Consider the following 72,089-nt stretch of genomic DNA (forward strand, 5'->3'; position numbering starts at 1 on the left):
ACGGGAGAAGTTCAGGGATGACTATATTTCTGTATCCAAGTCAATCATTAGGATCCCGTCTTTATCAAAACTTTAGTGATAGGTAAAACACGTGCAAAAACGATTCAATGTTTATTTCACTTTTGCCGATTTCTTTCGTTCATTTTTACCTTGTTTTGAATGAAAAAACGATCATTCATTGGAAAATGGCCTTTGTCTGCATGTGTTAAAGAAAAATTGTCATATCTGAACTTTTTCACTCCGGCACATCTGAGGCTAGAACATACAATATATGCTTCTTCTTCTTCAAGAAGAATTGATCAATTGATTTTTCCTTGCTTAACGTCCAGTGACGTATTTCATTAATATTTATAACGAGAGCAATCTACTTAGTAACAAAATTAGTACAATAGATATAGGTTCAGCAAGTTATTTTACCGGGACCAAAGGCGGGAAATTTGGAATCTAACCAGACACGATGACATGTTTAATGTGAGCAAACTTTTGCTTATATAAAGAAACCTGTCGATCCCTTAAATATTTGTTGCAATGATTCTTTTGCATCCAGAAGCGGGGCACTCAAATAACACGAGGCATCGGACCATAACATCTCTATTCAGACTAGACGTGGCTGCATATTTATACATCCCGCACAACCAACAAATAGTCACTTTATTTTAGCAATGGTTTTACGGGAGTGTAGAAGTCCATTATATTTATGTATCCCCGTCAACCCATGGAGTATTAAGAAGAATAAGAAAAAGAACCGGAAAGTTTGCATCGTATACTGACACCTCTCGAGTTTTTGGTACGCTGGTTTTACAAAGAAGTCGACGAACCTTGAACCAAGTAACAAGACACTATGATTAAAACGAAATGACAAACATTTCCGGGACAAGTTATCGTGAAGCATATTCGTCATTTTCATAACGCATGTAATTTTACTGTCAAAATTTTAAAATCTGACCTTCCCAAACTTAAGTATTTTCTTTTTAAACGGTTAAAATGCATCAAAATGATGGATGGACCAATTACTTAGTTAATAGCCATATAAAAGACTTTTGAAATTTGATGAAGTTGATCTTCTTTATAAGTCTTGATTTAGTCTTATTTTTTATCAGTTTTTGTTTAAAAGCTCGTCTTCAAAAGAGTTTACTCGTTTGATAACATCATGACAGCGGACTCTTTCATACTGAAGCAAATACACCATTTTATACAAAAGATATTACTCAACTTCTAAATTGTCGATAAAATGTTTAGTTCGTGTCGATACTTTTACTTCTTTTTTTTTTGAAACTTGGGGAAGGGGAATGTTATAATTATCTGCACAACATATACTCGTAATAGTTTTTTGTGGATTTTTGTTTATTTTTTGTTTATCTTTTGGTCAAAGTGTTGTAGTCTTTTTCGACTCTAGGTACTCAGGATAAGAACTATAATAAGTAGGTACTGCAAAGTTGGTGCGGGAAATTTAGACTACCTATGGAAATTTAGACTACCGATGGAAGACTACCGATGGAAAGGTATGCTGGATAAGACCTGATATTGCTTACCTTGGACCCCCTAAAGAGATGTTATGTTCTTTATAAATATGAGAGAGCATGGCACTCTATACCTACACTGGCCATCGGGTTTATAAATACAGTTCCAACCGGACGTGCATCCTGGATCGATTTTACTGCCGGATACACAGAGAGGTCAAATGATCAGATATCCACGTTTCTATATAAGGAACATATAGAAGACTGTTCAAGAGAGATCTTTGGTTTTACCATAGGTACTTAGGGACAGGATAATTTTTTTTTTGCCCTCCCCTTTTTTCCAAAAACCGTGAATTTTTTTGTTTTCTATTAATTTCAATTATTTTCGCGTTTTTCTGTATTATACAAACATACATATACTACAAATAACTTGTATTTGCTATTTACTATCAATTCCAAGTTTACTATCCACAGCGGTCACTGAACGGAATTTTTTTAAGAATTAGAATTGGGATTCCTCCTAGAATTCAGGAAAATAGGTGATAAGGTACGAAGTGAGATACCTATATCAGTGACCGCTGTGGATAGTAAACCTGGAATTGATAGTAAATAGCAAATACAAGTTATTTGTTGTATATGTATGTTTGTATAATACAGAAAAACGCGAAAATAATTGAAATTAATAGAAAACAAAAAATTAACGGATTTTGGAAAAAAGGGGGAGGGCAAAAAAAAATTGTCCTGTTCCCAAGTACCTATGGGTTTCACCAGTCACATGAATAATTAAGATACGAAACTATAAGAGCACACTAAAATTGTCCGTTACGAGAATGAAAATTATGATTGCAATCTATCTCACTACACATCGAGTCTTATTCATATTTCACTTGAATGAACTCATGCATGCGATAGCCTCCCATCAATGACACTGAATTTATAAAATTTATAAAATGGTCTCCTTATTCTCAACTTTGTGAAAGTACAAACCGGAATTAATTTAAATCTGATACGATCATTATGAAGTCAATTTAAGCATAATTTTTTCCATAAATTCATTCAGAAAATTATAAGGTATATAAAAGGGTTCAAATTCACATTAATTTTGAATTGAGATCGCAAGATTTGTCAAATTGATTAATTCGTTTCGTCGTACGCACCTGTAAATTTCAGTGCATTTACGACAGGAAAATTGCTTTTCATATATGATTTTATATCTTAATTATTAAATTTTATTAATTCATTGTCCATGAAAAGAATTATCATGAAATTGACATATCGAATAGCAGATCTTTATACGAAAATAAATGTTAGCCTTGCACCTAATACTTTCGTCTCGTCAGCTGTCATCTTCACTTGCAGACGATTATCGACGACCCAGGGAAAAGAACAGGGACGAATGGTGTCCGCCCAATCTTCCGTCCACCATATCGATTTATTTGGACAAAACATAGTATTTTTAAGCATTAAATAAAATCAAGTATCGAAAAAAAAATATACCGTTAATAAAAATGTGTACTCGGACGTGGATAGCATGCATTTTGACGTTGCTGTTTTTTTGGGTTGGTTTTTTTAGAAAAGGGGGGGGGGGGGCGTTTTGGGTATGATGTTGGGTTACTGTCTCCTTCTCCTTTACGTATATATACCTAACATTTGCTGTTTATTCACATTCTGCTCTTGTACAATGTAAGGTCCCCTCCTAAAAAAAATTCTGAAATGCGTTTGGATAAAGAGTGATTTTTTAGAGAAGGTTGTCGTTTCTTTTTTCGGATTTCTTTCGATTTTTGGGTTCTCGATATAGATACTTTTTTGTTTTCATTTTCTGCTTTGTTGTCTGAATGTCGAGGTGTTTATTTTCTTTAAATAAAGAAACATATCTATTAGATATAACAATAATTAAATATAACTAATGGAAATATTACAAACTAATTATTTTTATGATTAAAACCTGAATTTTAATGTAATATTTATAACGAACATGTGTCATTATTTGAGAAGGTAAAATGATTAAAGACGGGCATGTTTGCAGTTATCTTTTCAAAAGGCGGAAACCGGAAGCTATTACAAGCTAAAAATGCATCAGTTTTGTTCTTCTGTAAACCAATTTGGATGAAAAATGTTAGAAATGTATCATGAAACTTGTCGAACAGATATGCAGTAATTAATTTTTGAATTAGAGGAGTGCATCCTGCAGGATGCATGCATGGGGGTCATAATGGGCGGTCTTTCATTTCTGTATTCTTCAATATTTTAAGTCATATTTCTCTACTTTTCATATTTTTAACCCATTCTTCTCTACACTTTAAATTAACATCTCATTATTCTCTGATTCTTTATCTTATTGGTCTAATTTTCTCTACTCTTAATTATATTTAAGTCCATTTTTCTGTAGTATTAGCCCATTATTCTTTATTGTGTAATCCCCATCCAGACCCTCATGCATGTTGAAATGAATCACAGAGTAATTAAAAAGCATGTGCATTTGTATGTCAGGAAACGAAGATAAAATTAAATCAAAATTTATTGTTGTAAGAATCTAGATCATACAACTGATGTCAAACAATGTTCATTTAAACTTATTTAGATAAAATAGAATTTACTAATGATGAGGGGGCGCACCCCCTGAAATCGGAGAAAACATATTGTTTGGCACACATTACGCGCATATTCAAGACGAAAGATCTGCAAATTGTGGCGATCAGGATAAATGGGGATGATTTCAACTGCCACTGAGGGCATGTTGATTATGGACAGAAAGTTTTCTTGCAACAGGCCACCTAGACTTGCTACATGTCCCTTCCTTATTTTTTTTCAATTTTGCCCCCTTTAACAATTTTACTGCTATAACTAAGAGATTACCATTATACTGACATCTGTAGAGGACAATCAGTATACTGGCAGTTTTTAGTAAACATGTAAATTAATAAGAAGGAAATAAAAGAAAGGGAATTGTAGCAAGTCTACAGACCACCTACTGACTACCCAAATAGTTGTTGTTAGGGTTCATAAACATGTAATCTCCCTATACGAAGCACTGGATTTAGCGTCCCATTCCAAGCGGACGTGGCAGCGTATTTATTCATCTCACACAGCAAAACGGATGCCCCTCTTTAGTATATATGCGTGTCACTACCGGATGTGAGATGCCCGAGGATGAGCATATGTTATTACCAATGTTGACGATGACGATAAAATGAAATATATAGCTTGATAAAGTTGGAATATTTCTGCATAAAATAGATACGAATTATTTTATTGTTCTTTTTTCATTGGCTTGTAATGTACACATCTACATCAGATAAGATAAGATAAGATAAGATAAGATATTTTATTGGTTTAAAATCCAAAATTATAGGATTGTTACCAAGACATATACATAAACATACAAACATATATCTGACCACATTTATAAACATTGTATATATATATATTTGTATATCCCCTCCATTGTTAAAAGAAAATATTGTTACAATAATAAATGTATATAATCTCTGCTGAGGAGGACAGTCCGAGGTGGTACCACAAAGTTATTTAGTACTCAATAAAGCATTTCTAGAATTGTACATGTCGCTTATGAATTTGACAATAATTCTAATTATATCAGTCTCACCGCACGTATACAAAAAATTAAATCTTGCTTCATTAGTCATATTTAAAAATGAGGGAACTATTTCACTAATTTTGGAAAATAATTGTTCTCTAATTGTATTTAGTTTTGTACATTTTATAGTGAAATGAAATTCATCTTCTACTTCTAAAAGACACAAGGGACAAATTCTTTCTTCTACAGGAGTTTTAGTGTGTCAACCTTGTTCAATTTTAAGAACACTATTACTTATGCGAATTTTGGCAAAATGTCCTATTACTTTTCTATCAATATTTAACAATAAATAGTTTTCCAAATAGTTACATCATAATTAAAGAATTTCCAGTTTTATAAAATTTATCTACTCATCAGATATTTAACATCGAATTTATCACATTAACATATATATCTTACAATTTCAGTGTTATAATTTTGAAGGAGCTCTATTTTTTGGTCTTACCGGAAATAAAAGAGGGTAAATGAAGCTGTTCTGTAGAACCTTGTCTCGGGATTGAGATTATCAGGTGAAAGGTGGACCAACAGTATCTAACGAACATTCAATTTGGCTTAACCTAATAGGGAAAAACCCAATTTATTTCAAGGTTATATTTGAAATCTAGTAGATTGAAATTCGTTTATTTTGTAATATATTTCTCGTTTAAAAAGTAATGTTTTATAGCAAAATTAAAGTTTTTGAAATAGTTTGTGGTTGACTTGGCATAGTTAATGGTGACTTTATGATACTTTGTGGTTCTGAAATTTGTTCATTACTGTAAAATTAATTTCAAATGCTAACAACTGGCCAGCGTAAAATTAACTCCAAAAGGGGTCAATTAAGCTCTGCTTTTTTCAAAGATCATTACCAGTTAAATAGATCGAGGTGACGAACAGTCATTAGCATATTTTAAAATAGTTAATACTTGTAAGTCACAGAGAAAACATGAAAATAATTTTCTATTTGTGTCTTTTTCTATACCTTTGAACAAAAGAAAAAGACCACCTGCAATAATTTTGTTAATAGAAACCAATATGCATGTACGAAGCGATTAAAAGGAGCACAAGTTTATCCGTTTAGGCCCCTTGCAAACTTTTTTGTCTTTTCAAACTTTTTTTGGCACGATCATTACTGATGAAGATTATTCCATGCAGACACATATGTTCTGTACAAGGAAATTGTTACATCTCTTTTTTGAGGGAGGGGGTTTGGCAGGGGTGCACTAGCCTGCATCCATACATTTTAGTATTTATAGTTATCTTCAGTATACAGGTTGGGAGAGGTACGTGTAAGCGAGAGGCATTTTATTGCATTTTATTTTACCCTGGAAACAACGCTTTAACAGAGCTTAAAGGATGTAATCATATAAACGGAATGTATGTTTGCAATTCACTCAGTACAGATATCAAGTGGACAGCTATATTTCGAATTTTATCTGAGGAATGAAGAAAGAAAAAAAAATATTAAAAAACATAATCTTCATTTATTTTTTCAAGCTATAGTATAACGAACATTCAATTTGGTATGGCCGTCCTGGGGAAAAATCAATGTCTATGAAATTTGAAAATTTGAGATCTGTAGTAAATTGAAATTCAAATATTTTCAATTTGTAATATATTTGTCGTTTAAAAAGTAATATTTTATAGCAAAATTAAAGTTTTTGAAATAGTTTGTGGTGGACTTAGCATAGTGAATGGCGATACTATAATATTTGTGGTTTTGATGTTTATTCATTACCGCAAAATTAACTTCAAATGCAAACAATTGGCCAGCATAAAAATTAATTTCAAAAAGGGTCAATTAAGCTCTGCTTTTCAAAGAACATTACCAGTTATACAGGTCAAGGTGACGAATAGTCATTAGCATATTTTAAAATAGTTAATACTTGTCACAGAGATATTAATTTACTATGTGTGTCTTTTTCTATTCTTTTGGACCACCTGCATTCAATCTGATTAAAATACAGACCTATATTAACTCGCGTGCTCGTACTCATATGAGTATAACGGAATCAGAAAACTGTATTTTAATTAGATTGACATGCATTTAATTTGGTAATAGCAATCAATATGCATGTACAGAGCGATTAAAAGGAGCACGTGTTTATCAGTTTAGGCCCCTTTTAAACTTAAACATTTTTTTTCTTTTAAACGTTTTCGGCACGATCATTCCTGATGAAGATTATTCCATGCAGAAAATTATGTTGTCTGCATGCAAGGAAAACATAATATCATATCGTTTTGTTTGTTCGTTTGTTTTTGTTTTTGATTTGTTTTTTTTGCTGGGAGGGGAGGTTGAATTAGCCTTCACCATACGTTTCAGTATTTAGTTTAAGTATAGAGGTTGGGAGAGGTGTAAGCTAGAGGCATTTAAAGTTGTATTTTATCTTACCCTGGTAACTAGGCTATATAGAAAGGATGCAAAAATATATACAGTATGTATATTTGCAATTCATTCAGAGCAGATATCAAGTGAACAGCTATTTTTTAACTTTGTCTGAGAAAAAAAATCCTCCACCGGGCGCAGCTTGATAAGACCACAGAGGTGGAACCCTGAACAGTTGGAGCAAGTATGGACACTGCATTCAAGCTTTATACAGCTCTGGATTTGGATTGTGATTAAATATTTGACACAGCATAGCATTCTGACACAGAAAGAATGTGGTCAAAGAACTGAAAATTTTGAAAATGGACTTGTACCTATTATGGTCCAATATCCAAAATATTAATACACGGTTAGATTCAGCATATCCAAGTACACCAATAATTTTATTTATTTATTCATTAATGGATAATTATAGCTAACTTTTCAAATTGGTTCGCTTCATATATATATATATATATAAATATATTGCATTCTGAAAATCAACTTATACAGAATAACAAACAAACCTACCACAAAGTTCTTCAAAAAAATTTTACAAAACAAACGAAAAAAAAAAAAAAAATTCCAAAATTTCATTCCTCATTAATACAAAGTCTTTAAAAAAAATCTATTTAACTTACCTCTAATTGTTTTTCAAAATATCTAATAATGTAAACAGTAAATTTCAAACTATACCTATGTATAATTTTTTCTCTAAAATTAGATTTGATGCTGTATCTATTTTTAACTATGACTCAACTTACAATTTGTTTTATTAGACATCTCTGAAGTAGGATTGTGATAAATATTTGACATAGAATAGTTTCTAACACAGAATGAAAGTGGTCTAAGTACTCAAATAATTTGAAATTTGACATTTACCTATTATGGCCCAATATTCAAAATCTAGATACATGGTTAGAATTAGCATCTCAAAGAACCCAAAGAATTCAATTTTTGATGATATCAAACAAATATTATTTTTTGACCCTTTGGAACACAATGTGGACCATTTTGATAACGGGGCCCAAAATCCAAAATCTAAATACACGGTTAGATTCAGCATATCAAAGAACCCTATATATTGATTTTTTGTTGAAATCAAATAAAGTTTAATTTTGGACCCCGATTTGTACGAACTTAAAAACTGGGCCCAAAAATGAATAATCTAAATACGGGTTTCGATTCAGCATATCAAGAATTCCCCTGATTTCATTTTTTGTTAAAATCAAACTTAGTTTAATTTTGAACCCTTTGGATCTCAATGTGAATCAATTAGAAAACGGGTCCCCCAAAATCAAAAATATAAATACACGGTTAGATTCGGCATATCAAAGAACCCCCTTAATTCAATTTTTAATGAAATCAAACAAAGTTTAATGTTTGACCCTTTGGACCTCAGTGTGGACCAATTCCGAACCTTCCTTTTTGGTATGGAACCTTGTGGTACAATATCTTAGAGATCCATAGACTTATTCTCTAGTTATTGTCCGGAAACCAGAAAATCCTTTATTGTTTTTGCCCCTTTTTTGCCCCTAAATAATAAAAGGTATGGGCCATAACCCCCAAAATCAATCCAAACCTTCCTTTTGAAGTTATTGTTTGAAGCTAGAAAAATGCTTTTTTTATGCCCGTTTTTGGCCCCTAAATCCTTTACAGTTTGGACAATAACCCCAATTCAATCCCAACCTTCCTTTTGTGGTATGGAACCTTGTGGTAAAATGTCATAGAGATCCATACACTTATTCTCAAGTTATTGTCTGGAAACCAAATGTCTTCGGACGACGACAACGACGACGCTGACAACGACATAACATTATACGACCGCAACAATTTTGCGGTCGTATAAAGAAATATTCAAAACATAATCTGTATAATTTTGTTCAAACTATAGTATAATGAACATTCAATTTCGGTGTGACATTTCTGGAAAAAAAACTAATGTCTATGACCGCCTGTATTTGAAATCTCTAGTAAATTGGAATTCAATTATTATCAATTTGCAGTATAATTCTCGTTTCAAAAGTAATGTTTTATAGCAAAATCAAAGTTTTTGAAATCATTTGTGCTAGACTTAGCATAGTGAATGGCGAAATTATGATACTTGTGGTTTTGATGTTTGTTCATTACTGCACAATTATCTTCAAATGCAAACAACTGGCCAGCATAAAAATTAACTTCAAAAAAGTTCTATTTAGCTCTGCCTTTTCAAAAATCATTACCAGATAAACAGATCGAGTGACGAACAGTCATTAGCATATTTTAAAATAGTTAATACTTGTAAGTCACCGAGGAAATAATTTACTATTTGTGTCTTTTTCTATATCTTTGGACAAAAGAAAAAGACCACCTGCATTTTGGTAATAGAAACCCGGACAAGAATACAATATACATGCATGTACAGAGCGATATAAAACAGCATAATCTAATCAGTTTAGTCCTCTTAAGTTTTTATGCTTTCAAATGTTATATATTCTTTTCTTCCCAAAGTTCTAGCACCGAGTCATTCCTTCTGATAGTTATTCCAGAAACGCATGTTGTTCGCACGCATGGAATAAATTTTTGTAGTTTTTTTTATAGGGGAGGATGGAGCTGGGTTTTGTTTGTTTTTTGTTTGTTTTTGTTTTTGCACATAGCCTTCATCAGTATACATTTCATTTCAATATTTTTGTGGTGTGGAGAGGCATTTTATATTTTATTTTTTTCCCCCTGGAAACAATTTTATTTTAATCAGCAGAAGAAAGAATTTCACATATACGAGATGTAGATATTTGCATCGTTCTGTTGACCTATCTATTTTGCACTTTGTGTCAGGAATTACAAAGAAAAAAACCTTCATGACATTATCTGTAAAAAAAATTACAAGCTTTAGTCAAAGTAAATTTTGATTTGGTGTTGCCTTACTGAAAATCAAATTCTATGACCACCGAAATTGAAAGTGTAGTAAATTGAATTTGATTGATTTTGTTATATTTATCTCTTTTAAAAAGTGTAGAAAAAGAAACGTTTTGCAATCGTTAATGGTGGACTAAGCACAGTGTCTAAATTCAGATTAAATGCAAATGACTGGCCAGCATAAAATTAACTTTTAAAGGGGTCAAATAAGCTCAAATTTTTCAAAGGGTAAGTTCAGTCATGAGCATATCTTTAAAATGATTACTATTTGTAAATCAGTGGGAAAATAATTAACTTTTTTTTTGCATTTTGTATGCTTTTGAGCAAAGGAATAAGACCACCTAGAGATAGTATCAAAACATACTAGTATATGTACAAAAGCGAACAAAAGGAACAACATATAGACCTATTTTATCCTTTCTGTGTTTTATGCCCTTCAAACGCTTTATATCTTAGGTTTTCTGACCCAAAGTATGCGTTCAGGCTATTGCCATCACTTGGCGTCCGTCATTTGTTAAGTTTTACAAAAATCATCTCCTCTGAAACTACTTGGAAATTGTAACCAGACTTGACAATAACATTAACGGTATTAATTTTTCGGCACCAGATGCGCATTTCGATAATACATGTCTCTTCAGTGATGTTCGAGGCCAAAATATTTGAAAATCCCAATCTTATAAGACCACCCTAATGCATACAATCTTATATATAATTATATATATATTATTACTATTGACTTGACTTGTTTAGAACTTTTTTCATGTATTGCATGTTTTTTGTGTACATGTCTATTATGTTTGCATTTTAACCCGCCAGGGTTTTACTTTTTGCAAAAAAGTATACAAATTTATATTAGGAATTTAGTAAATTAAATTTCAATTATTTTGTAATAAATTTCTCGTTAAAAAAACTTTAATGTATTTATAAAAATGTGGTGGAACAGAGTGTAAAATAACATTTATTATTGAAAAAAACCGTTTACATTGAGAATCTAGTAAATTGAATTTAAATTATATATAATATATTTCTCTTTTAAACAGTAATGTATTTGTCAGAAAATGAACGTTTGACAATCGTTAATGGTGGACTAAGCACAGTGAATCGTTGCATTGTGGTGTTTGTGGTATGAAACTCGATCATTACTGCAAAACTTAGTTAAAATGCAAATGACTGGCCAGTTAACTTCAAAAAAGGGTTAATTTAGCTTAACAGTTTTAAAGGTCATTACCAGTTTTCAAAATATAAAGGTGAAGTACAGGCGTTAGCATATTTTAGAATAGTTAATACTGTTTTCAAATCACAGAAAGATAATTAACTTTTGGCCTCTTTTTTCTACGTCAAGAGAATAGACCACCGTGTATTTTAAAATTTAAGATTATTTACATTTTTGCAAGGGTTTTTGAAGGTCAAAGCCATTTATAGAAATTTCAAATATTTCATCATATTTGGAAAACAGAAAAAGGTGCAAGCAACGTTTTAATTTTCTTTTTCAACAATTCAACTACATATCGTAAGAGTCCCGGTTTCATCTTTTAACGGGGAAGACGAGGGACAGCAATTTGATACGGTTGGAAAGGCATGTATGCTATAGGGAAAAAGTCTGTATTAAACTTCACAGGGTCTATGAAACTGTAGCTAGGTTAAGATGTCAACACGAATATTATAGGTATAATAGTATAACAGTTTACATGACTAATATGCCGACTAATGCTGGCTGTTGTTAGCATTCACACCTAATCATATATTCATATTTGTTAATTGATATATGTCAAACCTGCGATTACTGATATATAGTAATCTCAGGTCAAACATCATAAATTCATCTGATCATGATTTGTCATTTTCTTTTTCTGTCTAGCTCATCTGCAAATACATAACCATATTAGGTATAATGGTAATATACTTGTAAAACAAACTTTATATGTCCTTCAAAAATCTTTTTTTAAATTTTGTTATGGGTGATGCAACCACTTGTTTCAGTTATGATTGTAGAAAAAAGCCATGGCAGCATGTACGAAAATTTGATAAAAGCATGCATTTTGAAACTTGTCAAAACTCATTAATCATTCCTTTTAACCTAAGCCCCTTTTTGTTGTGCTTATTTCTATTTTCTATAAAAAATTTCTCTTTCTTTGACACTACGCATGAGCTCCTTTTAGGCCTCCAGATTCTCCTTCAAATAACAATTCAATGCAATTGTTTATATTTTAGAATCTTTCCTTTTTTTGAATGAATAAACTACATAATTTATGCTAATAACTTCCTTAAATTCAAATATTTCTTATAATAAATTTTTATCTAAATATGAAAAGTAATTCATTTCGAACAGATTTGTTTTTCTCTTCTTTTTTTGCGGAATAACCAAATTGGCTGAAGCATATATTATTGTCGTCTGCTCTGTCGTAAAATTGGCTTAAATGTAATTTAATGATTGACAAGTGTAAACTTACATGTCATCGTTAGAAAAGAAAATTTAGGTGAGCTTATAAAAAAATCGTTGCTCATTCAAAGTATGTGTTCATTTGTAGATTAACTTGTCACACTTTTGGTATTTTTTTTAAATACAATAGTAATATGAAGATAATAACTAAAGTACGTATATGAAAGAAACATGAGGATTTGGGACTTAAAGCGTGCAAAAGCCATGTTGTTAAACTACAACCGTCCCTTAGTTCAAAGAAACAGGGCCATTCACCTCTCATTCAGCTGAAAGGGGTCCGTTAGTTGTTCTTACACAAGGTGTAATTATAACAAAAAACACATACAGAATTTGCTTGTTTGATCCTGCTTGGACAACCATGCATGTACTGAAATTTCGAATGTTGGTCCTTAAATAGCCTTTAAAAGAGTTAATTATTACCATCAAAATGAATGCCCTGAAAGTGACAAGTAAAGAAACAAAACTTTTCTATTTAGTTCAGGAAGTTAGTCAAGTTCCTTTTCGATTTTCATTTTTATCTAATATTTTTTGGACAAAAAGCATGTGTGAGTGGGTGGACACAACATTGTTATCTCCCACTTTTGAAAGTGGGGAGTGGTCAATTATTGACCTCTTTGCCTCCACCCAACTCATACACGTCTGATTACATTTTTATACCGAAATTTGACAATTGTTTAAGACCTTTGGATCTTAGAGGGAGAGAGGGATCGCCGAGATTATCTTATAGTACTCAATTCGAAGAGAGGGGAAATAAAACCACCATAACGAAATGATAAAATACACTACAAAATAAATGCTCAGAAGTGAGTTTATTGTTTGCAATTATTTTTTCCCCAATTGAATATCTTGTGATTAATGCCATTTTCGTTTTTAAACTTGCTATTTTGACCTTGAACAAAAAAGTATATCCGTACTTCATAAAAATAATTTTATCATTTGCATTTTTTACCCATATATTATGTCATGTAAAAAACAAAAAAATTAAAGATCAATAACACAATTTCCTGAATAAAGAATTATATGCAAGTAACTCCCAAACCTGCGTAAAGTAAACAAAATGCGTGTGCCAGTGCATATATTCTTTGTACTGGACGAATAATCCTCGCCTTCAATGCATGCATGCAAGATATAAAAGTTTTTCTAATTGAATTTTTATCAAATATTTTGTAATATCCCACAGCGTACGTTTTTAAATATCGGATTTTTCATTGTAATAACCTAACTATTAAAATTTTACAGCCTTAAGCAGAACGTTTTGCAACAATAAATACATTTTTACTAATATTTTTAAATAATAAAAATGTCATCATATCCTCTTATTTAATCATTAAATAGTAACTTTTAAATCCAAAATTTTTGAATAAAATTTTTCTTTCAAATATTTTGACAGCCCAAAGACAAACATTTACTCTAATCCGACTAAAATCGGTAGTTTTGAATAAAAAGAATGAAATAATTTAATCAATGCACATCAAAAGAATGAAAGGAAAAATGAAGGGATTTCTCCCCATAAAATTACAATGACTGAGTAATCCAGGAAGCATTGTCGGACCCTCTTCCGGATTAAGACCCCTTGCGCCATTGTTCAATGTTGCAAAAGATTTTTTTGTTAAAAAGGGATAAGAAAAGATTTTTAGTTGACAAGAACAGGTGCGTTAGTGAACTGCACCCAGTAGTATTCTTTTTTAGATAATAGGGTGGCTTCCTTTTGAAAGCAATTAAAATTCTTGTGAAAAAAAAAAAAGATTTATGTTTTTATAAGTAGAGCATATCGTGGAATGTTTAAATTTTGAAAGAATGATAGAAAAGATCAAAATTTAAAAAAAAAAGGTTAAAAATCATTATTTATATGTAAAATGTTCAAATTTACCAGTCGGAGAACAATACAAAACAATCTTATCAGTAATCCATCATATTCGATAATTGTTTATAAGTTTTAATTATTGCCGAAGAATTATGTTTTACATGAAATGAGGCAAAATTATACGAAACTCGATTGTTACAATAAGATATAAGTAAATTAGATTTAATTATTTTTTTACTAAGTTTGATAATCAAATATCTAAACTATCCTGTAAAAAAATAACGTTTAAATCATTTTATTTTCGAATTTAAAGGAGCTATAAATTCTGCGTCAAACTGGAAATTCAGCAGAGTTTTTGACTGCACCAGAAATGCATCTATTTATAAATAGGAGATTATTGACGTCGTCAAATCTATAAGAACAGCACCATAATATATAAAGGAGACAAATATCCCCGGAGACGAAAAGACTCTGAGCGAAAAGACAATTAAGCCAATTTCACAATTTTGAATCTCAATAATAAAATTTAAACATAAACTTGGCCACTTATGTATTATTTTTAATGACGTTGGTTGTTTTGGTTCTGATGAAGTGGCTCATCATTGGACTTAGTTTTGTTATTTGGTCCTCTTTATTATAAGGAGAATTGAAACCTCGTGCACATATTTGTCCATGTATATATTTCAGTATAGTTTCAGATTTTGGATGATTAGTTTCCAATAGGTTAGTTATGTCTGTGATGACAATGTTTACTGGATAATTTTACAGGAAATGGGACAAAAGTTGGGTTTCTTTGTTTTTTTGTTAGCTTACTCTGGGTAAACCCGAATAATTCAGTCTCTTCGCTACGTGGTAACGTAGAGCAGCTGAATATTCGGGTAACTTACTAGTAGTTTTTATACGACCGGTACGTTTTAATTTTTGCGGTCGTATATTGCTATCACGCAATCGTCGACGTCCGAGGACATTTGGTTTCCGGACAATAACTTTAGTTTAAGTGTATTGATCTCTATGAAATTTAAGCAAAATGTTCAATACCACAAAAGGAAGGTTGGGATTGTTTTTTGGGGGTTATGGTCCCAACCGTTTAGGAATAAGGGGCCAAAAAGGGGCCCAAACATTTTTCAAGTTTCAGGAAAATAACTTGTGTATAAGTATTTTGATTGCTCTGAAATTCTACCACAAGGTTCAATACCACAAGTAGAAGGTTGGGATTCATTTTGGGGGGTAATTGCCCAAACCGTTCAGGAATTAGGGGCCAAAAAGGGTCTAAAATGAAAACAAGCATTTTTCTAGTTTTCAGACAATAACTTGTTTTTAAGTAGATATAGGAAGATGTGGTATGAGTGCCAATGAGACAACTCTCCATCCAAGTAACAATTTATAAAAGTAAACCATTATAGGTCAAGGTACGGCCTTCAACACGGAGCATTGGCTCACACCGAACAGCAAGCTATAAAGGGCCCCAAAAAATTACTAGTGTAAAACCATTAAAACGGGAAAACCAACGGTCTAATCTATATAAAAACGAGAAACGATAAACACGTATGAACTACATAAACAGACGACAACTACTGTACATCAGATTCCTGACTTAGGACAGGTGTAAGTGTATGGATGTCTCTTAAATTGTGCCACATTTTACAAAAAGAAAATTTCTTCAAATGTAATTTGGTGGGGTGTAAAATAAAAATTTTAAGGGCATCAATTTTTTTTCCCTCAAGATTTAAGAAACTGTCAATATTCCAAAGACAAATTGGGAGTCACAATTTATTTTGCTAATTCTTTGTATATAGTCTGAAAACAGATTTACTAAGTATTGCGCAACAGCACAGTGTATTGCATAACAGCAAGAAATCTTCAATTGAATATAAATTCAAATCATATAACCAATTTCAAGTTCTTTGACTACATTTATTCTGTGTCAGAAACCTATAATGTGTCAAATATTTAATTACAATCCAAATTCAGTCCTGTATCAAGCTTGAATGTTGTGTCCATTTTTGCCCCAACTGTTCAGGGTTGGACCTCTGTGGTCGTATCCAGCTGCGCTCGGCGAAGCAGTTTATTTTCTATGGCATAAGGTTTCGAAAATGAGCGCAAAAAAAAAAATAAAAAAAATCACAAAATCGTTTATCGATTTATGAGTTTCGAACAGCGGTATACTACTGTTGCCTTTATTTGTAAATCAAATAATTAGGATTTTGAAGAGATATTTAAACTTTAGTCATAGCTATACCTAGATGTATGTCCAAAATCGTCATTTGTTCAAAATAACAACAGGTTATATATTGGTGAATAATGCGCTAAAGATAAAATTATTGAACAAAAATGAATTCATGTTAAATAATCCGTGCTTGTTAAATTTCTTCCTGTACTGCTGGCACGTTTTGATGAAAATTTGATTGGAGAAAAAAAAAACAAAGCCTAATCATTTTAAAATATTTGTTTTCGTGGGGAGGGGATAAACTTATCTTGCTAAAATGCATACTTTCGAACACATTTTGATTCCAGGGAAAATGATTCGTATAACCGATGGGCAGGATTTAGAGGGACGGGAGTGGTTCTGCATTTCTGTATTCTTTAATTTTATAGACCATTTTTCTCTACACTGTATGCTTTATTCCTTATATTCTAACACTCCATTTTGCTTTATTATTAATATTGTTGGCCTACTTTTCTCTTTTCTGTATCTTTTTGTCCATTATTCTCTATTCTGTAAAACTCATGTGGTATGATTGCCAATGAGACAACTATCCACCAAAGTTCAAATAAAGTGGATGTAAGCAATTATAGGCAACCGTACGGCTTTCAACAACGAGAAAACGGCCTAATTCATAACAAAACAATTTACGAAAAACAAATATGACAGACATGACCCAACGACAACCACTGAACTACAAGCTCCTGACTTGGTACATGCACATAAAGAATGTGGCGGAGTTAAATATGGTTGTGAGCGCTCAACCCCCCTAACCTGGGACAGTAATACTATTAATAGAACTTTTAACAATTTTAATATTGAGGACTGATTTCTGTTTAATCAGTTCACAACTTTTCTAGACTTGGGACGATTTGGAGGTTAATGTATTTCATAGACACCCGTCTGTTTTTGAAGTCTGGGTGGCTTTTGTTTTTGTCGTTAGGTTAATGTCTGTATTAGATACACGTGTACTCCACATCTCCGTTTATTCACATTGTGAAGTTGGCAAGAATGAAATATTTCGCGTGGGCGCCTTTTGTTCAAATGTTAACCAGTAACAAAAAACATTCTTTCTAATTTTAACAAGTCATCTTATTTATAATTAGAAAGCCTTGCATCTGAATCGTATACCTCTGGCAACAAATACCGATTTTTCTTTATTCATCTACATATTTAAGTATACATTTGATCGCTTGCTTGAACGAGGTCAGGACTTTCAACCGAGTTAATTTGTTTTGTTAATGTGGAAAGGTATACAAAATGTCTCTTTTTACATTGTGGTTATTTGTATATAATATTAAACCCATTTATTATTGCATGAAGACTACTTTATCACGTGTGAAATTAAACGAAACGGGTTGAGCAAGGATATTATCAGCCCTTAGGTTGGAGTTTCTATACAAAAAAGAAATATGTTGACGCATGATTTATACGATACAAATTGATGTTTGGACCAAGTCCGATATTCGGGTATAGTATTTCACAAATATATAAGTATAAATATGTGACAACTTTACAACTGACGTTCTATTTCGTCAAGTTTATCCTAACAATGTAGACCTGCAAATTTGGAAATAAAGGTAATGTTTGTTTTTCCCCGAGTGGGATTTGAACCTACATGCTTATATGTGACAGCTATCAATTCCTCTTGTGCTGTTTCCAGTGCCCTCGGCAACTCGACCAACTAGATTATATATAGCTTTCTGAAGCTAAGTATCACTGTTTAACCGTCGAAATACCAAGGGTTGTAACAGGCATCTTAATATATATAAGAGAGGCGTGCACGTTATACTGCAGGTCTCTTTTTTTTCGGTTCATAGTTATTTGTATACAAAACCTACTTATTGTCGTGTGAAGACTTGTTTATCATTTGTTAAAGTCCGGGACTGTCAACTGATGATCCCTGTACTGCAAACTTATTGAGAGAAAACATTTCAAAGGTTCAAAATATTAGTATGCTTGTATCTGTGAGTATTCTCAGATCTGTCCTTTTTGTGTTTTTGTTGTTGTGAGAGGTGTATAAATTCCTTGCCTAGTCCGGTCTGTGTTTTTGTTAGATGTTTTTCTGTTTTGTATCGATCTGATGAGTTAGGACCCTTTTTAACTGATTTTTAAAGTTTATTCTTATTTTGTGCCGTTACACCGCTGTCCCATGAAGGGAGGGTTGGCACCTTCCAACATGTTTAACCCCGCCACATTGTGTATGGCTATATGGTATGGGTTTTTCGCATTGTTGAAGGCCGTACGGTTGCCAATAATTGCTTACATTCAATCCATTTGAACTTTGGTGGATAGCTGTCTCATTGGCAATCATACCGCATCACCTTATTTTTATATTGGAGGCCAGGATAAGTACATAATGACCTATATGATTGCTATTTTTTCATCTTGTATAAATGTGCTAGAATTCAGTGGATTTCAATTTAAAACAAAATCTTTATTTAGGAACAGTAACCTTGACCTTAGTCTCTAAAACAAATAGGATCATTCCCTTTCCCATATCAAATTCATTCCAATCAAGCAAGGAATACTAGATATATACCATATGGAAATCACTTTTTCAAACGCTTTTTATTCTCATGGCACAGTGACATTAACCTTGATCCCAAAATTTATAAGCTTCGCCTTTCCTAAATCTGTATACGAAGTTACCATACGTAAACTATTTTTCTAGTTTTTTTTGTCTATTTTTAGTGACAGCGACCTTAATATCAACCCCAAGATAAATGGGCGTCGTCGCCTTCCATTCCCAAGATCTTTAATTTGTAAACGTATCATTTCAATCATACAAGAGAAAATCAAAGTATCATCCGGAAACCATTTTTCCTATGTAAAGGAACAGTGACCTTGACCTATTGACCATAACATCAATCATGAGGCTTTCTCCTCTTCTGAATATCTTCCGTAAGTATAAGTTTCATATCAATCAAGCAAGATACTCAAGATATCATCCGGAAAATTATTTGTTTCGGATACACGGACAGACGGACAAAGCGATAACTATATACCGCCGAAATGTGTTCGGGAACCATATTAACAATACGGGTTGAGATTTGTTTTAAAAAAAAATATCACATTGAGGGGACTATTTATACAACACTTACTAAGGTTTCGATCCAAGTAAAATTATATGACAAAAGCGGATGTTTTGACTAAGTCCAATACGACGAGGGTGGTATTACACCAATATACACATCATCTAAGCTTTGGTAGTTAAGCATTTTAGAATCAATAAATTCTAGTTAGATATGGCAACTTTTTCTTTAACAAACATCCGGAAATCATCAAACTGCACGAAGAAAAGTCTAATGGAAGTATGAAGGACTCAACTATGATCAGAAAAAAATATTTTACCTGGTTCCATTTTCATAACATACTAAGTTGATTGAAAGGTTTGCTATTTGTTTTAAGTATTGCAAAGATAAGAAGTTATATAATATCATATGAACGAACGAGGTGTAGGCGGTAATATGAAATGACAGTTACAACTCAAAAAAATATTTTCAATTTTAATTTCAATAAATTATAAAAAAAAACATATTTGATAGTTTATGTACAAGAACATAATCTTACATGAATATCACAGATCATAACAAGTAACAATGAAAAATCAATAGGTCGTGACCTTTTCAAGGTCGTTTGACTTTCACCTTAAACACTTTAAGACAGAATATCAATGAACACATAGGACACAAGGTTTTGAAAAAGGAAAAAGTAAAAAAAAAACTTCACTAATATGTTGGCTCCCAACATTCCTTCTGTAAATAAAACCCAACTAATTATAATAAAATGAACACATGATGTTAGTAGTTGAAAAATTTCATTTTACATTCAGTTTAATGGACAAATAAAATGAATTGATCGATACAGTAGGAAATTATCAACATTGAACAAGTCCTTGTTGTGAGCCGATTTAGAATGTAAAATATCATTTCAGATATTTAATCTTTCCGTTGATTTGACGGAAATTACAAAAAAAATCCAGAATTAAAGTAAGATATGAGATATTCTGGAGTATATTGAAAGTAGCTAGATTACATATATGTCACACACAGCGCATAAGAACGAAATGGAACAATGAAAATCGTTTGAAGGCAAGTTTAAAGTGTTTTTCATGCAATTTTCTATAATGTATTTATTCCTCCACATTTTCTGGATAAATAACCGGTTTTTGAAATATTTTTCACTAAATTTTCTATGAACACTTTCTGTGGTTACATTTAGAACACTGTTTAAATACTATATATGAACACATTTTATATAATGACCTTTGATTAATGGGGGAAAAACTAAAGTTATGTGAAAATGATGTACATGTGGGAGTCTGGATAACTTATGAAAATGCATAATGTCACTTGACTAAACTCGTATAATTTACAACTTCAAATGAACACTCAAACAAATACAAACATCTGGAATTATTCACTATCTGTCATTTTTTTCAGCTTCAAAGAACATCATTCAAATGACATTTCACATCAATGAAAATTTATCTTGACATTCAATTTTATGTAACAAAGATATAACAAATAAACAAATATAGCACACCTTTCAAATATTTGGAAAACTACTTAAAATGTTAAAAAAACGAACTTTAAATCAGTTTGGATTGTTTGAACTACCTGTTCCTTATACCATCAATAAAAATAAAAATAAATGAACAGCAATCTTAAATAACATAATAGATTCTTCCGATAAAGCTTAATGTAAATTGTTTCTGACAAACGAGAAAGTTTAATGTAAAAAATGTTCAAACACTGAATAGAAAAAAAGCTGAGATGTGCAGAAATCATGCAACATAAAGATGCATCAAATTTTCTAATAAAATCGATTCAAATTTTATGAATGAACAAAGACTTGAATGATCTGAACTCAACAAAAAGGGTCAAACTTTTGTTGGGCTAATATACAATCGAGGTCATCATTAAATTAAATCTTTTGCTCGAGTCCCGCCATTCATTGCACATCAGATTTGTAAGATTGTGTTTCGGACTAACAAAGAATTTATTCCGGACAGGAATTGAATGTATACAGTGCGTGTAAAGGACCCATATCCGTTCGATGAAAACAAAACTATAGCAGCCTTTTCATATGTTTTTATGATAAATTGCTGACCCTGGGAAAACGGGTCACGGTGTTGTTTTGGCACGCTGGTCAATTTTCCAATAAACCATTGTTACGATTTGGTGTCCGACGCGTTTCTCGTCCCGCCCCTTGAGTGAAAATGCATTTTAATGAACAAGTTAAACCCATCGAGAAAATTTTCACCTTTCACAATAATAAAATGAGTTAAAAGGGATAAAGTTCATGACTCTCTTGTATTATTCCTTTCACTTCCGGTGGTTGTATTATAATCTATTTTAATGCCATGCTTTCCATTATTTGCAAAAAGTCCACCCATGGCGATCAGAAGATAATGGCTTAATTCTTCGTTGTAATGTAACTAGGGATACAAAACTTGGTATCAAATCGAAACACATCAGAACGTACCATTTACATAAACGACTGAAAAATGTACATAACTATACACGATTTGCAAAAAAAATCTTGTTTACAATAGTACAGCTGATGTAATTAACACAACTTGTTTGTTCATATCAATAATAAGCAATGCAATTTATAAGCAGCATACTGATTATGCCGAAACATGTCAATATTTGGAGTGGATTTTTTATCAAAGCATTGTCAAGCTTATAGTTCCATGATGGCAGGGAAAACCCGCGCATGACAGATATACCATTTAAACTTTTTAGTTATATGTTTGTGAGAAGTATGTTTCAAACATTCGGTGGATCAGCCGTTTTGAAGTACACATAATGTGATGACGTCGATGAAACTGTCTGATTGCTGTTATCAGCATCGTAGTCCTCGTCCAGCGTGTATGTGTTCCGATGTGTCTTGAGACGGTCCCTGGAAGGAACTGCCGAGGACTGCACCAGTCTGGTGCTTTGGTTGGCTCCCGCTGTGGTGCACACTTCTGAAAAAAAGAAAATAATATAATCAATGTTTTTGTATGACAATTCGCCATTTCATAATCTAATGCATTCTGGGTAATATTTTCAAAAGCGTACACCAAAACGTTGTGATTAGTTTAAAAAGTTCTAAACAATGGAAATTCAACCAATGACGTGACGTTATTTTCATTTTGGTGTACGAACAATGAGATTACCCATAGTCCTTTAGATTCTGAAAAGGCGAATTTCCTTCAAATAATTTGGCCAAAAACACTTGCTTTCATAACGTGTTGATATATAATATATTGTAGTTCTGCGAATAGAACATTCTGTCAGATACTCTACTGTGAAATGGAACTATTACCAATGATCATGGTATGAATAAACAATTCGTTTAATTTTATTGAGATTAATTACTTCTGCTCTATAGTACAAACAGGTTCATACTGAAGAAGATTAACATTTTTATCATATGTTTACTTAAATTACAGCCGTATAGGACTTAGGTCAAGGCAAAATAAAATCCACTTTCATACAATGAAATAATTTACAAAGGTTCATAAAATAAACTTTGACCTATACGGGTCCTTTTAGCAGTTTCACTTACCACTTTATTTAGTTACACAATGCAAGAAAATTTTGGATTGAGAATTTCCTGTATTTGTATATCAAGAAAGTTTATAAGTGAGTTGGTCATTCGACGTCATCCCCAGTTTTGAAGATTTAATAATCTGAGCAGCGTAAACAACTGTGTGTTAATTATTATTCATATCTAATTACAAATGCATAGCAAATCAAATATAAATCATGTATGCAATTTTTTATAGTTTTCTGAATCATTGGCGACATTTAAAATATTAAGTCAGTCGACGACCTAGAACTGGAAGTCCCTCTCACCAAATAAAGGCTTTCAATATCTCTTTAATTAGAAATGACGTTGTCGTTAAGGGCACACCAATTCCAAGAGAAACACGGTTAATTTTTTGCCTTAAAATACATTTATCTGAAAACCTTTGAAATATAACTGAAGTACATCCAACCTCGTAGAAAATGACATTTCTGAAAGAGATATATCCAGAACGATTTTCTAATAGGGTGTAGAGGTGTTCTTAAAAGGCTTTCCCCTAGTCAGAATCAAAATAACCAAAATCGGAACAATCCTACCAAATAGGGATGGACTTTTCACTCACTCTTGACATCTCAAATATATGCATACAAGCTAAAAATAACCTAAGAACTATCAATCAATAGTCAATATACTACTAGTATATGTCATTTCGCTCTGATCAAAAGATATATATGTTGTATATCAAATTTTACTTCTGTGACCGTGTATTGTTACTTTAGGGATGGTGAAAATATGGATTATGAAACATCTGGCAATAGTTATGATATTTCTTATCAGACGAAACAAATTGATGCAACATGTTGTAAGTTAAGTCGAGACAATGAATGCAGCTGTTTTTTTTTTTTTTATGAATGATCCATTCATATACATTTTTGTACTTCGACATTCTTTCAGTTCGGTTGGTCGTGACCCGTTACTTGACCTGTTGAATGGTTTCTTTGTGGGAGTTCAGACAGACCGAAACCCATACCTTTAAACGAGGTTTGTATTTCCATCTTCCGGTTAGAAATTTCCGCAATAATTGCTTAAATTTATCTAACCGTGTAGAAAAATGAGATAATTATGAAGAAATGGTAAAAGCCAAAATGGATGTGTTCGTGTCTAAAAGAATAAAAATATATTCTTGTCAGAAAACATTTTTTTCTTCAAAAATGTGATAATGGGATAGAGCGGACAAATTCAACGACTTTACAGCAGTAAATCAAAGTATTCATCTGGTTAAAACACAATAGTCATTTATTTGAACTTTCAGACATGAAGGTTATTCAACGGGAAGAAATGCAGATCAGATTTTCATCAAATTGGAATTCTAAATAAACCCATCATAAATACTGAAACGATTTTTGTCCTTTAGCTACCATAGCAGTTCACACAAAAGAAGTATTGTTAATACTTTATAAAAATATACAAAGACTAACTTTATTGAGAATAGAGACCAAGGCAAAAGAGGGGATTCTATATTATCAACCTCTCAGTGAACAAGCTATGCTCAACATATCTACATACATGTAATATAATAGCTATGTATTGTCCTCAATTCTATTGGCCGTTTTAAAGAGGAACATAGACTTTACATTCGTATAAAAATGTGTCGACGCCCCGCGAATTAAGTATACATTGTAACTTTTGTTTATAAGGGAAACTCATAGTTATAAAAGAAAACAATTAGAATAAGTCTCTCTTCTCCCTGTGATCTGATTAAAAATTTTATAAATCAACCATTTACCCGATCAAAACAAACCAGACAATAATTCTATCCATTCTGACGTCCAAAATGAGCAGAAACAACAATGTACTATGCGTTTTAAAATACCATTGAAAGATCTTTATCTAAATGAAAAGCGACACAACCTATTATGATCATGGTCATTCGTTGTCACGGTAACACTCTATGAGTTTCTACTGTTTGATACGGAATTGTGGTCAAATGAGCATCTTTATCGATCCAACAAATAAGAAACTCATTAATATGAATTTTGTAGCGTTCGTACAAAATGTACAATTACACGTTTTTAAGCCCCGCCTATGGTAGAAGCAGTCTTATGGGTTTTTTTTCAGTCTGTGAGTCCATCTGCCCCTTCGTCAATACTGAATCCGGTAAAAGTTTTAGTTTCAGATTGGGCCACACTTAAAAATATTTTGGTTTGCCCAAACCCTACCAAGAGGTAGAGACAGTGGGTAGGTAGGTAGGCATTTTCTTTTTCTTTTTTGGCAAAGATAAATTGTAGTGTCGGATGTTTTTTAGTCTTCATGACTATCTGATTAAAAAAAAACCTATTCACATCAGGACAATAAAAGATTTTGAGTAGGCAGCTTTTTTCTGGGTAGGCTCGGTTAGGGCAAACAAACATATTCGTTTTTATGGCCTTGTGCTGAATGTGGCGTTAAACTCAAATCAATCAACCAAAATTGCGATGTTCGATCACTGAACATGGAAATGTTAAATGCGAGCAGGGTATGATGCCGTATGAACACACATTGGTTTAATTCTGTGATCTTATAATTCTGTATTTCGGGTTCTATTTTACTACCTCTTAGGTCTACATGCTACTTGTCCATAATGAAAATCTGGGTTACTATTACGATGGTGGGTCGTGTTTTTCTATACTGGCAAACATTTTTTTACATTTACATGTATTCAGTAATTTATAAAATAAAGGCAAATCCATAGATATACGCCAAAATATTGAAAGCATAATAAATTGCAGTTATGTTGAATACTTATTTTGTACTTGTAACATTAAGGATGTACTTGGGTCAGGTTTATGAATTTTTGTCAGATGTTCGGACTTCTTGGGTTTTTTCCTACGATACAGGATAAAATATTTTGCCCCATATCACCCACTTTTCTTTTCATAGAAGACTTTAATAGCTCATAAAAAGGTCATTATAAAAATTTAAGCAGATTCTAGATTTTTTTCTTACGATTTGAGACCCAAATAATGCCATTGCTAAATATAAAGTAAAAGTCCGAGTCAGCCTTTTCCCGCCATTTAAAAAAAAATCTTGCAAAAAGGAGTTTCATAACCTATCAATATTGTTAGCTTATTTTGTTCCTTTACTCGTGCTCTATATCTTCTGACTTATAGTACAATTTTAAATTCTAGATTTTTTTTACCTACATCCTTAAAGTTTATATGGCAATACGCATTTGAATTGAATTGAATTGAAATAAATTACAAGGTATCAGAATTAGTTTGATGCACATTTTGAAGATTCTGTTCTCAGATGAATCATAGTAATAAACAACATAACATTATCATGATTATGAACACTTTTTTGAACAAACTATATGTGTCAATAATTAGGTTTTGAATCTACTTTTCATTGACCAATACAGTCGTTCACTTAAACTGTAAACAACTTGAGGATATGTCATAGATCAAGGAAGCAAAGTTATTACATTATAAATATGTTTAATTATACATGGTTGCTTCTTGTCCTATTATTTTAATACATTGTTTTTGTTTTGCTCATGATTTTGTTACAAATTGTTTACACGGCAATAAAGTTTTGAATTTTAATAAATTCTACTAAGGTCAAACAAAAATTATGGGTTCAATGTTTTGCGCCCTTTAGAAAAACGGTAGGTAGGTAGGAATATCTTGGATTGCTTCGTTCTAGTTTTACCAATACATTAAGAGTAAAAAAAAAACAAGTTAAGGGGTGCATTTTGTATGAACAATTAACATGACTAAGGTAGCAAAACCATTCAAACAAGTTTTTTTTTAAATTTTGGCCTAACTGATGCATCATAAACTAATATTGCTCTTTACCGTTACTCCTGCTTTGGTCAGGAGTGAACACTCTTGCTTTTGTAAATCTTTAAAATTTGTTGCACTTTATATGCTATAGATTTATTACTTAAAACAATTTTAGGATATAAACTATTCTGCTTAGAAAAAAATTTACAGGCTGCTATTTTTAACTAAAACAAAAGACTATATACTTGGACAAGTTTCAAACAGATGCTCCGAATACGTTTACATAACTGTATCATTACATTAATTGCATTCCACGAATGTACAAAACTGATAAAGTGGTGCCATAGGATTGAAACGAGAAACTCAAGGTCAAGTTTTATTAAACGAAGTTCATCATAATTGCCAACTATTTGGAATGTGCCGAGGAATGAAAAGTCGGTGTTCTCAAGAAGATATTGACTTGGCTCACGAACATGCACGTGTTACTTAAGTTAATTCCGAACTATTTATATCGGTTTATTTTTAAGTTTTTTTTATTTTTTTAACATGATGGGTAAGAGACATATAATACCAGAGATTTGAAACACCATTTAAAACGCTATATTAACGCGAATAATTCAGGCTTTATATTCCGCTGATCTACGATGCCGGCATCGCGTGTGAGAAAATCGGACACGGAGAGGGATTGGATTTATATTCGAGTTTATGCTATATTAACTTTTGAAATACCATACTGCTCCTCGGATTATAGTTTGTTGAAAATTTGTATATTTTTTCTGTCATTTACATTTGAAAATATGTCTTGGATTCCTCTTGCAACACTTTATGGGTCTGCGAGATTACAATAAAAAAATTGAACTTTCAACTAATGATTTTTCAAACTACTTTTTCACGTACTGACATATTCCTTTTGTTTCTATTTATTTCTCGTTTTCCGAATTTTCTTAAAAAGGTTATAAACGTATCTTTTAAAGAAAGATTTTATTACCGGTGAACTCTCAATGAGGAACTGTGTAGGAATGATAAAAACATTTTGTGCTGTTTTTGATTGCCATGTTTTTGTATAAGTCTCTGGTTGGATATACCAATAATAAACATGTTCATGTACCAAAATTTTAGTTAAAATATTTTAATAAGGATTCTCGGTTTTCAGGGGGAAAAACACAACACAATTTTCAGTATTAATAGTAAATGAATGTTTGTTAATCGTCCACATACGAGGAAGGAATTTTATTGCTATTCTTTCTGTTGAATGTATACACTATAGTCGAATTACATATATATATATAGCTCTCATGTATTCTTACCTGGGTCATATATAATTTCCTTTTCTCGCCTTCGCCTCTTGCAAACAAAACACACAGCTATAATGTATATCCCAACAGCAAGGGAAATGAAAGATAATACTCCAAGGAGGGCCATGGCGAGAGTATACCATTTCTTATCCTGGTCAACAGTTGTTGGAAAGTTTGTATGCTGATTATCCTCAACAGTCTTGTCAAACCATTCATAAGTTTGGTTGGGCTTGACATTATCAATGGGACTTTGATGGAATTTGTCGAACTCCACAAACGGTCCACAGATAGTGTTCTGATCACCACCACAAGGGGCTCTGATAATAAGATTAGCTCCTTCGCATTCGGAACATTGAACACACTCGACTTCGCCTCGGTTGTAATAAAATCCATCCTCACAAAAAGGAATATCTTCTGCCAAGAAACAACTGCTTAAACTTGCAAATATAACTACTGTCGAATACATATTGATATCTTTCAGTCTGAAAAAGATAAAACAGACTCGTCAGTTTCATTGATTAGTTTGATCGTGAAATTGATTGTATTTGATTTCTAAGGCCATTGAATAGGTACAACACTGCGTGTAACGTTTATCTATATGCCAGAAAATGAAAACAGAAAAGAATGCATTTATTGCACATAATTGCAAATAATCGAAACATCATTTCATCTTTACCACGTGTTCGATAATCACACGTGCTTATGCGGGAGTGGATAATATGTATATGTATATGAAGTGTTGGACAAATATATGCATTATGTAATCATTTAGAAAAGACAAATTATTGTGATCTTTATTACCAGTATATTTCTTAAAACTGACTTATACATAAATGAATAGTTCCAATAAAATTCCAATATCCACTAATCCACAAATGTAATTAAAAATTTCAATAATTTACTTAAAATATTCTATTTAATTACTTAGTAATTACAGAGACATACATGTATATAATACAAAATATTGTATCATGTGTCGCTGGTAGTCAGCAATAATTTTTTACAACAATTTCCTTTAATACGAAAATAACCTATCATATTTATTTGGAAACAATTTTCCTCTTACATTTTAAATTAAAAACAAATAAACACAATAAGAAGGAACTACTTACATGAATATTATACGGAAATTATTTTACATTTCCCAATTTGATGAAGTATAAATGGCAATAAAAAAAGTAATGAAACCGTCCTGGAATTCAAACTGTCATACATTTATATTTTTTAACACCATACAAATTACTTATAATTTCAAATCCTATTTGCCAATTATGTTACCCAATAAATTTAATTCTGTTATCCAATAAATTTAATTATCGAATTGCACATTTTAAATGATGAAAAGTGAAACGTTTTACTTCGTTTTTTATTGAAATGACTCAACTTTTGTCATAAAAACTGTAGACCGATTCCCCTTAAAGTTAAAAATGCCATGTTTTAAACATGTAATTTGTAATTTAAATTGACATTTACAACTCGTCGGGACAATTATGTTTCTAATTTATTAATTTTACGCATCATGAATGGTTTGACTTTACCAATTGTCATATTTCAGTAATCAAGTTATTAACTTATTACATGTCCATTGCATGCATGCATATTTCCGGAGTTTTTTGTGCATTTCGTGGTTTCGTTTCAATAATTTAAATCATAAACATGTTATTGCAGCGTGCAATTTAACATAATTGAAATGCATGTTATTCGTTTAAATTATTTAATTGAATGTTCAATTCAGAACATGTGATAACAAACTTAAAGAAGAAAGCAAGAAAAATAATATTTTTTATTTGAATCTAATAAAATACACGAGGCATTTTGAAACGGTATTGTTTCAGACGTTACAATGCACGGAAAATACCACGAGTCCGAATCTTTGGTATGTGAAAGAGTAACAATTTGTCTCCGTTTAAATTTCTTAAATAGATAAAATGTTTATTCATCGAACTATAATCCTATAATCTTATATGACACTTTCAAATTGCCCTTTAAAATATTTCAAATTTTAACTTCATTTCCAATCGTAGATAAAAACTTACTACGCGATTTTATTTTTTTCTTCTAAACTGACAATATATGCTTACCTTCGAGGAAATAATATACTCTGAAACTAATACTAACAACTTTAACCGTGGGAAATATGTAGACTTACCACAATGAAATAAAATCCAGCTTTAAAGCAACATTCTTTCTGTTCAGATAAATCGAATGAGTCAGCTTCGGAATTAGAAATGTAAGTCTCCGCCTTCTTATGAACTTTAAACCAATCAAAGGTGGGAAATTTCAATACCATGTGCTTCCCATTCATAAAATATCCAGTGGAGCGTTAATAGTAATTACAAATTTTGAGATTTTTAAATGTTTGGGTTGCAAATTTTCTTATCCAGGTAAAACTCAGGTGAACGTTTCACTAAAGATAAATAGCTGTTGCAACATCCTATTCTACTTATTGCACAAGATCTAAATATAAAAGGTGTTTTCCACGTTTTATTTTTAGTTTTTTATGTGGGTGGCCTAGCTATCTATGATAATAATAATAATCAGACAATAATCATAATGAAAATAATATTTCGAATCTATTTATGGTAAGAAAAAAATCACATGAAACATCACTAAGTTATGTTGTGGAACTTTACAATGATTGATTGATTGATTGTTCTTTCCTTACGTCCAGTTGCAAATAGTTCATGCATTTTCATAATGAATGTAAATCACGAAAAGAGCTTCGGATGCAAGACATTTATAAAGTGTTATTTTAAGTTCATTCAGTACGAGAATAAATAAACAATAAACCCTGCAAAGTAATCCACAAGGAAAAAGAGTTGCAGAAATTGATGGCCGCTTGAAATTGAGTTTGGGTTTGTTTGATAGGCCATCTACGAACTGACTGTTCAAAGAGTTATTGCAAGGGTTCTTGAACTAAAGGAACGACCATTTGATATTATGAGGGGAGGGGTGCAGGAGGATTTTGAAAATGAATATCCTGGACTGGTTAGAGCTGGAAAAAAACCCAACCACGCACAAGACAAGATGAAATTGAGAATTTATGCAACACAGCAACAACAACAAAAAAATGAAATTGTGTACAAAAGTGAACAGGAACAGAAAAAAAAAATTAAGCATGTGTAGCAACCAAGATGAAAATGTATATATAGTCATCTCGTAAAAATTGTCCTCCCATAAATCTCATTTTGTCGTCCCCGTATTAATACATGCATCAAAGCCAAACGGACGCCCTTCTTTAACATGGGTCCTACAGAATAGAGAATAATGCTCCCCCAAAAATACAGAATAGAGAAAACAGTGGGCCAAATTTAATATGAAAACATAATGACAGAGAAACGTGGCGTCAAAATTAAAGAATACAAAAAAAAAATAAAAAATTCCAGACCCTCACACATATCCGAAAGAATTAAAATTGAGAATGGAAACGGGGAATGTGTCAAAGAGATAACAACCCGACCAAAGAGCAGAAAACAGCCCAAGGCCACTAATGGGTCTTCAACACAGCGAGAAAATCCACACACTAGGATACATATACTAGTATTACATTTCTTTTTGGTATCATCAAATGTATACTCTATCAAACACATTTTCAAAAGACTAAGTTAATTCAGGGTCCTTTTTGGTCTCGGGTGAAAACTTGTCTCCTTGGCAATCATAACACATCTTCTTATTTTCATATCAAATTGAATTGAGGACTGGAGCTGAATGTTGTAAAATTTGGTGTATGAAGAAAGGAAATGATATGGGTGTATCAATTCATGCAAAACATCACTACACTCAAATGAAAATAATCCAAAACAAATTTAAGAAACAGCAGTTTATTGCTGTTCTTCATCTCCAAGTGACAATGAGGCCTTCAACATGGAGTTAGCACTCTCACCTCACAGCAACCGTAAGACGGTCATTGGCCCTTTTTGAGTGGAATTTTTTGCTTGGTGTCGATCACGTGTGCATTTGAGAACACAGCTGCGGTGTGATTAGGAATTATGAATTATATCGGACAAAGACATTTTTTTTTGCATTTCGTCACAAGCTGTTCCATGCTTTCAAGTATAACGTTACAGATTATCATTATTTACATGCTATTCTAAGTTGTATGTGTTATATATACATGTTGTTTTAAGTTGTATGTGTTATATTTTACATGTTCATCCATATAAATGAAATTGCAATTGATAATGAATAAATTTTATGTACATGGTATTTTCATTCTTTTGTATTATTTTTATACAGTCCTCATATTTTAACATAATTCTTATTGTTTACTAGGTGCAACATGACTAAGAGTTAAAAAAATAGATTTTGAAATCCAGTTACTAGTACCTATGTAGAGGGAACGGGGGAAATTGATGGTTGAATATTGGTGAAGTAACTTTTTTTTATAATAAAAGGGAATTAACCTTGATTTGAATTTTCAAAGATGATTTGAGTTAGTTCCCTTTTCCCAAGTAACGTTGAAAGCAAATAATTTGATTGATAACCAAATGGACTAAAATATTATCTTTTGGTGCCAGATATTATCAATAATAGGGATACTAACTAAAATATGAAATAATCTTGAATTGAAGTTTTGCATTGACCAGTCAGATTGTAACACCTGTAACCGGAGAGCATGATTTTCATAACAAAAAGTACATGTAAAGAAATCCAGGACAGGCTCTTTCTTCATTTGATAAACAGAAACCAAATATAGGTACACTGAAAAGTCCTTTGATAGTATTTCTAAAAGCAGTTTTTGAGCCCTTGAAAATCGACAAAGATTTAATGAAATCCTTACAGTTACTAGCAAATTTTAAAATCTACCGGTCAACGGTTGCTATATTGTGATGAAAACTGCAGAACTGCCATTTCAATGTAATTGGACAGAAATGCACATTTAAACCCCCCCCCCCCCAAAAAAAAATCGACGGCAGAATGCAAAACACAGTAACTAAATAAAATCATAAAAAAAATGACCAATCATTTAAAATGTGCAATATTCTAGGAAAAAAATCCTCATGTACAGGTTACATATACAATAAATATAATGAATTGACTATTCTCAGAGCTATGGACTTTTCAGGAATTGCAGCAATTAAGTACAAAAGATCCTACATACGAGCCGGAGAATAAAAATATTTTTTCCACATCATGTTTTGTAGCCTAGAAAAAAATGTTAATATTTAGTTTGTTGTACGTTTATATCCACTTTTTTTAGTGTATATGTTTTGTTTTGAGGGGGTTTGAGGGGTATAAATCATTGAATTATTGTTTTGCCATTTAAAAATAATCGATCGTTGATATTTTAAAGAAAATATAATGTATAGTGGGAGTAAAAAGCAATTCAACAATTATTGAAATAAAAAGTTGGTGATCTTAATTCATACTGAAAATCCATCTGATAAATGATACTAAACTAATCTTTATTTCAACTAATTAACTAAAAGAAGTGGAAATGGGGTACCAAAATTCTCTAAAGTTTGACCTTGCAACATACCTAAATAAAGAATGTTCATTTCCAGACGATCGCTGTCTGTTTTGAATGAAATTATAACACACTTCACTGAAAATCAAGAACCGTTTCTACTTTCCGTTCTTGACTCAACAGATAACCATTTTCAGTGGGTGGGATTACATAAGAAGAATGCTTCAAGGTCAATTGAAGCCTAAAATTATGTAACAGATAACAACACGCTTTTATTCTCAAATTGAGTAAAAAACTGTCAATTTATCGAGAAAGGAGGGGTGTAATTATTTTAAAAGACCCATTTTATGTTTTACTTTGGAAAATTTTGAAATTTGACCAGTCTTACAGATGTGAAATATTCGCTCTTAAATTCTATTATTTGAGTAGAGGATACGTGTACTCTTCTGCGAACATTTGAAAATTTGCAAAGTAAAAATTAAAGGATAAAAGAAAAAAAAACTTTTCCTTGGAAGCTTAGATTTATTTTTATTAAAGGAAATCTAATTTGTTTTAATCTTCCTTACTTGGATCTTTGTGCATGCAGTTGTCTTTCTTTCTTCAAATTATAGTTTTCATTGCCCCCTTCTGGTATTTTATTACTTTCCTATATTTTATTTGAAAAGAATTTTATTGTTATATCATCAATTTTCCATTTAAAAGTCACAGATAATTGGATTTAGGTAATATTTTTATTGTTTTTTTCTTGTCGTTATATCAATAGCACTCCAAATATTTCACAAATGCCTCGTGTACATCCAAGCCACATCCTTTCTTTCCCAGTAATACATTTCATACAAATTGCATTGTCCCAATCCCGTTACCATTAATGTTTTGTGGTTGAGAAGACAATTGTTCAGGTTATATAACAGAAATTATTGTTGAAAAGATTTTTAACTTAAAACGAGGAGAGTGAAATTTCGTGGGTGTGTTTGTTCAAACACTTGCGCCATTTCTATAAATAGTTTCTAAAGAAATTATATGGTTCGGAGATCTTTAAGAATTATTATTTAAAACTGATGAAATCAGTCTAAGTAATTCTAAACGGGACATCCTTCCTTTTTATCTTATTATGTATATCTCATTTCAATTGCATGTTCAGAACTAATCAAGACAATCGCATTCAATTCAAATTATCGAAGATTTCCAATTTAAGGATGGACGGTGGTTTTCAAAAAATATTTTTATGTTTTTCTAATATATATCTCGTAGATATTGGGAATGCTTGTCGATTTTCTGAATCATTAATTAAGTAGTGATGCTCCTTAAAAATTGTCTTCGAATTCGCTTTTACTACAGTCGAACTATTTACAATAGCGTAACCCACAAGTTTTACGTACTCGGAATGAAGCAAACGTGGATGTTTTAACCTTTAACATGTGACTAATATATTTATTTATTGGTCCTATTAAAAGAAATAATGTCGGTTATTCCCATGAAACAAATTAAGAGACACTTTATTAAGAATATCTTGCATATATTCACGCTTAGATAGCATTGGACAAAACTATTAGTTTGCCCTCCCCCTCTTTGGAAAAAAAAATTAGTTAAAAAAAAATGTGAAAAAAAAAGAGTACACGGTCGACTGACTAACTTCTAAACTATAAGACTTTACTTTTTTGTTTGTCACTTTCAGAAGTTTAACCAACCACTTCTTTTCAGTACGAATACTTTTTTTCAATTTTATTACTCGTTTATTCAAATTTCAATAAATTGTTCGATTGCACTTAACCTCACAATTTCTCGAATTTTGTTGTTTAATTTTAAAATGTCCATCTTTAATTAAATTTAATCGTTGCATTAGTCACCGAAGCTCTAAATGCATGATTTTTGTCGGTTAGGAGTGATTCATTCCTGGGTGTTCCTATGCGAGTAATGGAACCGAATCATAACTCTCAAAGAGGTATGTTATTCTAACTTCAATTGAGCTAAAGCTGATGGGTAAACTTTAACCGATGAAATTTTGTTTGGTTTTACATGTCAATGAACTCAGACCAACATCGATATTTTCGGTTTTATCCCATAGATATTTTATCCATAAGAGTTATCTTTCATTAACTATACACAATAATGCTACGCTGATTTTAAGAAGATACAGATTTATTTGCAACGAACGACAAAATAAAAAAGGCAGTCTAAACATAAAGCGTCTTCTTTGGACCCAAACTATAAAAGAATTCATGATATGCCATGCTTATGAGGACAGGGGACCATTCATGAGGGTCCGGATGGGTTTTACAGAATAGACAACAATAGCAAATAATAATGAATAGGGTAAAGTGAACATACATTGTCATTTCGGGGCCTTTTATAGCTGACTGTGCGGTATGGGCTTTGCTCATTGTTGAAGGCCGTACGGTGACCTATAGTTGTTAATTTCTGTGTAATTTGGTCTCTTGTTGAGAGTTGTCGCAATGGCAATCATACCACATCTTCTTTTTTATATAAAAAATAAAGAATAGAGAATAATAGCAAAAAATAATGATAAGGGTACAATGAGCAACAAATATAAAAATAGAGAATGATGGAGTTCAAAAGTATAAAAAAGAATACTGTGGAAAATAAAAGAATTAGTAATACAACTCTGATTACAGAAATGGACGATGTACAGAATAAAGAAATCATCAAATCACAGATTTTGTTTTTTAAATTGTAAAATCATTGTTATGAAAATTTTACAGAATATGAATTATATTCAAAGAAAAATACACTAAAAATTTAAAGAATACATAAATTAATGACCCTGATCCATACACTCAGTCATGTATATTTCATAGTCTTTTTTTTGCCTTTATTGTCTTTATTTTTATTTTTTACATATAAGTCAAAATTCGATAAATGTGTCCATACATTTTGAACTGATGTTTACGGCTAATTGAAGAAAATATGAGAGGAGGAAATTTACAAGATGGAATAAATCCGAAAGAAAAGTTGAAGATAAAATACTTTCTCCAGGATTAAAAATACAAAGGACATATGTTTGTGTAATCATATATATTTATATTTCATAAGAAATTCCTTTTTTGCCTTTATCGTCTTTATTTTTTTTTACATTTAAGTTAAAATTCGATAAATGTGTCCATACATTTTGAACTGCTGCTAATTGAAGAAAATATGAGAGTAGGAAATATATAAGATGGAATAAATTCGAAAGAAAAGTTAGAGATAAAAGACTTTCTCCGGAATTAAAAATACAAAGGACATAGGTTTGTGTATTATTTATGATCTATTTATATTTATTTGTTTTTAAGAGTGGAAGATCTGCGACCAATTATAAATGAAAAGGAATACAAACTAAAGGCGGAACGAATAGAATAGACTAAAGTATGTATACTAAAAATATGTCAATGAAAATGGCCAAAAAGAGGTCAGAGGAGAAATAGGAAAAGTCCATACTTCCCTTTGTACAGTCAATATTGCGTTTGCAAAACCTTTTCTTTCTTAGTGCATGAAAAATTTGCCACTGGACGTTTGGTAACAATCAACCCCTTTCATCTCACCTTGTCAAAATTGCCAGTATGAACTTTTCCCATCACTTGGCGTCCGTCGTCGTCCGGCGTCCGTGGTCCGTTAAATTTTATAAAAATCTTCTCCTCGGAAACTAATTAGACAAATGGTACCAAACTTGGCCACAATTACCTTCAGGGTAACTATAGTTAACTAGAGGCTCTCAAGAGTTTGTGTCGCTCACCTGTATCTACTGTGGTTTTGGAAATCGTGTAAAATAAGGTTAAAATCATATAGATACCCTAATATATAATGATTGAGGCCAAGTTTGTTTTAATTTGGCCCAGAAGTTAAATTAAAAGCAAAAGATTTTTGAAAAGATTTTCAAAAATTACCAATAAATTGCAGAAAATAACTTTAAAGGACAATAACTCCAATAAGATGTCAATTGCCAATTGGTCATGTTAACTTATTTGTAGATCTTTCTTTGTTTGATATTCTTGCTGTTTACAGTATATCTCAATCTAATAATGCTGAACACCCTTCAAAAAAAATTGGGCAGGGGTTCCCCTGACCCCGACTAACCCGCCGGGTATGGGGGACATTCACCTAATATAAGTATGCTGAAAGAAAAGATATAATAATGGTTTATAAAAGTAACACTGAATAATTCTGAAAATGGAACATATCAAGGAGAAATTATTAGCATCCCCCCTGAAAAAATTGCACCCCCTGGTAAAAAATCAAGTCATCCCATTGTAGTCTTACAATAGTTACTGAAGACCCCTTATCATTTTTTAAATTAGTTTTCAAGTTGTGACCATTTGAAATTGTTTTTTCCCATTTTTCCCATAGACTTCTATAGTAAACCCCTATGTTCTATTTTTACCAATTGGGACCATGTTGGTTGTAGGGCAGGGTCATCGGATACATTTTTCAATCAAGATACTCTAATAATAATTGTGGCTAAGTTTAATTCCATTTGGCCAAGTAGATTAAGAGAAGAAGATTTTTTGTAAAAGATTTACGAAAAATAGTGAAAAATTGACTTTAAAGGGCAATAACTCCTTAAGGGGTCAATTGACAATTTTGGTCATGTTGACTTGATGAACATTTTAACCCCGTTAGATTTGCTCTTTATGCTTTAGTTTCAGAGATATAAGCCAAAAACTGCATTTTACCCCTTTGATCTATTTTTAGCCATGGCGGCCATCTTGATTGGTGGGCGGGCTCATCGGATACATTTTGTAAACTAGATACCCTAAGTAATGGTTTAACTTGGGCCAGTGGTTTCAGAAGAGAATATTTTTGTAAAAGTTAACGACGACGACGACGACGGACGACGGTGCCAAGTGATGAGAAAAGCTCACCTGACCCTTCCCTTTGGTCCAGGTGAGCTAAAAATATGTCAATCAACATGGACACCAAGGCTAAAAATAAAACATAGGGCGAAAAATGCAAGTATTGTCTATTATCTTGTAAACTGTTATAGATAGAGCAAATCTGACAAAGGCGGAAATGTTCAAAACGTCAAAATCTACATTTTTAGGTGAAAAATGTTTCCCTATATTTTTCATATAAAACATATTTTTTTTTTAAACATTGTCATAACTAATTTGAGGTCCGATTCTGATGACATTTTTACTTATACACATAAATTATTTACAATTTTTTTTTATTATGAAATATCTTTATGACATGTCATTACTGAGAAATCATTATTAATATACATTTATTGCAGTTAAGTGTCATATTGTCCTATACAGCCATATACTTTTTCTTTCAGAAAATACTATTGGTCTTTAAACAGTGATTTTCTTAGTATAAGTATAAGTCATTACTACAATTCATTGTTATCGCAAGAAAATACGGATGTATTTCTATATTTAACGGTATAAATCGCATGATTTCGCCCAAGAACTATATAACCTTGCCTTTTATAGCCGACTATACGGTATGGGTTTTTTCTGATTGTTGAATGCCGTACAGTTACCTATAATTGCTTACATCCACTTCATTTGAACTTTTGTGGATAGTTGTCTCATTGGCAATCATACAACATCACTTTATTTTTATATAAATGTAGAATTTTTAACAAAATGTGTTACTTTTTAAATAAAACTTATTGCAGGATTTTCAAATGGTGATGCACTTTTGACATCAGACTGTCCCTACCATTAATGTAAAGCAAATTGTCGGACATCTCCGCTTATAGGACTTATTGCCATGAACAGACGATTTCCACCATTTTTTGTGATTTTGGCTATTATCTTCAAAACTACAATAGATAGAGGGAAACTGTAACTGCCAAAAATGATAAGCAGGACATATTCTACGAATAAATTAACATGGCCGAAATCGTCAGTTGACTCTGCATAGGAGTTATTTCCCTTTAAAGACGATTTGTTGTGATTTGGCAAAAACTATAGTTTATTGAAGGAAACTGAACAGGAAAATTAATCAGCAGGACAAGATCTACAAATAATTCAACATTTGACTCCTTATAAGAGTTATTGCCCTTGGAAGATCCTCATTAACCATTTTTTGTTTTGTTGTTGTTGATATTATAGCAAATAGAGAGAAAATGTATATAGCAAAAATGACCAACAAGACAAGATATACTATTAAGGCAATATGTCCAAAACTGTCAGTTGACTCATTATAAGATTTATTGCCATTGAATGTTATTTTGGCGTAAACTATAGTAGATGGAGAGAAATTGTAAGAAGCATAAATCATTAGCAGGACAGTTTTAACAAATAAGTAAACATGGCCAAAATCGTCTGGTTACTTTTTATAGAAGTAATTGCCGTTGAAAGACACCCTTTACCCATTTTTAGGGTGATTGTTTTGCAGAAACTTTAGTAGATTGAAAAAGAAACTATAAGAAGCAAAATAGACAAGCAAGACAAGATCTGCTATTAAGTCAACATGGCCGAAATTGTCAGTCGACTTCTTATAGTTATTACCCTTGAATGATGATTTTTAAAAAGAAAATTAATTGCGTAAACTATGTAAAGTTGATGGAGACAAACTGTTTTAAAAAGCTAAAATCATCAGCTGGATACGAATCTACAAATCAGTCAACATACCTGCAATCGTCAGTCTACTCCTTAAAGGAGTTTTTGCCCTTGAAGGGGGTGTAAAGGGTGTGGGTAGGGAGCCTCGGTGGCCAAGTGGTCTAAGTAGTCAAACTACTGTATCGCTAGACCGTCAACACTAAGGTTGTGAGCTCGAATCCCGCACGGGGCAGGTGCACTCGACTCCAATCTTAATTGACTAGGATTGTCAGTTTTCCTACCGAAGGTCGGTGGTTCTCTCCGGGCACTCAGGCTTTCTCCACCAATAAAAACTGACCGCCACGAAATAGCACAATAGTGTTGAAAGTGGCGTTAAACACCAATCAATCAATCAATTGCCCATGAAAGATGATAAAACATTTTTGGCTTTCTTTCTGGAGAATATATCTGGAATATTCTCATTGCAAAACTAACAGGTGAGCGATACAGTGTCTTCGGAGCCTCTAGTTTTAGTTTTATCTAACCCGTAAAATGCTGATTTGAATAAAAGGACCAATATCATGGAAATTTGAAAATCTTTAGGGAACAAGGAAACTCGTATTTAAACAATGTTTACACAATTATACCTGCACTTATAAGATTATTTATCATTATTAAGGAAGAATTACTTTATATTTACATGCTTATAAGGAAGCGATATATCTGATGTAAATAGGTTGGAATTGATAAAACGATGAAAAAAACATTTATGAAAGGCTTGAGTGATAACATTTAAAATTTTCAAATAAAATTCATAGATAGACAATAGATGTGCATACGACTTCAAAATTTTGGAAGTCGTATAATGACATGATCTTGCCTTGGACGGGGACTAACAAGACAAGTCATTACAACTTTACATCTTTATTCTCTCATCCAAGGATTTTTTATAGTGAGACTAGTATTACAATATACAGATATGAAATCAACAGAGAACGTTACCTCTTATTTAAAATGAGCTTTCCACTATAGGTTTCATTCACCATAACCACTCCACTCACGCACTCATACACCACACACACACTCTCACACACACACACACACACACAGACGTATTGGTACCATATGTATAGTTAATAAAACATTTAAAACAAAAAAAACAAGTCCGAAAACGGCAATTTTTGACTTCTATCATACCGCTACTGACACTGTTTCACATGAACATTCATTCAACTATTTCCGTTATCTTGTATACATGTAAGGAAATGCAATTTAGTCTCATGCTTTAGTGCCGGTCCAGTCAGATGCAAATGTAATGCCGCAATTTTGCGATTATCGTCCAATGGTGAAATTTTATGAAGGGATGTACAAGACTCAAATTCCGATATAAATATTGCCGCATTTTCATGAGGATAGCCCCAAATTTCCGACAGTTCGCCAATTTTCCCATCCATTTGTTGGTTATTAGCAGTATTTGAATAAGTAGGCAAAACTAGTTTTGGGGTGGAGTAAGTAATAGGTAATATAAGGTTCACGTTGCTGATGGAGCGACAAAAATTCATCCGACAAATAAGAACCTGGGTAATCAGTTTCTAGAGAATGTTCGAAATATTGAGACAGAGGTGATATAGAAACTGGTGTGTCAGGTGAATTTACTGGTCTAATTACAAATTTCGATCTCACTGTCGTACTCGTCTTCGAAAAAGTTTACAGATACTGGATGTGAAGTCATTTACAAGTTTATGCTACCCAAACTTAAGAATTTACACGTACATGTAGTGAGTTTATACTCACACACCCGAAGAAAGATGAACAAGCCCATTTACAAATAGACAATCTGTATAGATGTAGTTCGTCATACGATTTGCGTGTTCATGTAGCAAGATAATTCTCACATACACTGAAAAATACACAAGACCATTTACTATCAGATACCACAGCGAGATAAATTCTCACATACAAAACTAAATTCCTGAAGAAACAAACATGACAAACAAATATCTAAAATGTGAATTACAATCTGCGAGACGCATTCAGAACAAAACTTTCAACAACAAAATGTCTGCATCCTACGACCACGTGTTTCTCCTTCACCAGCAAAATCACAACGTCACCCAGGGATGCACATCTATCTGCCGACTTGAAAACGTTCCTAACAGTACCGGCTCCTCAAAGAATTCTATTATTCATCTTTGAAGTCCTCCACCATGTTAAGATCTTGCCTTTGACGGGAACTAACAAGACAAGTCATTACAACTTTACATCTTTATTCTCTCATCATACTACAACAACTAAAACAAAAACACCCGAATAACCTGAAATAGCCCGTCCTCGAACCGGATTCAACCGTACTACATAACAGTCGTCGTCCTCCGAAGATATTTGGTTTCCAGACAATAACTTTAGAATAAGTATACGCATCTCTATAAAATTGTACCACAAGGTTCCATACCACAAAAGTTTATTGCCCTAACTGTTATGGAATAAGGGGACAAAAAGTGGCCAAAAACAAGCTTTTTTCCTATTTCAAGACAATAACTTGTGTATAAGTGTATGGATCTCTATGAAATTGTACCACAAGGTTCCATACCTCATAAGAAAGGTTGGGATTGATTTTGGGGGTCATGGCTCAAATAGGGGCCAAAAACTGGGATTGTCTGGTTTCCGGACAATATCTTTAGTATAGGTGAGTGGATCTCTATGAAATTGTACCACAAGGTTCCATACCTCATAAGAAAGGTTTGGATTGATTTTGAGGGTCATGGTCCAAACCGTTGAGGAATTAGGGGCCAAAAAGGGGGAAAACTAGGATTTTCTGGTTTTAGGACAATAACTTGAGTACAAGTCTATGGATCTCTATGAAATTTTACCACAAGGTTCCATACCAAAAAAGGAAGGTTAGGATTGATTTTGGGAATTATGGCCCTAATCGTTTAGGAAAAATGGGCCAAAAACAATACTTTTCTAATACTTTGTATAAATTGCTTATTTCTTGACCACTTTCAATGTTGTTTGATTTAATGCCTTGAATTCTTGGGGTTCTTTAAAATGCTTTTTTGAATTGGTCCACATTGTTGTCCTAAGGGTCCAAAATTAAACTTTGTTTGGTTTAGAAAAAAATGAATTCTTGGTGTTCTTTGATATGCGGAATCTAACCGTGTATTTAGATGTTTTTTTTATTTTGGGACCTGTTTTCAAATTGGTCCACATTAAGGCTCAAAGGGTCCAAAATTTTAACAAAACCTGAATTCAAGGGGTTCTTTGATATTCTGAATCAAACATATATTTAATTTTTTTTATTTTGGGCCCAGTTTTCAAGGTGGTCCAAGTCAGGGTCCAAAATTAAACTTTGTTTGATTTCAACAAAAATGGAATATATGGGGTTCTTTGGTATGCCGAATCTAACTGTGTATGTAGATTTTGGATTTTGGACCCTGTTATCAAATTTGTCCACATTCAGGTTCAAAGGGTCCAAATTAAACTTTGTTGGATTTCATCAAAAAAATGAATACATGGGGTTCTTTGATATGCTGGATATTTTTGGATATTGGACCATAAAAGGTAAATGTCCAATTTCAAATTAAGTTCTTAGACCACATTGCATTATGTGTCATAATCTATGATATGTCAAATTTTGGAAATTGTTTTTTTTTTATCATAATCTAAATTAAGAGCTGTATTGCACAATTAATAGGGTGTCTTCTGGCTATTCCTACATTTTGTATATTACTATTCTGGCTATTCCTACATGGGAGATTATGGGAAGAACAATAGATGTTGTTATTACAAAATATGTTGTTTAATAGATACAGCATTAAATCTAATTTTTGAGAAGAAATTATGTATAAATATGGTTTATATTTACTGTTAATCTTTAGAATTTTGGAAAATAATCACAGGTAAGTTTTAAAGACATATATTTTAAATGAGGAATAATATTTTGTACACTTTTTGAAGAACTTCGTGGTAGGTTTGTTTGTTATTCTGTATAAATTAATTTTCAGAATGCTATATATATATATTTTTATGAAGCGAACCCCTTTAATAAACTAAGCTTATATTGTCCATTGATAAATTAATTTATTAAATTCTCTGTGTATACTTGGATATGCTGAATTCAACCGTGAATTTAGATTTTGGATATTGGACCATAACAGGTAAAAGTCCAAATTTCAAATTGTTCAGTTCTTTACTACCACATTCATTCTATGTCAGAAACCTATGCTGTATCAAATATTTAATCACAATCCATATTCAGATCTGTATCAAGTTTGAATGTAGAGTCCATACTTGCCCTAACTGTTCATGGTTAAACCTCTGCGGTCGTATCATGCTGCGCCTGGCTGAGCATTTTATTTTATTTTTAACTTCATTCCTCAGACAAAGTTAAAAAAAAAAACATAGCTGTTCACTTGATATCTGTACTGAATGAATTGCAAACATACATATTGTATATATTTCAGCGGAGCATTTGATTACAATTTGGACAGTAATTCAAATTATATTACAAGTAACCAACCGATTCCTTATTGCCGGAAGGGACTTATTTGGGGAAAAAACCCTTTTAGTCGATTTGTTTCTCTGTTAATTTTAGTCCTCTTTTCCCCGAACGTGTTCAATGTAAAATCGTAAATAAAATAAAACAAGATGACTCATATACGGGATGTTTTTTCCTTCGGAACGAAATGCCTGAATGGATGACCAAATAGGAAAATGCTTCGTGTTTGATAGTGATGCAACTGGTCCAGTTGTTTTAGATAGTCCACCCCTTTTCTACCTAACCTTCCAGATCGTTTGACCTCTGTATTGTTTTTTATTTCAATAGGATTCTTGTTGTGTAACATTGGTCTTTTCTGTTGATTGTTTTTGTAAATTCCAATCCCTTGCTTCTGATTTAACCATTCCAGTATTTCTATCTGATGATTGCCGCTGTCAGCGGAATAATCCAGTTTTAACTTCGGTACTGGCATGAACATTGTTTTATTGTTTGATGGTTTTAAGTTTTGAAAACTTTTCAAATTAAGGAATTTGTCTTGTGCATAGCTCTGATTCTTGTCCGACATTTTGGCCGTACTATAGATTTTCGATTTTCAAATATTTTGGGCTTGAATATTACTGAAGCGACATTTATTGTCGCAATGTGCATCTGTGCAGTAAAATTGGTATCGTTAAGGTTATTAATATTCTTTTATTGAAAAAGTCATTGGACGATAGAGGGCGCAGCATAATTCCTCTCAACGGTTTTATTACTCTTTGTATATTCATATATACTTTTAATTTTAGTTTTAAAGTTGTCAAAGGTTTTGAATGTGAGAAGATCTCCTATTAATGTTTAAAAAGCTGCAATTCGTATCCATCTACAGACATAAGATACAGGTGGACATATTAAATGCTGTAAATTTCTCACGGGGAGGTGTTTTATGCGGTTTTAAGTATGCACATTACAATGGCGTATACATTTCATGAAATTAAAGAAAAGCATAAATTTGAATAGGTATTTTTAGGAATCGTTTTTCTGAAACTCGGGAATAAAATAGAATAAGTTTGAATTGTCACACGGATTTATTTCCAGTTTAAATTTTTATTTAACTTTTAATGTCCTCGGGGTCGCAAAGCTTAATGAGGGAACGCCCAGTTTTTCATTAGCAAAAATGACCGTACGTAGAAGTGCAATTGTTCACAATATTTTGGGGGTTTAAAATCTTCTAAAACCAGCTATTTACACATCAATATAATTGTTAAGCTGGACATTGATAAAAAGCTAAAAGAAATTAATAACATATTGGTTTCAAAGGTTATAAATTGAGAGAAATTCAATACAAACTTTTATGTGGCTAATTTGTGTGTCTTTTTTCAGTCCCTATACCAATTACGGTCCGGAACATGTCAAACTAAGTATAGGTTGTCCGCATGAATTTGATTAAAAACCACAAATCTTGAAGTGATGTGGATGACCTATTGTTATTCTTTTTCCCTAAGTAGGTATTCATTTTATCTGTGTATTGGATTTAACTAATTTGCATACTATATACACCAGATACATAGTCCGAGAGTGTTTTACCAGGTGCAAAGATTTTAGGTTGTGAGGGCAAATGTTTTCGTATTAATGACCTGTGATTTGAGAGTGTTATCTCCAGTGAAATTTAAAGAACACCTTTAACGACATTAATTTCTGATCATATTCAAGTCCATGGACTTTGGCGTCATGAGTTTCTTGGGACGGGGTATGGAAATGAATTCCTACTCCGGTAAGAACTGAAAAAATAATATCGCCCAAGACAGGATGTTGCTGATTATTTTGGCGCAAAAATACATGGAAATTTTTTGTTCAAATAAGGCCTGGTAGCAGATCAAAGGGGCAAAAGGATTGCGGTAACTGATTTGACTGAAATAATAATGCAGTCGTTATATTTCTCTTAATTCGTGATAGGGCGAGGAAACGATGCTTGAATTAAACTTGCGTATTCCAATTCCATGATTCTGTGTGGAAGTATTTAAAAAGACTATAAAGCGGGAACACACTTTATAACCTTTAGTATCGCTTTGGACCCCCCCCCCTTTTCACATCCGCTTTTCTAGAAAAATATGTCTTTAAAAATCACGTAAAAATAAATGGAATCTAGGAAAGTATGTTTCTAAAAATGAAAGGAGTTTACCCGAATATTGATATGACCGGTTATATTACGTAAATGACAACTTAAATCTATATCTCATGTCTGCATGCTGTGCAGTATACGGGTCCAGTCATTTGAGACCTTGGTCACTAAGACGAACTGCATTCTAATTAATATATTTTGTGCATAGTGTTGAATGTTTCGTTGTAAATGAATGTAATTATGCCTTTTACCCAGTTCTTGGCGTAGAAATTTGCATTTTCAATTATTATAGATTATATCATACCAAATACTATTGTATTTTTTTTAACAAAAAGTGACTTTGTTAATACTGTATTCAGATTTCATGCACAAAACGTTTTTGCACCCCTTTTTTTGGATCAGTATTCCCTCTCAGTATTTGAATAAAGATAAAACGTACGCCTGAAATTCTAAATTTGAAAATCATATCTACTCACGGTAATTTGTTTTGTTTTGTCGGTCGTTTTTTTCTGTCGAGCCATAGCGATACATAACGACCCTATATACCGTCGTCGGCGGTGGTCGGCGTCCTCAACATTTAGGTTCAGTCTGCGTTTAAAGTTTTGTTCAGACATCAATAAATTTATCAAACTGTCATCGAATTTTATGAAATTTGGATAGAAGCTTGTTTGCGCCCAAACGACAGTATCTAGAACAAACATTTTGAAAATGCTTATTTTTATTTTTCCGTATCTTACTGGTAAATGGACGTAGTTTTTTTTACAGTAATCAAGTAGATAAAGTCTGGAGTTTAAGTTTGTTACACATCAATTACTACTATGTCAAATCTTTTAAAATTTTATGAAACTTTGGAAAAATCTTTTTTTATGATAAAAGCAAACTATTGGAAATATTTTTTTTTCATTTTCAGTATTTTTCTGATAGATTAATTTAGCTTTTTTACAGATTACATATACTGGCAGTGTGGGTTTAAATATTTTTGACATGATAAATTTGTAAACCTTCATAGATTGTTATGAAACTTGGACGGATGCTAATCTTCAAGATCAAGAAATAGCATCTAAAGAAAAGTTTGATTTTGTTTTTAATTTCTGTATTTTACTAATAAATGAACTCACTTTAAACATTACACTTTTTACACTGACAGTTGCAATCGCGGGCGAGACACAGGGACGACATTTTACCAATTGGTTTTTTTTTTATATTTTGGTCTGTTTTCTGTTTAAGCTGCTACTAATTGATCGCATTTCTTCATCTTCCAATTATTAAAACTTAGTGTCAGTTTTTTTCTGAATATATAAAAAAAAAAAATATTATATGTAATTTAAACGTTTACTCTCATTTCTTATTGTTTTCCCCATTTTTTTCTTCATTTCTTTATTCCCTAAACCTTGTAAGCCGATATGCTGTGCAATATTACAAATGTATGTACGCAACAAATAAAAGAACGACTTATAATACATTTATCCATTGCAGGTATTAATATTAATATCAAAAGTAAACAAATATTTGTAAAGTCTCATTTCTTATGACATCTTAATATATCGATACTCTTCAAGTTAGATCAAATTCCAGAGAGTCATTTATACAAAATCCCGTCACTTCATTTAAGTTCTCGTTCCTTATAATTAACTTATTGATCTTTATTCTTCGACGATTATAGAAATCAACATATGGCTAATATGTTATGATTTCTTAAAACGGCAAAATGTCCCCAGAAATAGATGAAATGTCTCCGAACGGCTTTTGGTGACAGGTGACAAATGCACTATCCATATTTGATACCAATCGCGGTTTGTTTGATGTGCGCGTATGCTTTACCCCAAGCAGGTGAACGAGAACTCGGCAGGTGCAATTTCCCGCGGAATATAAAAAAGACAAATTTTTTATTCATTGGAGCATAATACAATCAATAAAATATGGATTTAATAAGGTTTGATGGCAGTATTAAAACGAGAAGTTTTATGTTTTAGACGGTTGGTCCTGTAAAATTATATAGCTTTCGATCTACGGATTTCTGTACATTAATAGTGTAATTTATTCCATCTTATTTGGGTTTCAATGAATTTGAGGTAACAACTGCCTGTTTAATTGTTCACAATATTGTAGGAATAATGAAAAGATGGCATTTATTAGGAGTTTATTGTCGAATCCGATTTTGTAGTGTAAATGATAACGACCTTTTATTTTAATTTCATTTTAACTACATTCCCACTAGAAAATATGAAAATTGTATTTTTGAAAAATGTAGATGATGGTCTTTTATGTAAATTTAATTTCTTTCTATAAAAAAAAAAAAAAAAAAAAAGAATTTCATATTGAATTTGAGAACAGGAGGGACGGAATGTATATAAGCTCTTCAAGTCCATTTAAATGATCTTATCTATGTGTCGTTTTATTTGTTATAGAGTATTATATGAAGAATGGGGACGAAAATAAGACCAGCAACGCATCATTCTCCATCACTTAGTGACATTGGTGTCTTCCTCGTTATTTCAAAATCTTATTTTGTCATGTGAACTAATTTTTTTTTTACTGTTAGCCATTTCCATCATTCGGCGAAAAGCTAATTGTCAAAGAAAATTGCTGTATTTTTATCTACATTGTATCCATAATGAGTATAAAAGCGTACAACGCAAATGTTCAACAACTAGCTTAGAAATGGACACTTATAAGGTCTTCGACGATGAGGGTAGGTCTTTAGCCATTAGGTTAAGCAAGCACACTTCATGGCTTTAATGACGAAAAACGTAAGGGTGACAAAGATTATCAAGACTTCTTCTGTCCGGCATTTAGACTGGCCGAACTTGTGGTGAACGTTCTGTAAAATTCAGACCATCTTGCATCTAACATATGGTCTGACATTTCAGTTAATAGAACAACCAACCATTTAATAACAATGAGAGACGGTTTTTTTTTTTAATTCCTGATCACAAACATTGCTTGAAAAAATATTTAAAATTTGGTTATTAAAAACAATCTAAAGTGTTGAGGCGTGGTAGCCTGCTTGCCTCGAGAATGTTGTTCGTGGAGTCAATCCCATGCCAGACCAAACAAAAGACTTCAAACTGACCTTTGCTGTTTCGCCGCTAAACATGTGGATGGCATCTAAGAGGAAGAGCATGCAAATCTTTGCAATATACATATGCACAATAATGACTCTACAATTTGTCGATACCTGTATCTTGGCATTGCACAATGTCATGTTTTTCTCTAACCGTTAATGGCGTCTTTACACTAAATCTATTGGATGTTGGATGTGTACTGATTGATATTTTAGTCTTAGATGCATGATTTTTTTTATTAGTTGTAATTGGCTTTGAACTAGCTGTCAGTAACTGCAAGCACTCTCAGATCTGTACTAAGTGTCTTTTTGGTGGGATGTATAAGTACCCTGCAACGTCCGGTCTGTGTTTTTGTTAGATGTATTTCTGCTTTGTATCGATATGATGAGTTAACCCCTTTTCAACTGATTTTTATAGTTTGTTCTTATGTTGTACTGTTACACCACTTTCCCAGCTTAGGGGAAAACTCGTTTAACCCCGCCACATTCTGTATGTGCCTGTCTCAATTTTGGAGCTTGTAATTCAGTGGTTTTCGTTTGTTGCTGTATATCATATTTGTTTTTTCGTTCATTATTTTGTACATAAATCAGGCCGTTAGTTTTCTCGTTTGAATTGTTTTACATTTGTCATTTCGGGGCTCTTATGGCTGACTATGCGGTTTGGATTGCTCATTGTTGAAGGGCGTACGGTGACCTATAGGTGTTAATTTCTATGTCATTTGCATGGTCTCTTGTGGAGAGTTGTCTCATTGGCAATCAAACTACATCTTATTTTGTTAAAGACTGGTCGACTGGAAGTCAGAATAGTTCGTCGAGTAGGATGACTGTCTTCCTGTGGACAGTTTAATACCTTGTGAGCTAGCACTTTAAAAAAGCGGTTCAGCGTGTCTTTTTTGTACAAAGCAGGGTTCATAATTTACATATATATACATAAACATGTTCTTGTCCAGACAGGCATGTGATATCTGTCACTAGACGTCAAATAATAATCCATTCAATAATCATAATTCTATAGGAGCATCTTTTTCAATACACTTGGTTTATGTTAAATACTTAATTCTCTATATATGGTTGTGGTATCTTGTATATTCCGAAAATGAAGAGATAATTCTCGTATAACACTGAAAGGAGTTTGATATAAAAAAGTGGAAAACGCGTTAATGCGGTTAGCCTGTCTGCGATATAGCATGTTACTTTTATTATTCTTCCCTTAGTTTATTTATTTTGTATTTGCATTGTATCATAGGTCAAATTTATTTGTTCAGTGTATGCTCACTCGTGTTAATATGTCCTTTGATTGAGTTAAGCTATTTCAGTTGATATTTTATAGTGTGTCTTTCTATGTTGTGATGTTACACTATTGTTTCAGGAAAAAGGGTGAAGGTTTGGTACCATTAAAACGTTTAAACCCGCTGCATTTTTTTGCACCTGTCCTAAGTCAGGAATCTGATGTTCAGTAGTTGTCGTTTGTTGATGTGGTTCATAAGTGTTTCTCGTTTCTCGTTTTTTATATAGATTAGACCGTTGGTTTTCCCGTTTGAATGGTTTTACACTAGTAATTTTTGGGGCCCTTTATAGCTTACTGTTCGGTGTGAGCCAAGGCTCCGTGTTGAAGACCGTATTTTGACCTATAATGGTTTTATTTTTATAAATTTTGACTTGGATGGAGAGTTGTCTCATTGGCACTCATACCACATCTTCTTATATCTAATTACAAAATTGTGACATTTCCATGGGCTGTTCGTTAGGTTAATTATGACCTTCAACGGTCACAACGGACTAAATTTCTCCCTTGGGAACCGATGGTCACAACGGACTAAATTTCCTCATTGGCAATCGAGGATCACAACGGAATAAATTCCGCCCTTGGCAAACGAGAGGTTAATAGAATTTTTTAATAAATATGCAAACCACTCACATGCCTCACATGCAGAAAAAAAATGTGTTAATTTTGAATCCAGCTGAAGTGTATGATAAAGCTATGAAACTTAAATAGTCGTGCATCATTTCTGTGTTTTCAAAGAGATTGTCCATGATGATATGAACTGTATATTATAAATATCCGGGGGTCGTCTAACAATCACCACAACTGACGATTTCTTTTAAAATGGCGTCATTGAACATATTAGAGTAGAATTATGGAACTCCTTTGATGCTTTTCACGTCTGGTTTATTCCCGCGATTTCTTTTCTGACATGAATTCACAATGAACTCAGTCGCGGAAACGATGTTTATAAGTCACTTAATCAATCAACAAGATTATCGATCAGATGTTACCATCAATCAATCAATCAATCAGTCAGTTAACCCATCACCTTAACTCGAATAATTCAAGCCCTTACCGTCTCCGATTCTCTCCAATGTAGTGATCGATAGGGAGCGTAATATAACGACTGGATTATTCGGGTTACCATCACCTCGGCAATCAATCACCCCGTCAGTCAATGAACCAATCAATCTATCAATTATTCTGTGACTCAACAAAATTTTATATGCATTTCCTCTTTTCGTCATGCTCCCTTTCATTTTAACTTTTGGCTGCACTTCATATAAAGTTTAAATTGCAGTCAATTACAGAAACTGTACAATCAGAAATTTTTACCAGACATATTTTGGGGGGGGGGATTTAGTAATAATTTGCCGAATATCTAAGAGAACTGTTTTAAGAAATCAACCAATCCCGTCTCTTTAATTCTCCTGTTCTACTCAGTTAAATTCCATTATCATTTTTACTGCTATAACGTTCCTCGTTATTTAAGTTTTGTGATTTTTTTTATTCGGGTCCAACATAATATTCAACATTCGAGATCCCATCCATTATAATTTTCGAATAATTTGATAATTTCATGTAACGGTTCAGGATTAAAGTAAACTTTAAATTTTATATTACTATACATTTTAAAGTATTAATCTACAATTTACTTTTATTCGTTAACTGCTTGGATTGAACACCATTAGCTTTACTGGTAATAAAGCATTAAAAACATATTACTTTTTATAAAATATTTCAAAAAGAATTTACCGACAAATTCCCATGGTGTTATTGTGGGAAAATGTTGAATAAGTGATATAATTTTGATTTCTAAACATGTTAGAGGCGGAACAGTGTAATCGGTAAAAAAATAAAAACAAGCAATTCCTTCACTTTATATATACCATCCAGATGGAATGAAGAATTCAGTGTGAAAGGTCAAAAATATGGTGTAAGGTTTTTTAGAGTTAGATTTTTATAGAGTTAGGTATATGGCTTCAGATACAATCAATAAAGAACCGACGATTGATCCTTCGGGGAGGCGTATGATGGAGAAATTTAAAATAAATTATTTTATTCTAAATTTCGTGACAAAAAATTGCTTCAGAATGGAAGTGAAAAACATATTATTTCCATTGAAATTTAGGAGCAAAATGAATACAACACTGAGTTAAAAAAAATCTGTATATCTGTACATGTATGTTATAAAACAAAATAGTTTATTCTCGATTTAAGTCAAAACAAAATATATCTGAAAAAATTAAAGAAAAATGGGATGTTGAAATATAAAGAATAGAGAAATGGACAATTTTTGGTTTAATTTTTTAGAGAAAAATGGTCTGAAAAGCAGAAATGAGGACCCCTCTCCAATCCTGACCATCAATATTTTTTCCGGTGACAGAAAAGGGTAATGAGGCAGAAGGATACTTATCTCTTATGATTATGTAAAATGGTGGTAAAAACATGTATAGATGATACTGGTTTCCGTTTCTGGAATGATCTTTATCAGATACACTTGAAAACGAAGAAAACAGTTTTTAAATTTTGGATATACATCTGCAGCCGGTTGTACGAACGTGTCATTAGTCTAATGAGTCATTAAGTCTTCATTAACCTAATGCATCATAAAGGCTTAATGAAGACTTAATGACCCATTAGGCTAATGCCACGTTCGTACAACCGGCTGCTGGTCCGAGTGCATTTCTTTTTAAAACAAATACAATAAGATATGTGTTTTTTCCAAATCACGTCAATCAGGGGGTGGGGGGTAATGACAATGTTACATAATACAATGTATAAAACCGGTGTACTGATAACAATAATAATATAGGATGGTTTTGAATAGGGCCGTGTGCGACAGTGCGACCCACTGAGTGGAAGCAAACGTTTGTTTGGTTTGATTGCTTTGCTAGAGGAGAAACCAGGGGGTGCTTATATATTTTTTCTTGACATGCACTTTAAAACAATTACATGAAGTAAAAGGTAATAGAACAAGAACAAGAATATATTTTATTACCAATTAAGGGCCCACATGGGGCATATAGAGCATACAAGAACAAGAACAAGAATATATTTCATTACCAACTAAGGGCCCACAAGGGGCATATAGAGCATACATGCATGTATATGTAAAAAGAACATTGATAAGCATAGATACGTAGAATTTAAATACACAATCACAATACAATTAGACTGGTAACATTGAAACACACATAAACTAATACCCGCATACTGTTTGCCCTAAAAATTATCCTCTTTTTTCACTAATAAAGTATTGGTGCCTAAATTTCAGTATTAAACGTAATCATAACGGTCAAACAGACGGCATTCGTTCAAAATATTGATATAAATGATTTAGGTCATTTTTCATTATCGTTTCAATAGGATTGTCAGTTAGCGATTTGTAAGATTATCACACGATTAAATCTTTTCAACATTTGTTCAAAAGTTGAAAGGGGCACACTGAGACAACGCGGCGGATGTTTATAGATAGAATGGACGTGAAAACCATGTAGACACGCGCGCAGGTGAGGACATGAAGAAACATCAAAGAGAAATTCCCGCACTCGCAAGAATATTTTAGTTCTTTATTTAAACTCTCATGTATATTAATTTATTCTCGTCTTTATAGATGCATTCATCTCATTTGAATAATAGTAGGGTTAAAGGGTAATTCTTTTGTGAAGGAATTATTTTGATTCGGAACAAAAGCAAACACGCGGCCTTTTTACCTTTTGAATGTTTGCACGCGCCGCAAACGCGACAGCTGTCGTTTGCATTACGGTACATCTGTTGACCAAAACAATAGAGACAGGTGGTGATAATGAAGTACCGTAACAAAGAACCGTACAAAGTCCCGTTGAATATTCGGAATTGACCCTCAGTCGATAAATTTAAGTGTTGATAAAGATTAAAATAGACTGATCAATGGAAATAGCGGTATTAAAAAAAGAACTTTTATTGAAATTAGACAAAGTGATAAAGTAATTGATATTTGTAAAAGATGTATGAAATGGATTTTAGGTTTCATCCGGGCAAATATTTAAAATATTTCATTTTGAGTTGTTTTCTAAATAAGACTATATTTATACTAAGATCAATCTCACATACATGCAGAAGATTCAAGGACGTATATATATCATATCAAATCTTTATTTTCATTTAGATAAATTGATATAAGTGACAAATTATTGATATCATCACGAAACCATGCAAACAGGAGTCATTTTATTAAGGTACTGGTATAAAAAAAATAACTCTAAAAATTCACATTCATGTTGGCTCTGATCTTGTATAAAGTAAAGGAAAATGTGTTATATAATGAACAAAATTTATAGAGTATAGTCAGCTTTTAAAAGCCTCCGCGACATGATAAAATGTGACAAAATTCAAACAAACAAAAAAAGATTCACAATAATAAACGAAAAGCAAATATTACATGCAGAAGCAACTCAGTCTTGCATCCAAACCCTACAGAGTGAAATTTTCATATCTTCTCTCAATTATAAAATGGTTAACTGCTGTAAATCTGTCACCTGATGCTGATAAAGGGTCAGATAATAATACTTAACAAACAGATGTTTAAAACAAAAAACTGAGTTTGTAATAACAGTAGAGATGATAATACACAATGTGTCCATTTTCTGATATTACCATTCCAGAACAGGAACAATGAAATTAATTGAAATTTTGATTATTTTAACATTTTAATAACTACTCATGGAAATTGAATATTAAAAAGGATGAAGGAGAGTTTGTGATGTTATATTTCCCTACACACTAAAAAATTGAAATTTTTATTTGATTTCTTATAATTTTTAATTTGTATTACATGTTTACATTTATAATTACTAGATATTCACATTTGTATTTACTATTAACTCATTCATGCAACAATTACCACTTATTATCAAGAAAACTAAACATGTGGTATACATCAACTAACAAACTTGTAATTGGAGTGACAAATTTATTTGAAAATTTTGTGTTTTCTAAGTGGTGTAGGTGATAAGCTGATTTTCCATCCAACATCATTTTGATGCAAATTCTTGGGCATAGTTGTTGGACTGAACTAATGATAACCAATAAATTTCAGGCTTCTGACATAGGACATGCAGTCGTATATATAGAATGTGGCTCAGTAAAACATGTTTGTGAGCGCTCACACCCCCCTTTCCCCCCTTTAACCTTGGACAGTTGTTTAACAGAACAAGATAAGAACAAACTTTAATAGTCAGTTTGAAATTATTTGACCCCTTACATACATACATTAGCACGAAGCACAAATACACCTAACGTAAAGACAAAAGACAACGTACTGACCTAAGAGTACAGAGAAAAATAAATCGAGTTTTCCCAGATCAAAGTATCAATGAGAACACATCCAACGAATTTAGTGTAACTAAGAATACTATAACAAATATAGTGTTATAGTAATTAAATCAAAGTACAGAGAATAGTCAGCGTTTTAAAGCACATGACATAATTCTTAAAGTCTGTCTTCTCTTTCAGTTTAAAATAAACGAGCTGTGGTCACTTAAACATCCAGACCCTCAAACATGATTCGAGGTTTGGCGATAGGGCAACCAAGAATTTTCTGAAATCCTAAATAAAATTCACTGTATTGCATTAATCTTGTATAACAATGATTACGTACCGTGTGATTAAATAATTCAAAATTTCAATTTAGAACTCTTAGTTTATGACACCTTTTGCAATTAATAGTAAAAACAAATTTGACCATCAGTGGTTATTACCAATTCTTTGACTTGTATATATGTACTCCCACTTTATTTACATATTTGAATTTTCAACGTTAATAGTTGTGAGCACTTACAATAAATGTAGAAATGAGCACGGAATCAATGCAACTTGAAACGTGTTTTTCCGAAAAGATAAGTAAGGTGATAATACTATACCCCCCCACCCGTAAAACTGAATGTGATGAAATTGATTTTCATTATAAAATTCGTTCAAACATCAATGTTAGGAATTTTTTTGTATGCGCTTTGATCCTCTTCTGATCACCCCTATACTGTAATAAGACATTATATGGATGAGGTAGTTTGATTGTATCGCCTTCCGCCAGTATTATTACGTCAAGTTGTGTGAAAAAGTGCACGGATGATAATTGTTTAATCTCACTTGTTCATCAGCGAATTTGTAACAGTTAGGTGGTCTGTGTTTCCATTTAATTGTGAGACATCTTATTTCTACATTTGTAGACAAAAAGAAAGAGTTTAAATAAACGTTTCAGCGGTTATATGAATTCAAAATTATAACTAAAACCTACATAGTTCAATAGTCCACGAAGCAGGGGTTATCTTTTTAAACGTTGAAAACGCCCAGCAAATAAAACTTTAAAAATTGTAATTATAGAGTTGAGCTCAACTTGAGATTCGAATTTCAATTAAGAGGTGTTTAACTCTGCAGGTTTAAGACAGAGATTGTAGGATAAATGTATTTCTTCTATGACAGGTTGAAACATGTGCTTGTTAGTCAATAGATAAATTAATGAAAAATCTTTTTCAACCTTTTTTTTCAAAAACCTGACATGACCTGTCTGTGGACCTTCTTGACATTCCAGTTTGTTTATCAAATTGGTTTGTCATCGTGTATTTTGCTAAAGGTTTAAGTTGACCGGGTAAAGTCCCTAAGAAATGATGATTATATTTTCTATATTGAAAGGGGGCCTGGCAAGACAACGATAAATATGAAACTGAAAAACAAAAAAGTCTGTGCTTGAACTGTATAATGGGACCGCCCCCCCCCCCCTTTACCCCCAAGGGAGGACATCCATCAATGCGACAGCAACCCAAAAAGAAACAACAAACAAAAGAACATGATAGGTCAACATATCAAGGTCATCAACAGTAAACAAGTGTATATATATACAATATACATTACCATTCTTGCACTTTGATTATAAGACTGAAACTATACTTATAAAACCGTTTGATTGACTTCAATGGACTTAAAAAAGGTGATACTTTGTCTAACCTGAAAACTAGTAGTTTATTTTCATGTACACCACAAACAACTCGTCACCTGTCTCATGCCAGACTGCTTTTTTAATTTCTCAATCATCCCAAATTAACAGCCTCTTTCCTCATTCCATCTTGGTTTCTAAGTCCACTGTACAGTGTAGTCTATAACATTAGTTCTAAATCCTCGAGACTTTTGGTTTTTTTTTGGTAAAAGAGACACACCGACACGATAAACAGCAAAACACCAAAATCAATACCCCCCTCCCCCCCTGAAAAAACCAATTAAAGTATATGCTTGTAACAAAGTACTTTATTATTCTGGTAAGTGTTTATTTGTGTAAAAGATGAGAGCAGGTTTTTGAACAAATAATCATAAAGTGTATCAAAACACTTAATTCATCATGATCGTTAAAGCATTTATGATCAGTGATAAGAAAAATGAATGCGCTATGTTTTGTATATTTTTCTTTGAGATAAGATAGAAATTTATCATAATTTTTTGTAAAACGATCTTCGTATGAGATAAGGTAATTCCGCTAATCGAGTAAAGCGTTGCTACATAAAAGAATTGCCTCCAACAGAGAAGATAGAAAATCATCTCTTTCTAATTTCCCAAAAGTATGGTGTTTCAAGTACGTGAACAAAATTTAATTTTCAAGGCGCGTTCTTATCATTGCGATCTTTAGTAATGGAGGCGAAAAACAAGCAAAAATGACGTCCAAAGCACGTGCTTGTGTAGATATGCCTGATAACCCAAAATATAACTTGCAGTTCTCTGCCCTAGTTCCACTCAAGCTTAATAAGTCTTATCAACGGCAGGTGTTTGTTTATCTTAATCAATTTTATATCTGCAGCATTTGGATAAACCTTTTTTTATATCGAGATTTCATCAACGTTCTTTTTGAAATATGGGAAATGTGAAACATTGAAATCAGTCATATTCATCGGAGATAAAATTCTTTGATAAGTTTCAGTTGATAGAGATGCTTAAAGATAAATGGTTGGCATTTTGTCTGAAAGTGCTAAAACATAATTCAAGATTATGAGAGAATTTTCTATAACCTTGAAACTTTTCTTTCTTAATTTATTTTTGGGACAAGATTAAACGTTTGATATTTTTCTGATAATTGTTTGAATTTAAACATCTTCACTGGCTCCAAATTTACACCAAGTGTATGGTGCCATTATATGTTACTAGATATTCAGCATTTATAATGTTTTAAGCTGAACTATGAGGTCATCTTCCCGAATGAGTCCCCCCCCTTTTTTATAAATGATTGAATGTGCACGTAATATTTGACACTGTCCGTTATGCATTAATTTTCTAAGTCTCACTGTATGTCATAGAAACCGTAGGATGCGTTTGTATTATGGAAGACTTTTTTTTTTTTTTTTGCGTACCATATTCAGTATGGTAGCCCCTGTAACAGATCAGATTCAGCCTCTTTCATTTTAACCAGAAACAGATTCAGATTCAATGTTTTAGTAAATTCTCACTACTTGTATAACATTAAATCATCATTAACATCTTTTCGCGCACCTGTTGGCGCAGAAATCACTTCCCAATTAAGCAAACAAATATTCAATGTGGCAAGCATAAAAAGCTACTTAAATCATATGTGGTCATTAATTATACGCTATTTGTTAATATTTCACTGGTGTGACAGGAAATTTAGCAATTCAAATGCATATAAAAGATAATTTATTGTTCAAATATTTATAAAAACAAACTTTTTGAAATTTAGCGTCACTAAATTACTTTTGCTATTAATCTTTTTGGCAGAAATTTGTTTAAGGTATAGACATTACAATAACAACAAAAATGCTGTCGTATGTTTGTATTTCCCATGGTCCTATTCATTATACACCTTTTAAAAAACTTTTACTAATAAGAAAAGAAATAACCCTTTTTTATGTTCGGACAGGGCATGACACTTTGTAAGAAAGTTTCGAATGTATATACCTGTTTAAAAAGTCGTTTTATACGATGACAGGTGTGTTAAAATCATTAGGCAAACTTTAGTACGTGATTTTGCTTTTAAAAAAGATGGCTTTTATGTTTGTCATTAAAACATTTCCCTTTTGACATTTTTATTAACCATTGTTCAATCTTTTGGTCAAAATTAAATTAAAAAAAAAACATTTTGCTCTATGAAATTCTGTTAGATGTATTTTAAATAGATTACTAGTAATTTAAAAATAAAAAAAGGGGTGTCATCTCGAATACAAAACAAATTTCAGCTTAGAAAAATATGTGGATACATTTAAAGAAGAGGTTTTCTGGACATTTTTTTCGTGTTGTTTAGATTATAGTATATAAACAAATATACAAGCTATATAAATTAAGAGTAGCGGAGACAGACAACCCAGTCGCAAACAAATGTGGCATACTGGTATACAAAAGCGCGTAATTTATTGGTTGATGATCAATCTTTTTCTATTTTTCATGGTTCCAAAAGAGAACATCGGTCAATCACAAAATGTAATTATTCATATCAGTTGCAAAAATTATACTTGTGATATTTCAATGGTATGTTTCAGCACAGTGTTGTACCATGTCCTATGTATACATGTGAGTGTCTCCTAATGACAGGTCCCTATTTTTCAGATATATTTGTACGAGATGACACTTTCAAAAAACAAAGCGATAACTGGCCAAACTATCCCAAGTTAATGGCAATTTACTAACAATCCCTCCTTCCATCTAATTGTTTTGTCCCCAAATTACACAATGTCAATATAAACTTGTGTAGTTATATTTACTAACTGTCACAACAATGATGGAAACATGTGTAAATAACATAAACGAGGCCATTATCGTTCTGTCGAAGATAAACTTTTGATTTCTGCCGACTACTAATGGATTTAATACAGGAATGGCCTCAAGGTAGGTAAGATAATGAATGATGTACATCGCATGTTTTGTTGGTTTGGGTAATTTGTCATCGTTGGATTTTTTCCCTTCTCGTTTCTCGACTAAGATTTCAGTTTTTGTTGAAGTAACTGTTCTTGTAAAATATATATTGTAATAATGTTTCTGTGAATCTACCTACACCCACGATTAATTCTAGTGCGTGCATGTATATATGGTTTGGTCGTCTCATTAACGTTTGTTATACATGCGTGTGACCGACAGCAGCTGCATAGCTTATGCTATAAAAATAGAAGTGAATTATTGCTTGCACATCAGTTTTCAATTTTTGTTGACAAAATGAGACCTTTTTTTGTTAGTTTTGTCCTCTGCATTTCTGATGAGTTATTTCAGAAACAAAAATTTGGATGAGAGGGTCCAGTTTAATGTCAAAGACGCATACTGAAGATCCATTAACACATATTAAATATAGCAACAAATTTAGAATTAAATAAAGAGAACCCTCGTCATCGTATGGTTGATGGAATAGAAGAAATTAACACTTTTGAAAACAGTTATGTCATTAAAAATTACAATCAGCTTTCAGAAAAATTGATACTGAATCTTTGGTATCAAGGGTGCTTACATTAAATCAGATGCGTTGTATACATACGGATCCTGACATTAAAAAAGAGAGATTTGGGTTGTTTCATTGTTCAAAGGTAACTCCAGTCTCATTTTTTGGCTCTATAGTGGTTAAAAAAATCGAAAATGAAGGAGGTCTGGAGCAATAAAATATTCGTCAGTTACCATATGTGGTAAAACTTAACCACACACAAAACCTACAAATTGCATCTACCAACAAGATGACCACTACCTTAACATCAATTTCATGTGGTCTCTGGTGGATATTGTATCATTGGCAATCATAATACATCTTATTTTACCAAAAATATTTGTATATAAAACAGTACATAATTTGGAAAGCAGTGGCATGTTCCCGAATTCTAGTGCGTCAGGCAAATTTTTCGATGAGGATTTAACCAGAAAAAAATTGTGTACCAGAGCTTCTGATTTTGACGGATCAGTTCATTCAGGGGCGGATCCAGCCATTTTTAAAAGTTGGTCCAACCATATGTCCCCATTCAAAAGCATTGATCGTCCAACCCCCGGAACCCCCCCCCCCCCTGGATCCGCCACTGTAATTTAACAAAAGTTGAACAATGGGTGTCACTGGTGAAGCAGAAACTGCTGACCCGTCACGTGCACCTTAATTAACCCCCGGTTTAAGTGAGGCTTGTGTTGCTCAATCTGTAGGTTTTTGTGTAATGTTTTCTTATTGTGGTTTGTTTTCTCACTGTTTTCCAGTTTTGCTAGGAGTTTTTATTGTCTCTTATATTGTTTCTTCTCTTTCTTATATCTACGAGAAAAAAATACTCGGAATTCATTCCTTTTACGATTTAATAGTTGACTTAATTGTCTTAATTTTTGTTCAATTGTCGTATATTTGCAGCTGGACTGATAAGTAACCATAAATCAACCAATTAATCATATATAAGACAGACTAGCCTGAATATATAAGGGTCTGGATGGGGTTTACAGAATAGAGAATAATTGGTAAAGAATGCATAATAAAGGGCAATAAGAATGGAGAAAAATAGACCAAAAAAGAATGAAGTATAGAGAATTTTAGGGTGCTAAGACTATAAAGAATAGAGAATAACAGACAAAATTTATAAGGAATACAGAAAATTGGCCAAACTTAAAATTAAAGAATACTGAAATGAAGCCCCCCCCCCCCTTCCCCCCTATAGACCCTCATATATCCCACAGTCGTAGTGTTTTAAATTAAGAATTTCATTTCATAATTTTATTGATTTACAACAAAAGAAACAACAAATATAAACAAATAAATTACTATAAAATAATATCATTCTGTCAATAATATTAAATAAATAATGAAATAGATCAGGCATGGAAGAGAAGTTCCACAATGTCAACGAGTGTCTTTCCTGAGTATATATACTGCACTTCATGGGTAGTCCAAATGTTTTTTTATACATATTTCCTTTCTCCACTTCAAAAAACCTGAAATCAGAAAGTGTACAATTATAAGAAATTGCAAAAAATCAGACATTGTTCTATTTATAGATGTTATGCTTATGCACCTTACATTTCCTGTTTTAATCTTATAAATATGTATTTGATATAAAATAATTTGGCCTCCAGCGTGATAAGTATTGAACATAATATATAGGTTCCTTCAGTAAAAACGTAAAAAAAAGATTATAATGCTTGTAAAAACTGCAAACTCTCATAAATTTTAAATGGAAAATGCAAATAAAAAATAAAAATGCAAAAGAAACGGTTTCACGCTTCATTCATAAAATCATATTGAGTCACACATTATCACACTATGTTTGATGCAAAGAACTGTATGGTTTCTCAGTGAATTTGACAAATCGGTACGATGTCAATAAATACCAACATGCAAGTATACACGAAACAAAGTGACATTAGTAAATTATTCAACTGCTTACCTCATCAAGCAGAGAAAGGCTGTCAAAGGTTCTGTACACAGTGTGCTGTATTTCTTCTTCTTTTTCCTTTTGTATACTGGCTTTAAAGGAATGTATAGTCTTTTAAACTTCCCAGAATCCAACTTTTTCGGACTAGAAAGTTTCTTCGTGCATGTATGCACGTCACATAGTTTAAGTTATTTTATCACAGATAAAGCACGAGTTTGATTCTATTTTTCAGTTTGATTCCAAATAAACATAATCATGTGTATCTTTACTTTTAGCCATAGGATAATCCATACAGTTCACATATATGTTTTCAGAGTTTTGAGACTGAAGAAGAGGCAAGGCGGAAGTGCTTTGGAATGTTGACCAGCTTCCGGTACCAATACGGGACGGGACGTGCTGTTTTAGTCTGTCACGTGAAGATGTCACCATTTCAACATATCTTGGTTCTTCTGGTTGCGGCCTTTCTACATACACTAAAAAATAAAGAAAGCGAAAATTAAGTTTAAGGGTCTGAAAGTAATTGATGCGGTTTTGACCGACAAATAATCAACTATTTATTTTTAAAGTTGGTATTTTCATTGCCTTTTTTTGCATTTTTCTCTCCTGTCTTTAGAAGTTCTAAAATTTCATCGCAATATGATATACATATGGAAGAACGATGAGAATCTAAAATTGTTTTGTGATCTAACGAGTATTGTTAATGCCTGCAAACCATAATTATGTTCAGTTCAATTCTCCACCAATATAAAGTTGACCGTTAAAAAAAATAGCCATTCATCCAATTCTTTAGGAACGTGCTTTTTAAATTTATTTTCTTTGTATGATCTTGATACAAGAGCAGTTGAGGGCATTATCTGATATTTAATCTGGTTTTAGGCAAAAGAACAACTTTTATTTTCACTACTAAATGGTAATCAGAGAAATCTTAAATGGTTTCATTCAGCCTAGTCTGTCTTATTACAAACGTAAAGGAAAATTTTAAGTGTCAATTTATTCTTCAATACCTAAAATAAACCTCACTCATCACAGCAAAAATAGAAGGGGCGAGTTTAATGTCTTCAGATGAAAGACTCAAGTGGTCACCTGCTTTGCACTCATTTTACGCTTGCTGGACAAAGGCTAATTTGAAGAACCCGCTAATAGCGCTAACAGCCGGTCAGAGAGTGTCGATAATTTATGTAAATTTGTATACTTCGAAAGGTAATTTACATTTAAAACCAGTAATCAATTTTGGTCATTTTCTCAAAAAAAAAAATTAACAATGGCACAAAATCTGTTGGAGTTCACACCATACCTACTTAACATAGGTCAAATTTCATCCATTCCTTGTGGCTATTTGAAAAACTGGACGCAGGCCTAACACGTAAAATTAGCACGTTTGACCAATATTGACAAATCTAGTAAGACAAATTTGCTTTACAAGTGAGTTTTCGTGTGAAAATTCTCACGTCCTCTATTCTAACAACATTCAATTAAAAAAGGCAAAAACTGTCATTTTTACTAAAAACTTTTAAGGTTTTTTTTAAATAATGCACTTAAATCAAGCATCTACTTACTGTGGACGTGAGAAAATATCGTTCGTGCATTGATAATATCGTGCTTTACATATCTTGAATAATATATGTAAAGCTCTCAAGTGTCAATTTATCTTTTCTTTTGACAATTTACTGGTCATGCACATGCATAGTTTGAGGAAAAGAATTTCTATATGTTATTTTCATATGGAGGTTTAATTGCATGTATAATTTTTATAACTTCTTTTTAAATTCCTACACATAAGTGTTTCTGAATCGTTTGTGAGTATGAGCGGTGACAATATAAAAGCCCTTTGTGTTTAACTTACAAAGGTATGCGAAATATAAATTGATTTGTTTTACTATTGTTAATCGAAATATAAGCTCCATTCACAAAGTTGTAAAAATATAAATAAAAGAGTCATTTAAAAATATTTACAAAGAAAATCCACATATTTCAACATTGATTGTTAAAAATTTTAAAAAAATGTTGAAATCGGATTGGATATAAGATCAAAAATGTTTCCTTTGACATTTGTCTTTGAAGATAGAAAGCTGTGCTTTTTCTGTGAAAGAAACCAATTTCTTTCCAGAACAAAGTCTCACAAAAATGATAAAATTTTCAAATGAGTACCCTTCATATTTTAACGAGTCTGTCCACAGTCAAAGTTAAAGAAGTCCTATAGAAGTTGGGCAATAATAGTGTTAGTGTGCTGCGGATTCAAAATTTTCAAATGGGATGGGTGAAGAGGACCACAGAAAAAGGGGGGGACGGTATAAAATCAGATAAAATGCAATATTTCCCCTGGACCCGCTTCTTGTAGTGCAAGTCTCATTGACGAATACATCGGCTCTCTCTTTATTCGTTGTAAAATTCAAAGTAAAAGATGACAATTGTTAGCCTACAGAACTCTCTACATAACCCTCTCTATGGCATTGATTAGTCAAATTTAAAATTTGACTTGTATCTGAACAAGGAATTTGTATAAAAAGGTATTAATTCTTCCTTATAAGTACAAAATAGCTTTTCGATGAAAAATATACTGAAAAAAACGTCATTGTTCAACACTTTTCAAGCATTAAATTCGTTCTTCAAATTTCAAAGTGAAATACCCTTATGAATTTTTATGAAACCTTAAGCTGAAAATGATATGCAAAATGCATTAGAATGAATAAATTTTCTACAGTATTATGTATACATTTTTGTAGGTATAGCTTTTCATAAGGGTTTTATCTATATACGTAAGTATGTAGGTAGCAAATGTATTGGTGTAATTTTGCAGAATCATTGGGTGGGTCTAAATATACATACATGTAAACTTGAAACTTTTAGAAATGAGATGAGGCCATAATAAAATAACATTCTGTGATAAGGGTTTCCTATCTAATCCTCCTTTTATGTCTGAATTATTTTCGATGAAATTTCAATAGATGTTTTGGTAAGGAATCTTGACATATTGCGAGTTTGCCAGTATTCTCAAGGTAGAAAATTTAGCAAAATAAAAAAAATATCCTAACCATCTTATTTTTCTAAAGGCACAACTCGTAACACATACTATTTTGTTCGTTCTCGGTGTTATATCGCGGAAAGGGTCTATATGAAAAAAAAGCTCACTTCACACTGAAATGTAAAAAAAAATCGTCAAATTCAGATGTAAACCCAGGAAGAACAACTAAAAGGCCAGTGTTCGGTTTCTAACCAGAAGTTCATCAACATTTTTAACATCCGATCGAAGTATTTGGCCTTCAACCTCACCGAAAAGGCATTTGTCGAAAGCACGTTGATGCAGCAAAATGGTACAGTACAATAATTTACAGTCTGTTCGTGCAACTAAGTATAGGAAGATTAACGTCCAGTGGCTAATATTACACCCATATTCCGTACAATACTTCACACAACGAAGCAGTCAAGCTGTTCAGTTTATGTCTTAAACAAAATGAATGTCGGGAACAGGAGAACATTTTCAGATAAAGATATTATGGAGAACAAAAAAGTGAGAAATATGACATTTGTACAAATTTAAACAAAAGACACACGGTAGTACAATGGATAACTGTGTTTTTATCGAAATTAAATAGTTAAAAGAAAAGTAAAAATGGACAAAGATAGCATATCATATTGTAGGTTTTGAAAACTGAGTAAAACGGACAAAGAAAGCATATCATATTGTAGGTTTTAAAAGGAAGAAAGTACAATCGGTTTGTATATCGTTTCAAAAACAAGTTTCCTCAGTCTGGGTGTAAAACAAAAGAAGATATTTTAAGAATTCATTCAAAGAATACCTAAATAATTCGATAAGCCGCTTTGGGGTTACTACATATACATGTACATAATACCGGGTCATAAAAAATGAATATTTTAGTTTGCCCTAATCCTACCTACCTAGAAAATGACTGCCTACTCAAAATCTTTTATTGTCCTGATGTAAATTTTTTTTAATCAAATAGGCATGAAGACTAAAAAACATCTGACACTTCAATTTATCTGCGGCGAAAAAAAGAAAATGCCTACCTACCTCCCCACTGTCTCTATCTTTTAGAAGGGGTTGGGCAAACCAAAATATTTTTAAGTGGCCCCGTTTTCTAAAACATAAATCTCTTTAAAATGTTGTACATCCCCTGCTACATTGTACATACGAGTGATGGGGAGAAATGAGTGTTACGTCAATTACAGACAGAAACCCTAACAAAAATTAAAGAAAATAACAGAAACCAATAGGGTGATATTCGGTGTACAACATCATACAAGTATATGAAGAATATAAAAAGTTATAAACGGCAGGAGTCCCTCGTGGGCTCTTATTTGGTTAAAATATGGATACTATTCTTTTACAACAGACGTGCATTTTAATTTGATCTGGCTATCATGGCTATGATATGATTTTGTCACCTCTCAAGTTGAGTGCTGTTTAAGACAATTTTTTTCATATTTAATTTTTCATAATTGTAATTTTCTCATACCTGGGTTGTAAATTATTTCTTTGTCTTTTCTTTTCCAAACAAAACAGGCAACTATGATGTAACCGGCAATACAGACACACAGAAAACAAAGTATTCCTAACAGAACCATAGCTATGGTGAACCAGTGGTGGCTATCAAAGCTTTCCGTACTTTTGTTGCTTTCGTCGACTTTCGATTCTGTAGACATTTGTTCTGCTTTGGATTTCTGTTTGAAACTGAAAGACCAATCTTTCCATGGTCCGCATTTGGTGTCCGTATTTTTTCCACACGGTTCAAGTATTATATTGTTAATCGGGCATGCCATACAGTCTTTGCATTGTGCATCAGTGATGCTATAATACTGGTTAAAACTGCAAGATGGTCGTGCGTGAACACATGTAAATATAGTAAGCACTATTCCAAAGATAGTTTGCAACTTCATGGTGTATATATCCAAATAAATGAAATATATCCGTCTATATATAATGTTTACCTGAAATGTAATTAAGACAGGTGTCAAAATAATTAATTGGTTAATTACCAAATAACGCTAATTCAATTAAATATGTCTAGGTGACAGCTGATTACAAACTGCCAGGTTCAGAAGAGATCGCATGTAAAAGTCATCAAGAATTTTTACGTAAAATCTGGGACACTTTCATGTGGAATGCAAGAATTTTTTCTTCTTTCTAAAATGTGAATGAACAGAAGTATTTGCACTATAACGATATATAAGTTCTCAATAAAAAATTACGTATCTGGAATGAAACTGTCGGAAAATTAAATCATATCTATATATAGATTGTGCTTTTTGTTTCAAGGTAAAAATATTAATGTAATCAACGAAACAGGTAGGTGTTAAAATGGTAAAAACTTACTGTTGTTCAATTTAATCCAAGCTATCAACTGTTGAAATGATGATCAGATTTTCCGTTTTTATTATATTTCTTGGGACATGTTATACACTTGTTCTCTATCAAACTGACAAGTTTATTCCTGTTCAAATCCTTATTTACTGCCTGGATACAAGTACCGTAAAACCACGCCTCCCTAAAAATAACGACCAATCAGAATTAGTTATTCATTGTCATTCAAGATTATTTTTTCTCAGGTTGTTTTCATTGATAAAGTTGACAAAGGAAAATATGTCCGCTGGTGCATAAAAATTATCAAAATAAAATCTTCGATTTTTGTTGTTGGTCTCGAATGACGAGTAAATTAATATTTAAAAAGTTATTTTCAATTCGCCATCGGGTTGAAGCAGACGGCACACATTCATGTGCGGGATTGAACAGCTGGCAACCATGTTTTGACAGGTTTAGATAACAAGTCTTCAATAATGTTGATTTTTGATACTTGAGAAAGATAAAAATTTTGAGAGTAGCCTCTAGAAGGAATTTTTTTGTTTTTTTGTCAATTTATTTAAGATCAAAGTCAAGTCTCATCAGGTAGTTTACAATTTTGTCAGACTGATGTACCGATAAGAGCTTAATTGATATTGTACAAATGTAGATAAATTAAAATCAAATCTTGTTAGTGGAGTAGTTATAATGGCATTGTAATGATATATCATGTAAAACAGTATCATAATTCAAATGTAGAATTAATGAATTATGTGCATAACAAATTCCTTACCTTTTTGTGTATATATAAAGAAAAGATGCCGACCGGTGGCACCGCAGTAAAAAATCATAAATAAAAGCGTAATAAAAAATGAAAACACCATGGCAAAGAGAAAAATGCAAAAAAAAAAGACAACCAACTTCTCGAAACACTACACTGACTTGAATCTCAAGAGTTATTAACACGAGCCCTACAAAATATGTGGGATAAACTCAGGTCCCCAGGAGGCCGTACGTACAGGTAGTTCCTGTTCCACTAATACCACCCGTCTTGTTACCCAATGCTACATGTAAGCTACATATATAAGCTTCATAATAAAGTAAGTTTCACTGACAATATGGCACCGGATAAATGAACAAATTTAAAAACACATTAAAATTATATAAAGTGAGATTAATTTTATAACAGCGTGATATTGATTGCAGTACGATCAACGTCCAGTGGCAAACATATCACACGTTTTCAGGACGAGAACACATTTAATGATAAACCAAAACGGACGAAGGTTCTGTAAAATGGATCGATGATAAGGACAAGCATTTTGGAGTGGAGAAGAGGGAATGTGTGATAGGGACAGTCACACAATGTAGTGCCTTACAAAGAACCTGTATATTTCTGGATAATGTTGATACATGCTATTTTCAAATTCTAGACTTTATTATTTTTTTATAAATAAAACAATCGAGAAATATATATGCAATATTCCTTTTTTAAATGAACAGACAACACTTTGTTTTTTTCTTTAGAAAAAAGAAACTTACAACTGATTATTTCCTATACTTTCCCTTACATTTCTGATTATTTACAAATAGATGATCGTAAATCTGCTGCATAAAACATGTCCCGTCAAACTGCCAGCCACTAATTACTGATAAGCATGACGCCTGATAGTGTCGTTCATTCTAATCTAATTAATTTTATCATTAATTAATATTAATCATAATACGGGTCGCGTCAATTAGCGATACGGTGAAGAATGTCAATGATAGAGAATTAATTGAGCGTTTAAGTAAGAAAATAAACAAAGAAAGGATTAATTTTCATTGATACAAGAGGCAATAAGGATATTTGATTATCTACAGAAACTATTTGAGATGTCTATGAAGTTTTATTGTTGGAACAACACATGTAATATATACGAAATTTTCCCACCATACAGAAAAATACTACCGAAGGCTGTTTAGGTTCTAAAGAACTAGTAAGACCACAAATTCCAGTTGCACCATTTTGGTTGATTAAAGAAAAATGCACGTACCTCTTCTTTTAATTGCAAAGAGAAATCGGTTTACGTTTTTTTTTAAATCTGTTGAAAAGTTGAAGCATTGTACAAGATATTATATAGCGAGTTACAAAATCAAGAGCTTATATGTGTATTCGTACTTTTGCTTTTAAGTCAAATCATTTTTTTTTTATATCTGTGACATTTCTTGTTCCCGCTCCTAATTCGGAAACGCCCCTAACCGCCTCTGTACATTTGAAACTGGACATTATATGATATGGGATGTGTATGATGCTCAATGAATAGCAAATTACTCGCCGCGATATTGCGCTCAGGCGGCGTAACACAAATCACAATTATTCATTTAATCAAATAATCAAAAGACAACTACAAATAAGTAAACAAAAAAAATTGAAATAAAAGACAGAATCTCTGTGCTGACCATAATAAAAAGAAACAATTGGTTGGGGGCGGGGTGGTTTAACAGTTAAGTCTTACATGCACAAATGTTAAACTCACAAACATTGGAGATGCTTTTTATTTGTAAAAGTGAAACTTTTTAGAACCTTAGATCCTAGTAGATTTAAATGGTTCTTGTCCAACTGTATCTACTTGAACATTTCCTGTATATTACTAAATGTGCAAATATATACGTTAACACTGTCTTAAGAATGAAAATGTGAAAATCCTCTTGATGTTAATCTGTTTATTCTAAACAAAGCAGGCCTTATGACAAAGAACAAAGCATCGAAATCCGCAATAATAACACATAATCCCGGAAATCCTGAATTGTTCCGTTACATCCGTCTTTAATATAAACCCATGGTCAAGAACAGAGACATATTATCTTTAAAGAATTGCATAAATATCCCAGATTCAAGGACGTTCTTCCTACATTAGACATCTAGGATATCGCCTTTTCGGTGTGGATGAATAAAGGTCTAATTCGGGTTTACAAAATATCGAACAATGGGCTAAAAAATAAAGAATACAGAAAAATGTCATAGTAAATTAAAGAAAAGAGAATAATGGGCGAGCAAAAAAGAATAGCCTAAATAATTAAATGATTGATTGTTGGTTGCTTAACGTCCAGTGGCAAACATTTCATGCAGGTTCAGGACGATAAAGAATTAAAGATTAGAGGAATAAAGATTCCTACCCCAACATAGAGACCCTCGTTGACTAAGTAGCCCTCACTTGCAGACTGCCTAACATATTAAACCCAGAAGGTTCTTCTCCGGAATAGAACCTCCTTGACTAATCAAATCCACAAAACAACATAAAGCATTACTTTAAAAA

General features: G+C 32.3%; 1 protein-coding gene and 1 long non-coding RNA gene across 2 annotated transcripts; both read right to left on the reverse strand.

Moving 5' to 3' along the window:
• Positions 1-20,240: 20,240 nt before the first annotated feature.
• Positions 20,241-33,888, reverse strand: LOC127704382 (uncharacterized). Its single transcript, XM_052208417.1, has 3 exons — positions 33,805-33,888; positions 28,338-28,807; positions 20,241-22,721 (listed from the first exon to the last, which is right to left on the reverse strand). The coding sequence occupies exons 2-3, from the start codon at positions 28,789-28,791 to the stop codon at positions 22,522-22,524; spliced, it is 654 nt and encodes a 217-aa protein (XP_052064377.1). The 5' UTR covers positions 28,792-28,807; positions 33,805-33,888; the 3' UTR covers positions 20,241-22,521.
• A 28,933-nt stretch (positions 33,889-62,821) lies between these two features.
• On the reverse strand, positions 62,822-63,722 carry LOC127704218 (uncharacterized). Its single transcript, XR_007983187.1, has 2 exons — positions 63,507-63,722; positions 62,822-63,054 (listed from the first exon to the last, which is right to left on the reverse strand). It is a non-coding gene; the product is annotated as an uncharacterized LOC127704218 (long non-coding RNA).
• Between the last annotated feature and the right edge of the window lie 8,367 nt (positions 63,723-72,089).

This window comes from Mytilus californianus, unplaced genomic scaffold, assembly GCF_021869535.1.
Source record: "Mytilus californianus isolate M0D057914Y unplaced genomic scaffold, xbMytCali1.0.p SCAF_6, whole genome shotgun sequence".
Classification (NCBI taxonomy): domain Eukaryota; kingdom Metazoa; phylum Mollusca; class Bivalvia; order Mytilida; family Mytilidae; genus Mytilus; species Mytilus californianus.

Coding starts and splice junctions, on each gene's coding strand:
- LOC127704382 (XM_052208417.1), bottom strand. CDS start 28,791: ATGTATTCGACAGTAGTTATATTTGCAAGTTTAAGCAGTTGTTTCTTG. Junction 22,722..28,337: donor GGAAATTATATATGACCCAG/GTAAGAATACAT, acceptor TCTTTTTTTCAG/AAGTGTGCACCACAGCGGGA.